Source organism: Arachis ipaensis, chromosome B9 (assembly GCF_059453495.1).
Source record: "Arachis ipaensis isolate K30076 ecotype BB chromosome B9, ASM5945349v1, whole genome shotgun sequence".
In the NCBI taxonomy this organism is placed as follows: Eukaryota; Viridiplantae; Streptophyta; class Magnoliopsida; order Fabales; family Fabaceae; genus Arachis; species Arachis ipaensis.
The window spans coordinates 23,811,120-23,883,208 of NC_142444.1; the positions used below are offsets into that span (position 1 = coordinate 23,811,120).

Sequence of the window (72,089 nt, forward strand, 5' to 3'; positions counted from 1 at the left end):
TTCCTAATATTTAAATCGTCCTATTTAAGTCTCTAACGTTTCAAAATAATTTCAATGTTGTCCTACCGTTAGTGATCTGTTAACATAATTAATGGTGGAACAAAATTGAGATAATTTTAAAATATTAGAGACTTAAATAAGACGATTTAAAAAAAGTATATATATATAAAATAAAGTATAAATTATATTTTTTTGTCTCTAATATACCCAACTTCTTTAATATTTTATTTTATTTTATTTTATTTTATTTTATTTTTTACTTTTTAATAAATTTTAAAATGTTCTTCAATAATTTCAATTTTTTTACGACAAATAATTACTTAATTTATTTTTTAATTTTGTTCTTAATAAAAAATAAATTTACTTAGAAAAAATAATATAATTAAGAGTAAAATTAAAAAAATAATTGAATAATTATCTACTGTAAAAATTTAATATTATCGAAGGGTAAAATTAAAATTTATTTTAAAATTAAAAATAAATTTTAACTAAATTAAACATTAAATAATTTTAATACATTAAAGACAAAAGGTACAATTTATACTTTATTATATATGTATCATGCTCTTTTTTTTTCTTTTATGTACTATTCATTCTATAAATTAAATATTTAATGATTAGTAAAAATCTTTAAGAGTAAAATTATAAAAGGTAAATTTATTCAAAATGAAAGTAATGCGATTGAGTGTAATTTACTTAGATGTGATTAAAAAAAATTGAATAACTACGTACTGTAAAAAATTGAGATTATTGAAAGATAAAATTAAAATTTATTTTTATGTATAGTTTTTGTCCCCAATATTTTCATCTTATTTAAATCTCTAACGTTTCAAAATCATTTTAATTTTGTCCCGCGATCAATTATGTTAACAGATCCCTAACGATAAGAAAACATTGAGCCACACAATTTTAAAATGTTAAAAATTTAAATAAGACGATTTAAAAGTTAAAGACAACTTTAAAATTTACTTCAAATGTTAGATACAAAGTTAATATTTTACTCAAAAATTAATTACTAAATAAGTTATTATATTTATATGCATGTATAGATATTATACATTTTAAACATTTTTAATATATATTTTATATTTCAATTTATATTATATACGCCTATGTACCTAATTTTTTATGTGCATACTACATGGTTGTTTAAATAAATTGTCTTATCATGCAAATATTAATTAAAAGTAAAGTATCGTTTTTGTTCCCAACGTTTGGGGTAAGTTCCAAAGTTGTTCCTAACGTTTTAATCATTCTATTTAAGTTCCTAACGTTTCAAAACTGACTTAATGTTGTCCTGCCGTTAGGGATCCGTTAACAGAATTGACGGCAGGACAAAATTAAGACGATTTTGAAACGTTAGGGACTTAAATAGGACGAAAACGATGGGGACAAAAATGATACATAGAAATAAATTTTAATTTTATCCTTCAATAATATCAATTTTTTACTATACATAGTATTCAATTATTTTTTAATCACATCTAAGTAAATTACACTTAATCATATTACTTTCATTTTAAATAAATTAATTTTTTTAATTTTACTCTTAAAGATTTTTAATTATCATGGAATGTTTGTCGAATGACTAGTATATAAACTTGCAGAAAAGAAAAAAAATATATATATATACAATAAAATATAAATTATATCTTTTGTCTCTAATGTATCAAAATTCTTTAAAGTTATAAAAAAATAAATTTATTTAAAATGAAAGTAATGTGATTAAGTGTAATTTATTTAGATGTAATTAAAAAATAATTGAATACTATGTAAAGTAAAAAAATAATATTATTGAAAGATAAAATTAAATTAAAATTTATTTTTATGTATCGTTTTTGTCCCGAACGTTTTCGTTATATTTAAGTCCCTAACGTTTCAAAATCATCTCAATTTTGTCCCGCCGTCAATTCTGTTAACGGATCCCTAACGGCGGGACAACATTGAGTCAATTTTGAAACATTAGGAACTTAAATAGGATGATTGAAACGTTAGAGACAACTTTAAAACTTACCCCAAATATTGGAGATAAAAACAATACTTTACTCTATCAATTATTAATAGTCGATATTTTAGCAAGTATCATTAATATAGTCTACATTTTAGCAAGTATTTTAAATAAATGGTCTTACCATGCAAATTGTTTTTTGTAAAATATATTTTTATTCGGTATAAATAAAGATGGATTATTTCAACTTGAATCTCTTTCAAACTTTTATTTTTTCGATTTTACTACTTTCCTCTTTTATAATTACTCCATATATAGTATTTTAGTTTGTTAAGACACGATTCTCAAATTGGGTCTAAAAATAACAATACTAAATAGTAAATAAGATGAGTCAAATCCCTTGTTATTTATTAGAAATAAAAAAGAAAAAATTCACCCAGATATACAATTTTACCATAATTCTAACCTCTTGGATCTCTACTGATATGATAGTTAAAATCTCTTATAGATACATCCCATCATTATTTCATCTGATCTTCGTTAATTAGAAATTTATTTTCTCAATCACGAGAGTTAACACAGTTAAAAATCCAGATTAGCAGCTCCTCAAAATAAGTTCCAACACAAAAATATTGATGCAATGTAAATTGAATAATGAATTATATATGTATTTTTTAAAATATAAATATCTTTATTATTGGAAAGTTAAATTGGACTAAAATATCTACAAGAGAAAAAAATACAACACAACAAAGGGAAAAACAAATACATGATGGTGGGATAAAACTCCAAATATCTAAAAGATTCCAACGATATAAAAATAGAAGACACCGCATCATAAACAATGAGAAAAAAAGAAAAAGCTAAGTGTTTAGATTTAATCTTAACTTGTGAATTTTTCACAGTGACTTATTATGATTCAGAAAATATTTATTACTAAAGCAAAAAAATAAATTCAATATTTTTAAAATTATAAACACATTCATTTTCTAAAGAAGTTGTTGTAAGAAGCAAAATTTAAATTGACGATGGGATTAATTAGTTTGATGCTATCTATCAAACTTAAGTATATACGTCCAAGTAAATTGAGGATACATTGATTACATTCTTCCCTTTTTTTTCCCTCACACGTAGTCTAGACACTTTGAATTGCTAATATATCAAAATCAAATTGATTTAAGTTTTTCAATCATATTAAGAATACATAAAAAAAAATTAATTATGTTAGATATATATTAAAATTAATTATTAAAATTAATCATTAATATAAAATATGTAATTGATTTAATGCACACATAGTATTTTAATTTTACAAAACACTAATAATCAAATAGTTATTCCTATAAAATATATGTTAAAATATAAATTACATATTAAAAATAAATTAAATAATATATATTTATTTATATAATTAATAGTTGATTTTTTGTATATACATAATATTTTTATAAGTTTTTTATATCTAATAATATTAAAATTGATATAAAAATAAAAAATAAAAAAAAATTAACTCATAAAAAATCCAGTGTAAAATATAATTTCTTTAATTATAATAAAAATTTTACTAATAATTTAAAAAAAAAGGAAGGAAGAGCTGTAAAGTTCCAGGTCAGTGGCTAAATCAAACTTCGGAACAGTCAACATATACGCGTAAATGCATCGTTGCATAGAAGAAAGTCCAAGCAAAGAGCACCTTTAGACCACACGGTACAGAAAAAGCGTGGATTGCCACATCATCGTCGTCGTCATAATAATAATAATAATAATAATAATAATAATAATAATAATTTAACTCTAATTTTTAATAATGTTCTCATATGATTTTTTGGTATCGTATATTAATATATTAGATTTTTGTCTTAGTTTTACCAGAATATGGAACCGAAGGTAAATAGAAAATTGCTGAAATGATTTTTGATATTTAAAAAGATTTAAAAAAAAAGAAAATTTTCTGTATAATTTAGGATTTTATTTTTTAAAAATAAATAATAAAAATCAGTGGGTACAATTTTTTTAAATGAAAATTAAAGAATAAATATTACTGCGTACGATTTCTGCATCTTACCATACACACGCTACCAGATGAAAAAAATTGATGACAGTAATTTCTAACACCCGCATTTGAATAATTTACAGCATTATATTGTATTTTTGTAATACACATATTCATGCATCAAATTAAAGTTAATTTGTGAATACTAAGATACCAATATTTTTAATATTAAAAAAATAATTAATATTGTTACAAATTTAAAATAAAATACAACATATTTGCTCGTAAAATTTCTTTAATATTATAAAATTTCTTTAATATTAACAATAACAAAGAAGGATAAAAAAGTGTCCGTCCACATACCAACTATTTTGATCCTTTAATCAGGTGTATTAGTTAGGGGCGTTGAAATTCAAATTGATCTAAATTAGACTGTTCATCCAATCTGATCTAAACCGAAAACTGATTAAAACTGCACTAATTCGGATTTTATTGGATTCTATTTTTTGCAAACGGCTGGATTAGATCGGATTTCGGATATACTTTTTATAACCGATCCAATCCAATCCAAACCGCACAATGTGCTAAAATAGTAGTATTTTATTATTATATTTACAATTATACTTATAACATGTTCAATTTGTTATACATTTTTCTATTATTCATGTATTATTATTATTTAATAAATATTTTATGTTGAAAATATTATTTATTTATTTATTTTAACTAACCTATAATTTTATTTCTATTGTTATGTTATCGTTAGTTTTTTAAGATATTGTTAAGACTTGTTATGTCATTGTTGAATATTTAAAATTTGATGTTAAAACTTGTTATATGTATTTAATTTTTTTAATTTAAAAAATTACAAATCCAAATCGATTCAAACCGCTTGTAATCGGATCGGATCGGAACGGATTTCTAAAAAAATTTTATCCAATCCAAACCGCACCGCACATAAATTAAACGTTCGAATTGGATGACTTTTTCCCTTAAAACCGAACCAAACTGCACACCCCTAGTATTAGTTAAAATTTTATAAAGGGAAAATAAAAATATTATTAGGAGATCTAGTAATACTGCTTCTAAAATTTTTATGAATTTATTAATTTAGTCAAGTTCTTAACGATAAAATTTAACAAAGAAAAAAAAAAATTATACATGTCCAGCAGTCCAGGTAAGGTGACAAACAACAGCTACCAGATGGCTCCCAAGTCCCTAACTTTTCTTTCACCTACCTAATGTGGCCACTTCCTACCTTAAAAGTTAAAATCTTACTTTAATTTTAATTTTTTAGATGTAATAGTTCTATGCACAAGTAGAAACCTCCAAGGCTCTAACATCTGCTACAAATTAATCCTTGCTGATATGAACAAAGCCCCCCTGTTTACTTCAATTCATCTTAACATTTAGTTCACTCTTTTATAATCTTGAATTGTTATCTATGAAATATAAACATTCTGACATATATATCAAATATAACATAGAAAATTTATTTTTTTTAAGACACAAAAATATGGTATATATATAAAATATTTAAAATAATTTTTTATTTTAATAAATAATAATATATACTATTTTAAAACTCATTTTAAAAATATAAAAATAAAGTTAGATATACTGATATATAATGATATTTATATACGTCTAAAGGTGTATTAAAAATGAATTTTTATTTTTTATTAAGAAATAATTAGAATAGAAAATACATATGCTAAATGAGTATCGAATGAATATTATATCTACAATCAATTCCGTTAGGTAACGAATTAGGGTACCAGCCAACTTGAAATTTTTTTTTAAATCATTAAAAAATTAAATTTTAAACTTTTTAAAAAATAGAATTTTAAATAATTAGGATTAACACTACCAAATTAGGATTAGCGTCGCTTCCTCAACGTGAAGCCCCATCTCATCCTCTTTCATCGTATCATTGGTACCTCGTCTTAAACTTCCGTTGCACTGCTGTTGCAACTCCTTTATGCGCCGTGCGGAGCAACCTGCATTGAACAAAAGAAACATCCCGAGTTTAAGAAAAAACATTCAAAATTTAACAAAAAAAACATCCCAACTTTAACAATAGAAACATTCCAAGTTTTACAAAAAAACATTGCAAGTATAACAAAAAATCCTAAATTTAATAAAAAGAATCCAAGTTAAATAGAAAAAATATCCCACAATTAATTTAATAAAAAAACATTCGAATTTTAACAAAAGAAACATTCCACATCTACCTTCTCAAGATATCCGTTTATAATCGGCGACAAGAGAGTTCTTTGGAAGGTCCAACCGAAGGGAGAATATCGGTGCGAAAAAGCACCTACATCAGCGACTTAGAGTGGACGGAACTCGCAAACGAAGTTCAACGTAGAAAAACCAACCGCGCCGCAGAAGATGTTGCTTGCAGATTGTGCATTGCGACGAAGAAGATCACTAGCGTCGCGCGGATAACAAATGTGATAAAGTGGGAGAAGGTGAGGTGTGCGGTTGCTTTTTTTATTTTCACAGTGAATAATAATGAAAAATCAAATGAAATTAAATTTAAATGATGTTGTAGAATATTTTTTTTTGTGTTATTAAATTTTTTTTGTTACTGGCTCATATTGTAATTGATAAAATTAACTAGTATTTTAATTAATTTTCCAGATTTTTTCATTTACAATATATTTGATAGGCAAACATGATAACTAAACTGAGCAAGATGTGGTGATTCATAAGTTGTTATGAGTTAGTTACTACATGGTACATTATGATATTACATTAATTTTCCTTCTTTGGAGGAGGAATTTTCAATATCCATTTTTTCAGATTCCTTTTCTTCTATCAAGTCATCATTTACCAAAGATTTTGAATCCCTTCTTTTTAACTCTTTTCGAAATTGATTTTCCTTTTTTAGCCTTTTCACCTATCCTTGGACTGTCTTGTCTACAAAGTCCAAAGTCCAGGCGCCCCGTCTTAAACAATCACAACAATTACTCAATTTGCAATAATTAATAATGATATAACCAAATTAAGAAATTAATGTTATATATTATTCAGTGACCATATACATACCCCACATCTTGGTCTTTCACATAATAATTTAACTAACTAGCTAGAATATTTAAAAAAAAAAAGAAAAAGAAAAAACAGAAATTCAATCATAACCACCCTCTTTCCTCTCTCCCATCCCATATATGTCATGTATAAATAGATCATATATGATACCACCTTTCTCCAACCAAGAGCTACATAAATTTATATACATACTCTGCAATTTACACATACATTTATTTATTTATTGAGCTCTCAATGGTGGTAGCTTCTTCGATGATGATAAGGACGAAGAAAACAAAGGCGGTTGGGATTCCAACAATTGACCTCTCAATGGAGAGGGCAGAGTTGTCAAAGCAAGTGGTGAAGGCTTGTGAGGAATATGGATTCTTCAAAGTGGTGAATCATAGTGTGGGTAAAGAGGTCATTTCGACATTGGAAGAGCAAGGGGCTGAGTTTTTCTCCAAAACCGCCGCTGAAAAGCACCGTGCCGGCCCTGCCACCCCCTTTGGCTACGGCTGCAGAAATATTGGTCCTAATGGCGACATGGGTGACCTTGAGTACCTTCTTCTCCACACAAATCCTCTCACCATCTCTGACAGATCCAAAACCATTTCCAATGACCCTATCAAATTCAGGTACTAAACTACTTCATCTAATTAACCAATATATTAACAATTCTTCTATTTTTATTATTATCATTATTATTTTTTTTTTGGTTTGGAAGGAGGGACCTAATAAGTAATATCCTTCTTTCTTATATGCATAATAAGATAGGGTATTTCAGTTTTATTTGTTGTGTCTCTTTCTTTAATTTAATACCCATTAAATATCTTTTGTGTTCCTCCGTGTCAATATATTTTGTGTCTCTATAACTGTAACCGAGCCAAATCTTAACAACTTCAACGTGTAAAAATTTCCAACTAAGTAACTGAACTTTCTAAACAGAATCTTAATACCACTCTTTTAAAAAATTTATAAACTGATAAAAAAATATATAAAATATTTATATTTAAATTAGATTATTATATTAAAGTATTTTGAACACTTTGGTAAATTTACTAAAATAGTAAAATAAGAGATAAAAATAATGAATGAATGCATTGAAATGAGAAAAGAAAGAGAGGGGAAGCAGGGACCAAGGCGTTATCTGTCTATGTTTCTTGAGTGCCAAGCAGGATGTGGTGGGGACTTTTGCTGAGTCCTTTGTGACTCTGACGACTTTGGCATTATTTTGATTTATTACTAATTGCGGTAACATTCCAATGAGGTGTCATGAAAAAAGGAAATAATTGATTCTGGCTTAGTGAAAGTAGTTGTACCCCTTGTTCAATTTATGTATAGTAATTTTGGTTTAGTATTATTGGTGCTTTGTATCCTAGACAGGGACATCATTCCTTTATTCTAGAAATTCGAAATTAATATTTCTACTATATTTTACAATTTCTTTCATATTCAATAACATTTCACCCTCATAAACAAACTGAAATAAGGCCATATTCCAACGTTCATTCATCTGGATTGCTAAAAATTTCTTCTTTTTATTTTCCTTGTTCATTGTCTTTTCTAAAGTACATGGTATAATTTATTTATAAAGTCAAATATGTGAATTTCTATTAAAAAAATATGTAAACAAATAATATATACATATATAAAGTAATATATAACTAAAAAGTATTTTAAAAACATTTGATAAATAATAATAATACATTAAAAATATAAAGTAACTTATTATTTCACTAATTTTTTTAAAAAAATTCTTTTATAAAAAAATATCATTAACTTATCGTCAGTGAATAGAATAATACACATTAGTCTTCATAATACATATTATAATTTTAAACTGACCAAATCCTTTCTAATAATTATCAGTGCATGTATGTAGTTGTTTTCATGTGGTTGATTCGGCTATTTGATAATGACCTACACCTTTTAAATTATTATTTGGAGACTATTGTTAACTATTGATTAAGCCTTAACTTCAATGACAGTTTCTATATTCATCATCATCCTCAACATTTTTCCTTTCATTAATTAATACCTATATAGGTACTCTATCTACCATTGATTAATATATTGCATTTATCTAATTATGATGCCTCATTTTAAGCATTTTCTATCATTTGAAAATGAATTTAAGAGTTGAAAAGGCATATAACAACACGTGCACTAACAGAACAAGGGCTACACCAAACGACCATGATTGATTTGTAGGTCTCAACATTTTCAATACAATGGACACAGTTCTAAACTTCATTATAGTTGCTGCACATTATATGCAACAAACAACCATAATGAAATTTCAATCATTGAAGATTATTCTTTACTTTTGAAGTGCATTGGCATTCTTAGTTATATTTTAGTCCTTAAATTTTGACAATGTTCAATTTAATTAGCACTACTATTATTGATACTATATTTTATAATTTAATTTTTTTTTTTAAGTTAAAAGTAAAACTCAAATCCACAACCTCTAAATAAGTATGTGGAGACTATACTATTTGAATTATAGCTGGTTGGTCTCTTTATGATATTAGAAGAAAATTCATTAAATTAAATAACAAAGTGTAATTCTGAACTTTTTTTAAACATTGGAGTGTTACTTGTTACTTAATAATTTGGTAGGCCCAATATACACAACATAATGCATTTGCTGTTATATCATTAGCTCTTAAAATAACTAATTTTCTTGAAGAAATAATTCATAATTCATATGGATAACTTTTTATTTGATTTAATTTGAAATTTCACAATGATGGCTATTAGAACGAGATTTCTTATCTGTAGGAAGAAATGGAGCCAAAGGTTAAAGATGTTTGGCCAAAAATGGTGACAAGTACACGAACCTTGTGAATCATTGGGAGGAAAGTCCAAAATCAATTATCAACCTTTAGGTTATTAATTATTTTGTGGCAACTAACATTTTAACTGATTTTTATCACGTTGCTCTGTAATTTCTTACAGAACCGTCAGGACTACTTGTCCTAATAAGTCCTAACATATATTCGTACTAATTCAGTGACAATATCATCATTTAGGTTGAAGAAATTAAAATACACCAAATACTATTGGGATGTTAAAGTCAGCAAAAAATCAATAACTTACACAGATATTCTTTTATTTTTTTGAACAAAAAAAAATTTATAAAGTTGTGAAATGTGTTAAATCATATGACCCTCCATGTGTCTTTGCCTGCTAATTTTTGGAAATGTAAGAAAAATAAAATGCTTGTCTAACCGAAAATAATGGTAGCTCTGATCTTTCCACGTACTAGAGATGGAGTGACATAAATTAAAGCACCACAAAAATATAAAAGAGAATTTTACTTTACCTCAATTTCTCGTACGCGGTATCAAATTTGGATTATTGAGTTAATTACTTGTGTTTGATTTTGCTTTCATAAAATTGATTCTAGGTGAAATCAATGCTGTATAATTGATTTATGTTAGAACTAATTTTAAAGTTCAATAAAACGTTTTTAATTTACTTATTTTGTATTGTAGAGGCCATAATTTATTTGGTAGAAACTCATATACGGTAATTTTTATGTGAAGTTGATAATTAAAAATTATAAGATAGTTATTATAAAAATTTTCAACTGAATTTTTCTTTTTTTTTTTTATCGTGTTTCTAAACACATTATTTTAGTATTTTATCCTTGTTTTTCATTTTTTTAGTAATTTTATGATATAGTATAAGAATTTTTATAATAAAAAATTTTTTAAAAAATAAAAATAACATGAAACGAAAAAATTTTATAAAAAAATTTAAATAAATTTAAAAGGGTTCTTACTTAAAAAGATGTTAGAGATAAATTATTTATGCGTATTTTTATATCAGTTTAAATGGTTAGAAATAGAGATTTTTTAACGCTCTTAAACGTCTATAATTTAGTCTTTGGATAGTGTCAGGAAACATAACGACAAAATATTTAATATATATTCAATTGTTTGATTGTAGTGCGACACATACATTGATAGAAAGTAATTTTTGTTTAATAAAAAATAATTTTTAATATAATAATTAATAAATTTTATTCTGAAAAAATGTAAATATATACCTGTATTGTATTTTTGTCTAGTTTTCAAAGGAAAAACCGTCAAAATATTAAATTTGTGTCTGAAAATATCTTAGCATCTTCTGGTCATGAATCGCAGTTGCGCAGTAAACGATTACATAGAATCAACGAGGGAGCTAGCATGTGAGATTCTTGATCTAGTGGGTGAAGGTCTACGGCTCCAAGATAAGTACTCACTAAGCAAGCTAATCAGAGACGTTCAAAGTGATTCGCTGCTTCGGATCAACCACTACCCTCAGATGGTGAAACCGAAGTCGTGGGACCCATCATTGATGAAGGGGAACAGCAATAGCAGCATTGGGTTTGGGGAGCATTCTGACCCTCAGATCTTGACGATCCTACGGTCCAACAACGTTGGTGGGCTTCAGATCTCAACTCATGACGGGCTGTGGATCCCTGTCCCCCCGGACTCTAACGAATTCTTCGTTATGGTCGGCGATGCACTCCAGGTTGGTCCCTAATCTACTCACTAATCACACTCACAACCCACTCTTTTCTTTTTCCATTAATCATTTAATCTTATCCACATCACACCTACATCACAGTCATTTGCATTTTTTTTTTACTAAAAATAAAAAAATTCGAACCCGCAACCTCTTAGATGAGTATAAAAAGACTATGTCATTTGAATTATAACTCATTGGCATCATTTGCATATTCTTTTAGATTATTAAGATATAATTAATATAAAAATTAGTTATTTTTATTAATACGACATTACATAACTGAATATAGATGTAAAATTATTTAAAATTAAATTTATTCTTTTGTCATCTAATTTTTTATATTTAATTTTTATTTTTTTGGTGGTCCAATGCTAAAAAATATTTTGGGTTTAGTAAAATTATCTTTAAATGTCTTTTGCATTAATCTCTTCACATAGTACTTGTATATTATTCAATAAAATATTAACAACGTTCTTTTTTGAATGGCAAAATTTAATTAAAAACATTTGCATTTTCAAAGTTATTATATGCACATTTTTTGTTGAATTCAATTTTTTCTATATCAAATGTAATATATGATATAACATTTTTAATTAATTTTATAAAAATAAAGAGCATTAAACATAAATATAAAACAAAAACGAGTTTAATATTAGCTGCTTAAAATACGTTTTTTCCCTTAAAATATCTTAGAAGAAAAAAAAATTGAAAATATAACGGTATATAAAAAAGGAGCCACTTAGATAAAGACGTCTAAAATGTCTTTTTTTAAAGATATTTTTAGTAATTAAAATTCAATACATATAACTGATTAAACTATGATATTTTTTTTTATCAAAATTAAATCAGACAAAATTGATTTGGCCAAAAAATTAGTGAACCAAATTTTGAACCAGTCTAAATTAATAATTTTTTTTATAAAAAATAATTAGGATACTCTTATTATAGAAAAGGACTAAAATACTTTTATTATTTATATATATATATATATATATATATATATATTTTGAGAACTCTAAATCCTAATATTTTTTTTTCTATGTCATCATAAAGATTAAGATTTAGAATTTTTTAATATATATATATATATATATATATATATATATATATATATAATAATAATAATAATAATAATAATAATAAAAATATTTTAATCATTTTTTTATAAATAGAGATATTGTAGTTATTTTCTATTAAAAAAAATATTAATTTAGACCGATTTAAGATTTAATTCATCAATTTTTTAATTAAATCGATTTATCTGATCTAATTATGACAAAAATAATACGATTTAATTGATTATATATATTAAATTTTAATTATTAAAAAATATTTTTAAAAAAAAATATTTTAAATATCTTTATTCAAATGGCTTTCAGAAAGATGCTGTTGTCACTGTTTTTCCAATAATGGCACTCCTATCTAAAGTGCTCGGGAGAATGTTACAAACTTACAATCATTTGATCATATTTCTTTTGCCAATTATATCCTTAATTCTTTATTTATAACCATACCTATAAAAAAACACCCAATAATGGTATATTATAAGTAAATCTTATAAATGGCCATATTAAACATATTTTTAATGTTATGTTTTGTTTCAGGTATTGACAAACGGAAGGTTTACAAGTGTGAGACACAGAGCATTGACAAACCCATTGAAGTCAAGAATGTCAATGATGTATTTTGCAGCACCACCGCTGAATTGGTGGATCACACCACTGTCTAAGATGGTGACACCTCACAACCCAACCCTTTATAAGCCTTTCACTTGGGCCCAATACAAACAAGCTGCTTACTCTTTGAGATTGGGTGCCTCTCGTCTTGACCTCTTCAAGCTCCAACAACAACAAGATTCCAATCTTGTCCCTCCTTCACCCTAATAAACTTTTTTTTTTTTTGGGTCATTCCCTAATAAACTTTCTAAAACTCCCCAAACTACCTTACATAAATCTCATTTATGAAAAAGCAAAAACTTTCCCATATCATACTCACTCATTGTTCATAGTCTTGCACTACCTATAGTCAGTAGTTAGAATTTTTATAGGCTTTTTTTTTGGCAAGATGTTTTTTCCTACCCTTTATTTGATAGAAGTGTTTTAAGCTCAGATGTCACTATATAGACTTTTTTTCTTTTTTTTGAGTGATGTACTTTGAGACCGAAAGTAGGTCCAATTATTTGTTACTGTTGTAAAATATAGGTCATCCTTGCAGTCTTGCAAGGTGATTTATAGTCCATGTCCAAAAAAAAAAAAAAAAATTTTATAGTCAAATTACTAATGAGATCATCATCCTTGAAGTCCTATGCTTTTTTTTTTTATTTATTTGAATAAAAAGTTCTTTATTTTCACATTTAATTAAAAAAATAAAAGAAATTACGATTTTGTGTATTGTTTCATACTTTGTTGTCAACTTAATTTTATTAGCTTAATCAGTAAAGTTAAAGACTGCATTTGAAAAAAGACTAAAATTGATAAACAAAGACTAAATTAAATCTTTAAATTATATTTGATATAAAATATATCCTATTTAATTCAAGATAAATATAGATATAAAGTAAGAATATTTATTAAAATATATTTAGTTATTAAAAAATATTATTAAAATTTTAGTTTTCGTCTTTAGAAATTTCAGTTTCTTGTATCCCTACTTTCTGAAAGCATTGAAGGGATTGGAATTTGTATTCTGAGACTGAAACTTTAGTTTCAATTTCTAACTACTAAATATAATACCGAATCTTAGTCTTCTAATCTCAATTTCAGTTTCTAAAAACAAATACTACTTTAAAGAACAAAATAATTTCACACATATTGACAGCAAAATTACTAACAAATATTCTCTCTCACAATTTCAAATTCGTGATACAGGAAGTTGGAAAGAAATATATTCTGGATATGCAATTTATGTTGATTGAGAGGACTCTAAATTCAAATGAGTTTAACTACTAACAGAGCAATATCTATACCAATATATAATGGCAAAATCTGTTTTGGTATCCAAAACTTTTTTTCACTTTTATCCTTCTTAATAACCTACTCCAATATACGATCAGTTAAGAACTTCCACTATCTAATCTTCATTCACGTTCTCTCTTATCTCATAAATCCACGTAACTTTTATAATTATCTCTTTCTTCTTTTATTCTCTCTCACTTCACATTATTATTACTACTTAATAAAAAAACTTCCTTCATTTCTCATCCATCTTCTCATGCATTCTTCTTACTTCATCTAAATATAACGTAAAATGTAATATAATTTATTTTTTGTCATTAAATAAAAGTGTAAAACTATGTTTATGTGTTTGTTTTGATTAATTAGATTATGTTCGGTAGGTCGGGTACCGGACAGTTCGGGTAGGTATCCTGAGTGAGGGGGTGATCTCGTCTAGTCGTAGGCCACCGGGCTGGAGTAGGCGGGGTCCCGAGCACTTCACGTGAAAGGGGGTGTCACCTGCAAAGACACTCCGACGCTCTAGTCAGTGAGTGTGCAGGCGAAAAAGGGATAGAATGATGTGTGACGTACCTTAGGGGAAGGGTATGTCCTTTCCCATATATATATCGTGTCAGAGGTGGGCCCTGCAGGGACAGGCCCACCTTCTTCGAGGCCTCCCTCGCACAGCTGTGGCGAAGCTGTCAGGGACGCGTGTCAGGGATGCGTGTTCGGGTCGGCATCTGAGCATCTCGCCTCCGACCGTGAGGATCGTTGGTGGCGCGTCCTCTCCCCTCTCGTGCGTTGTCGTCAGGTCGGCCGTCTGTGGGGTGGACGGGCCTCTTGCGCGCGTGTCTGTTTGTTGTTGGAACGACCGTTTGTCACCTCGTTCTTTGCGCAGGGCATTTAATGCTCATAATGGGATGGAAAACCCCGTATGCAAAGACTATTTTGCCCCCAGGTCTTTCGCGCTTCCTGGGTGGCAGTTTTAAACAGTTTTGCTTTGATCTTTCTCTTTACACTCTTGCTCCTATTATCTCCCTACCATCTCCTTCTTCTTTACTCAGAAAATCTCAGAGCTTCGTTCTAGCGTCTTCGTGCATCTTTCCTTCTTCCTTTTCAGTTTTCGCAACCGATTCAGGTAATATTTGATCCTTTCTCTTTTCTATTTTATTGTTGTACATTTACTACTTGCATTTGCTCCATGTTCTTGCTGTTTTTGTTTGATCTTTGTTGCTAGGTGGCTTTCTAGTGTCAAGTAAATGCGTTAGGGGAGGGGTACCATTCTAGGATAGGATTTTAGGTGGCTTGCATGATAGATATAGCTTTAGCCATACTTGATCTTAACTGTTGAATAGGATGGACATAGTTTCTGGTTTTTTCTTGGACTCCCGACCTCATAGACTAATGGAGTGGTACCCCACTGTAGGTATGCCTCGCGTCGTTTCTCGGGCTTCTTCCGTCGCGAACTATGACCCCTACGCCTGGGTGACCTCCGATGTGAAGGACTCGCCAAATCAGATGGATCTGGAGGAGTTGACGGAGTTCCGGCAAGCCGAGTATCTGTGCGGGGGGACAGACGAGGAGGCCAATTATGACTCCTTCGTTCCTGCCCCCCATGAGCGGCTGTATGAGATTAATTTTCACTCCTCCCGGGTTGCCGACTGGATTTGGTTTTACAAAGCCATGTTCACCCAGGTTGGCATTCGCATACCGTTTTTCGACTTCCAGATGTCGCTTCTTAATCGGATATCCGTGTCACCGTCGCAGCTTCATCCAAACAGCTGGGCCTCTATCCGCTGTTTCGAGATGGTTTGTGAATATCTCGAGCTGCCGGTGTCGGTGGATGTCTTTCTCTTCTTCTTCAATCTTACTAACCCTTCCAAACAAGGGAAAGCGAGGAAAGGGTTCCTGTCTTTCCGATCTGCCCAAGGTCGGAGAATATTTGGTTTGTTCGAGGACTCCTATCATTGGTTCAAGGACAAATATTTCAAAGTTCGTCCCGTCAAAGGTCGCCATTCCTTTTGGTTGTCGTTAGAGGGAGAACGCCTCATCCCGACGTATTGGAGCTTCGGGGCGGGGTCGAACACCTTTATTAAGGTGACCTACAAGGGGATGTCTCCTGTAAATAAGAGAATTGCCGACGTGTTATTTGCAATTTTTGGGAAGAACCCCATGAACCCCCACCTCCTTATGGGTGAACGGGAGGCCGCCAGGAGTTATATTTGTGAGCTGTTTTGTCTTGTAGTTTTGTATTGTTCATCATTTAATATACTCTTGCCGTCTTCATGACTAATGTATTTGTTTCTCTGTTGTAGTGGAGATGTCTGCTTCGGTAACTGGGCTCGAAGGTTTAGTCAAGACCTTCTTGGAGGATAGCGACAAGGAGAAGGCTGATGAGGAGAAGGCTACCGAGGAGAAGGAGGATGAAGCTGTGCCTTCGCCTCGGGACACCGAGATGTCCGACAAGAACTCTGCCGGGCTGCAGGCTTCTCCTATTCTCGAGGAGACGGCTGGCATCGGGCAAACGTCTTCTACCCCTCGGGAGCAGGATGATCTGAAGCTTGTTCCTACTCCCAAGAGGCAGAGGGCATCCTCCAGTCCAGAAGGAACTCTCACCGTGATGGAGAGAAACTTCGATGTTGGGGCTTTATTGACAGTCAGTTGATTCCCGGTACGGAGGACCACTTTCTTGGTACCGAGCTCACGGGACAGGCGAGGTGGATGTACCGCACACTTCTCCGCGGGGCGGTGATAGCTCGAAAGGCCGAGTTCAAGTTGTTGGGCATGCAGGCGTTGCGAAGAAAGCTCGATACTGCTGTCCAGGCCAACAACGATTTCAAGGCACAAGTCGAGAAGTTTCAGGAACAGCTGTCCGCGACGGAGAAGGGGCGCAAGGATGCCGAGGAGAAGGCCGCGTCCTTTAAGGAAAAGATGAAGGTCTCCGACGCCACCGTATCCCGTTTGACCGAGCTGGAGATGACTCTGGAGAGCCAGCTCAGTGCCGCGCAAGGTCGGGTGGTCGCTATGGAGAAGGAGTGCGACCAGGCCGTTTCGTTGGCCAAAGCTGTCCAAGCCGAAGTCGAAGATCTCAAGAGGAAGCATAAGGCGACTAAAGAGGAAGGAAAGAACGCGATCTTCATGACTGAGGAGGCTCTCAAGGCTCAGGTGAAGATCGTGGTTCCAGACTTCGACACGTCGGCTATTGGGGTCTTCAAAACGATTCAGGACGGCAAGATTGTTGATATGCCCCGAAAGTGAACTCTTGTAACTTGTACTTTTGCCTGGCTTTGTAAAGTACTTTGTTGCAACCGTTAAGACCTTTGTTACTCTTTAATGGTCGCCTGGTCGGCTTCTAATTATCGCCTTTATCTTGTTTGTTTAGGAGCGTTTATGTTTTGTTACCGTTTTTCTGGCGTGGGCTTATTGCTTGTGTCTGTTTTGCCATTTACGTTGGTAACATGGTTGGAACCGTCTTGGTCATATTGTCGCGGCCGTTTGTTATGGCTATGACTCGATTGGCTCCCGGGGTGATTAGTCCCGGATTGCCGTTTGAAGAGCGCGATTATGTGGGATACGTATTGGGGAATAGTAGATGGAATAATTCAGATAAGTAAAAATTGGTCGTTAGCTAAACAATATTCATGAACATGGTAGGCATTTGATGAAAGTAAATCATTGGAAATTAGCATTTGATAAAAGCAAACATCTATCTAGCTCGTCAGGCCGCTTGGCCGGTGTGCCCAAGCTATGAATAGAACCTCCTCAGGTTACCTGCATTCCATGTTCTCAGAATTTCTTTGCCGTCGAGTTTTTCCAGCTTGTAGGCACCCTTGCCAAGCACTTCTTTGATTATGTAGGGGCCTTCCCAGTTTGCCGCCAGCTTTTTTTCTCCTGGGGTCGGTAGTCCGACGTCGTTGCGTCACAGGATGAGGTCTCTTTCCTCGAATTCCCTTCTGAGGACCTTGGTGTTGTAGCGTAGGGCTATTCTTTGTTTCAGCGCTTCCTCTGATAAGTGGGCCATCTTTCTGACCTCGTCTACCAGGTCTTTGTCCACCGCTTCTTCTACTCCTGCAAGGAGTAACTGTGGGCTCAGCTCGCCGATCTCTACGGGTATCACCGCCTTGACCCCGTACGTTAAGCGGAAGGGGGTTTCCCCTATGGAGCTTTGCTCAGTTGTTCGGTAGGACCAGAGAACCGAGGCGAGCTCGTCGGCCCATGCGCCTTTTTTGCTATCTAAACGCTTCTTGAGACCTAGTAAGATGATCTTATTTGCGGACTCCACTTGTCCGTTTGTTTGGGGGTGTTCAACCGAGGAGAACTTCTGTTTTATCCCCAAGCCGGTGAGAAACTCTGCGAACTTCTTGTCAGTGAATTGCGTGCTATTATCCGAAATGACGATCTCCGGGATGCCGAAACGGGTTATCACCTGCCTCCACAAGAACTTCCTACAATTGGATGAGGATATGCTGGCCAGCGGCTCAGCCTCTATCCATTTGGTGTAGTAGTCGATGGCAACTATGAGGTACTTGACCTGCCCCGGGCCAACTGGAAAGGGTCCCAAGAGGTCGACTCCCCACTGCGCGAAAGGTCGAGTGGACGTCAGTAGGCTAAGCTCGAAAGCTGGCGCTCTGTGGAAGTTGGCGTTTTGTTGACACTTCGCGCATTTTTTTACGAACTCCTTGGAGTCATTCATCATTGTTGGCCAGTAGTATCCAGCTCGGATGAGCTTCCTAGCTAGGGCTTTGCCCCCGATATGGTGGCCGCAGCACCCCTCGTGGACTTCTCTGAGTACGTAGTCCGTCTGGTCAGGATGCAGGCACTTCAGCAAAGGTTGGCTGAGTCCTTTTTTGAATAGCTGGTCCTGTATGATCGTATATTTGGCGGCCTCCCTTCTTACCGCTTTGGCTTCCTTCTCATCCAGAGGGAGTTTGCCGTTTTCCAAGAAGTCAGTGATGGGGTCCATCCAGGAAGGGCTTATTTTGGTCAGGTGGAGGGCAACTGCCGGCTCTTTTGTTATGCCTTGAATGAGGGAGCGATTATCGGTTCCAGGTTTTGTGCTTGCCAGCTTGGATAGGAGGTCTGCCCGTGCGTTCCTTTCCCTCGGAACGTGTTGGACCGTGACTTCCTCAAATTGTTTGCTCAGTTCCTTGACCCTTTCTAAGTATTTCTGCAGCAGCGAGTCTCTGGCTTTGTAGCTTCCATTTACCTGCACAGTGACGACTTGCGAGTCGCTGCACACTTCCAGCCTCGTTGCTCCGACTTCCCGAGCCAAAACCAAGCCCCCCAGGAGGGCTTCGTATTCTGCTTGGTTGTTCGATACAGGGAACTCGAACTTGACTGATTGTTCGTAGATAACTCCGGCTGGGCTTTTTAGGATGATCCCGGCGCCTCTAGACGTCTGGTTGGAGGCTCCGTCTACATGGAGCTTCCACCAGGAAGTCTGCCATTGCTTGCGCCTTGATCGCATGTCGGGGTTCGTAATTTAAGTCGTATTGGGACAATTCGATGGCCCAGGTCATCATCCTTCCCGCCAGATCAGGTTTTTGGAGCACCTGACGAATCCCCTGATCCGTTCTCACGACCACCTAGTGACTCTGGAAGTACTGTCGTAGTCGGCGGGAGGAGACCAGGAGTGCCAATGCCAGCTTCTCCAGCTTACTGTATCTAAGTTCTGCCCCTTGCAGTGCTCTACTCACAAAGTAGATTGGTTGCTGGGCCTTCCCTTCTTCCCACACCAACACCGCTGCAAACGCTCCTTCTGTTATGGCTAGGTACAGATAGAGTGGTTCTCCGTCCTTGGGCTTCCCGAGCACCGGGGGTGCTGCTAGAATCTCTTTGAAGTGGTTGAAAGCTTCTTCACACGTAGGGGTCCACTCAAATGCTATTCCCTTCTTCATTAGACCGAAGAAGGGTAGGGCCTTTGCTGCCGATGCACCCAGGAAACGGGACAACGCGGTGAGCCTTCCCGTCAGCCGCTGAACGTCTTTGATGCAGCATGGACTCCTCATCTGGAGTATTGCTTGGCACTTTTCAGGGTTGGCCTCCACTCCCCTCTGGGTTATCATGAACCCCAGGAACTTTTCGGCCTCCATGACAAAGGCGCACTTAAGCGGGTTGAGCCTCATGCCGTGTTGTCGGAGGGATGCGAACACGTTTTCTAGGTCGCTTATGAGATTGTCAGGCAGGGTGGTCTTTGCGAGGATGTCATCCACGTAGAGTTCCACCGTCTTGCCAATGAGTTCGCTGAATATTTTGTTCATCAGTCTCTGGTACGTTGCCCCCGCGTTCTTTAGGCCAAACGGCATCACCCTGTAGCAATAGGTCCCCCCTGGTGTTATGAACGCCGTTTTATCCTCGTCTGGCCGGTGCATCGGTATCTGGTTGTAGCCGGAGTAGGCATCCATGAAGCTCATATACCGGTATCCCGCAGCTGCGTCGACGAGTGCATCAATGTTGGGGAGGGGGTAGCAGTCCTTGGGACATGCCTTGTTGAGATCGGAGTAGTCCACACACATCCTCCATCTCCCATTGTGCTTTTTTACTATGACCACGTTTGACAACCAGGTCGAATAGTCGAGCTCCCGGATGAACCCCGCTTCGAGGAGGCTGGCCGTTTGCCTGGCCACTTCCTCTGCTCTTTTCTGAGACATCTTTCTCCTCCTTTGAGCCATCGGTTTGGCTTCCAGCCTGATGGCTAGGTGGTGCGACATGAGACCGGAGTCTATACCCGGCATGTCGGCAGGTGTCCAGGCAAACAAATCGCCATTGGCTCTGATCATTTCCATCAAAGGTTCTTTCAACTCATGGGGGAGGTTCCTATTCACGAACGTGAACTTTTCCTCCGAGTTTCCGACCCTAAACTTTTCCAGGTCCCCTTCGGGTTCGGGTCTGGGTTTGTCATCTATTCTGGCATCCAAGTCGGCGAGGAATACTCCCGATGCCTCTTTAGATTTCCTTCTCAACGAGAGACTGGCGTTGTCGCAAGCGACTGCCGTTTCCAGGTCTCCCCTCACAGACCCTACTGACCCTTCTTCAGTTATGAACTTCATTACCAACATCCTTGTGCTGATGACTCTTCCTAGGTCGTTGATTGTCTTCCAGAGGGTCTTGCGTTCCGTCGTACCTCATATCCGTTGGCTTGTCAAAATGTTTTGGCAGCTGGACCTCGAGTATGGAACGATGAAATGGGGTCGCTCCCATTATCACGGGTCCCCGCGTTCTCGCTGTTCTCCCTTCGTCGTCTTCCCGACGAGCACCTTCGTGTCTGCGATCTGTAGTACGCCGCCTCTCATGCCTGGCGTAGATGACGGGGTCGTGGCGTCTTCTCGTGCGTCCTCTCTCTCCCGCGCTCACGGATTCGGCCTGGGGACTGGCCGTGCGTCTGGAGTGGCTCCTAGAGTGAGAGCGGGAGTGACTTTGTTCTGGGGTGTGCTGGTCGTGCTCCTTGTCTGCCAGCCGGCGCTCCAAGTCTTGCATCTTGTGGCGTAGTTCTTGCATTATTCTGGCATGGTTGTCGCCAGTTCCCCCGAAGGGGCGTCTATCGTGAGATTGTGTTGTGTGTCTTGGAGGGGATCTTGTGTGCTGCCGGGAAGCAGTCGCGACGTGGTCCTCTCCGGGCTCGGCCTCGCGGCCTGTTCCACCTTGGACCAGTACGAAGTCCATGGATGGATCCCCATAGATGGCGCCAATGTTCGGTAGGTCGGGTACCGGACAGTTCGGGTAGGTATCCTGAGTGAGGGGGTGATCTCATCTGGTCGTAGGCCACCGTGCTGGAGTAGGCGGGGTCCCGAGCACTTCACGTGAAAGGGGGGTGTCACCTGCAAAGACACTCCGACGCTCTAGTCAGTGAGTGTGCAGGCGAAAAAGGGATAGAATGATGTGTGACGTACCTTGGGGGAAGGGTAGGTCCTTCCCCATATATATATCGTGTCAGAGATGGGCCCTGCAGGGACATGCCCACCTTCTTCGAGGCCTCGTCGCACAGTTGTGGCGAAGCTGTCAGGGGCGCGTGTCGGGGACGCGTGTCCGGGTCGGCATCTGAGCGTCTCGCCTCCGACCGTTCGGGTCAGGTGCTGCTCGGGTTGGACTGGCCCGTAAACTTCTTGGGCCAGGCCGTAACAGATTAATTACAGTTGACAGGATACCAATGGAAGACTCACGTGGAAGTGGTCGACCGACTTGGCAAGGCGACGAAAACAAAATATGAGTGAAGAATAGAGGCAGCAACACTTCACCAGAGGCGTGCCAATTACGGATAGAGTATTAGACGATGAAAATAAATTGATACATCGAGTGGTACATCTAATATGACAACATTATAAGATATCACAAATATGACCGCTAATCAATACTCTGTGTCAAGTACTCTAAACTCTAAGTTATACTTCCCATTAATAAATTTATATTGTTAGTATATCATTTAATATGAATTATTTTTTATAATATATCAATGTTATTGTACTCTTAGTACCATTTATGTAAAATTTATCTCCTGAATGTACTCTTAAATTATCAAATTACGTTATTTTTCATTCTAATAATAAATTTTTTAAATATTCAGAATATTCATAATAACAGTGAAATTGGTCCAAGTAACAGACCGAATGGTCCAAATATCGATAAAAATTCTGTATATTTATTTAATTAATAATAATATATTTTTCTTAGGTTTTGATTCGATAAACCTTCCGTAAATGTCCTAAATAATATTATTATAGATATTATTATAATATCTTAATGTACTTTAAATTAAATATCTATAACAATATATAAAGGAAATAGGAGAGTTTGTTATTCAATTTTCACTCTTCCATCTTAATCCTATTAATAAATAGTGTTTAATATAATTGTCCTCTTATAATTTGGTCCAAAATATATTTTTTCTTTTTTTTTGTACAGTTACTTTTTTATTCTACACATAATTTTTATCCATGTTGTCTTCTTTCTTATTCTATGGAATATATGTAGTACTTTCTCCCTATCTTTATTTCACTTAATTAAAACAAATAATGATAAATATGTGTATAAAAAATGATAAAAAATAATGAAAATAAAAATTAAAATTTTTAAAAAATAATGGAACAAAAGATGATTTAAGATATTGAATATAAAATTAAAAGAAAAAAATTTTAGCAATTAAAATTATGCGACAAAAATAGTTTTTTAAATTTAAATTTTTATATCTACTTCAAATTAAATAAGATTAAAAAATTAATAAATTTATTAATATTTATAAATTTTTATCTTGATTGTTACATATAATAACAACGTAACAATTTTAGTATTATACTTAAATTAATTTAAATTTCATTATTCTATACATTAAAAGAAATTAACTAACTTATAAAATTTTTATTTTTATTTTTATTTATTAATAATTTATTATTTATTTTTTATTTTTATCTCAAATTTATAATTTTAAAAACATAAAAATTAATTTCCTAAAAATATTAGAAAAAAAATAACAATATAAAAATTACAATTTTATTTTGAAATTAAATGAAACTAAAATCTTAAAAATTTTATTAGTTAGAGACATAGAAGTTGACATATTAGATGTAGATAAAGATTAAGAATTATTATAAATAAGTGTTAAGAGTAGGAGAGATATTCAACAATGTAATATTTTTATATTAAATTGTATAGGTTAATAGTAGCTAAAATAATAGTGTCTATATAATATTATCCTTTTAAGAAGATATAATATATTTGATATTATTTTTTTTATAATTCTTGATAAATTTTATAATTTGATTAACAAAAAATCTGAATACTTGATATGTTAAATTTTGTCTGGAAGCAATAAAATATGAGTAAGTCTGACAAATAATAAGGATTTATACAATAGGTATACATCTAAATATTTAAATTAAAGAAGAAAAAAATTCTTTTAGCAAATCTTTTATAACTCAAAAGTTAACACAATGCATGATAGTTATGGATCAAAGTGATAAAACAAAAATGAGAGTTGGGATAATGGTATAGTGATAATTAATTACAATTGGAATGAATAGAAGAAGAAAAAAAAAGAATAAAACAAGACAACATAATAATAATAATAATAAGAGAAAGAATAGTATATAATATGATGAGATAATATAATCAAAATAAAAATTAATAATCTTAAAAAATAATAAAATTAAAGATAATTAAAGAGATTTAAGATAAGATTGAAGAAATACATTTTTTTATCTATTAAAATTATGGATGAAGATAAAAAGTATTTTGAATATAAATTTTTAAATTTGTTTCTAATTAAATAAGATTGAGAAAATAAATAAATTTAATAATATTTATAAATAACTAATTTTTAAATAACATTGATAAATTTTTATATTAATTTAGTTACACATAATAATAAATTAATATTTTTTAATTTTATTTTTTAACAGGCACTATCTTGCCTTGGTGAGCCGCTATTAATTGTAAATGCAAAAGTTAAAGATGGATTTTTTGTCTTGTATATTGGATGCCTAGTGAAGGAGAATCTTAGATTAACAATTTAATTATCTACCTATGACTTTTAAAGTCATGAGTTCAAATCATAGAAACAACTACTAATGTAATATCACTGTGTATATTATGCTTTTTGGGCATAATATTTTCTGACTGCTATCCAGCACGGATTCAGAAATTTTAATATAGAGGGGTCGAAATTTAGATAAATTTTTTTATTTCATAAAAATAATTAACATATAGTTATTAGAGCTAATTTTTTAAAAGATTTATCAATATATTTATATATATATATAAAATTTTTTTTTACAATTTTGTTTTTAATATTACATAAAAAAATATAATAATATTAATAGTACATTATAAAATTATAAAATACTAATAAATTATAATGTTTTTAGTTAAAAATTATCACATATTAATTAAAATTAATTCTTTTAAAAATTTTAAAAAATTTGAAAATAAATTATTAATTATTAATTATTTAAAAGACACAATACCTTTATAGAATATAAGATATAAGATATCTTTATAAATTTTTTTGTTTTAACAATGTAAATTTAGAAGAAAAATGAGTATTTTTTACTAGAAAAGAATATCTAAAGTACATAATGTGATTACCAAAATATAACTACGTAAGTCATTATTAATATAATAATATAAATGTTAAATATGTTAATATAAAAAATAAATAATTTTTTTAAATAAATATAAAGATTATTATATAAAAACTAATTTAAAAGGTACAAAGACTTGATAGTATGATATTCAATTAGTTAAATATAAAATATTAATGAATTAAATAGTTAAGGCATAAATCTATTATATAGTAAAAAATAATATATATAAAATTACTAAATTACATAATATTTTTTTATTTTTTAAACACATATTTTGTATATAGTTTGTTAAATTTTGAGGGAGTCGAGCCCACTACTCGCTCGCTCTGAGTCCGTCCTGCAGTCCTATGTTAATAGTTAATACGAGATGCTTGTGCATCGAATTATTCTTATATCGTATGTACTAGTTTAAATGTGTAATCTGAAATGTCAAAGAGATACAGATTTTTCTAGATGAAGGGCAAGTGTACAAAAGTCCTTGGAATACCTCAAAATTCACTTGGAGTGTCCTTGAAGCATGCATAAACTGGCATACTTTGTTAATACAAGAGGCAAATTCATGTCTTGTAACACTAACATATTGAAGGTTCCACACTATGAAATGAATATGCATATACTCGAACTGTCAAAGGTCAATAATGTAGATATTTATAAAACAAGAACCATTGCAAAACACATAAAAATCCAAAAGGGATTGGATTCTCTACTCATGTTTAATTTTCATTTATAACTTAATTTAAAAGTCTCAACATTCTTCCATTCTCATAATTTTGCTTGATAATAGTAAAAAAATTAAACGGGTTGACCCCAATGAGTGAAAGAGTTGAAGATTGTATTTATAAGGTCAGGGGCTGATGAGCCAAGAATCTCCTTCAATGAATTGAATCCCAATGAAGGGCTTGGCCTCTTCATCTGTAAGCATCCTTGCCCATGGTACTCTTCCAGTCAAATTAGCCCCAGGGCCACTACACTTGTATTCTCCATAATATACTCTCCTGAAACACACGAAAGCCAAGACCAATTAAAACCAAACTCTACATAGTTGATTTAAATGTCACAATTTGCTTAAACGAATATATATTAAAATAATTTATTTTTGATGCACTATTATTATAAAACAGTTTTACTTTTACATATGCATTTAATTATATAATTGTTTATTAGTAAAAATAACTAATTTTTTTATTAATAAAACGAATAATTATAAAAAAAATAAATATGATTAGACGACTGTGTATTAAAATTCCAAATAAGGTAATTTATACGGACAAGTCGCGCTTTTGATCACCCCAGTCACTCCATCCTTGTGAAAGGACAATTTTGTCCATGAAGGTGTAAGAGAAAACAACCGTTGAATAATCGCCCCAGGCTCGTCCAAGAAAAACTTGGCCACTCCCTGTGACTGTGCAGTTTTTGAACGAAAATCCACTTTCCATTGATGAATTTGTTCGCTTTTGAGCTGTGATGGAAGCCACCTTCCTTGTTGTGGAATTTAGATAGCAGTTCTTTATGTAATTCAAATCAAATTCAATATAAGAATGTATTAGGAAAGGGATGAAGCATATGTAATTAAATTGAGTTTGTAGAAAGTAATAAAAAGAGCGCAGACCTCGTAAAGAGACCTGCCAGAGCCAAAGATGAAATCAACAGAACCTTGAATGAGGCAATTGTTGAAGTAATGAAGGCCTTTGTGATCATATAATGTGTCCTGAGCGCCATAGAATGTGCAATTGTAAAATGCAGCTTTGGTCCCTGAAATTCGAAGCGCCACTCCTTGTTCCCCTCTCCTTCCAATCCAGTGTGCAGCTCTGTTCTGTTTTAACAATCTTACAACATTTTCATTTCACAAACGTCATGCATGCATATATATATAAGATTTAATTACTTTATTGGTATTGTAGTTTCACCAAATTTACTATTAGATTTTTATATATATTTTTTAATTAAGTCTTTATATTTTTTAATTTTGTAATTAAGTTTTTTTATGTAAAATTTTTTTAAATTATTAGAATATTTTTCCTAAAAAATATGTGATCAAAATTTTTAATTAAATTCTTAATTGTAGATATCTTCAATTTACGAAAAAATATTCAATTAACTCTAACATTTTTCATACTAAAAAAAATAACTAAATCTATATATAATTCGTCTTTTAAAACATTATTGCTGCGTCAGCATTTTCTTTGATTGTGTTAACAGTTAACTTTTTAAAGGTATAATTGAAATATATTTAAATGATTATGAATAAAATTAAAATAAATTAAATATTAAAAATATTTTTAAATACTTAAGTAACAAAATGTATATTTTTATCCAAAACTATTTGATTTGTATGCTTTCATTTAAGAGTTAAGTTGTAATCCTACAGAAAAGGGTTTTTGAGTGTACCTCAAATTTGATGTTGATGGCAAGAAAATAGTTAGCGTCGACAGCAACTGTTGCACTCTGGAAAGTGCCAATTGGTTTTCCATTTCTTCCAAGGATAGAAGCTGTATCATTCCCTGTAATGGTTGGTGGATCACTAGCATCCCCTAAGAATGTAACAAAAGGAAGCGTTCTTGGGATCATTATCTTCTCCCTAACACCATTGAATAATCATAACACAAGTTATTAGTAGTCTCCAATTTTACCAACTTTAATGCTACTAATTGTAATAGGCAAACAAATTAAAGATTTTGCTTTTAGTACTCTCTAATAATATAAAGAAAAGAAACATCAATTATGATGGTATTTTTTTTAAAATATACTTCAATAATGGTTATAATACCACTTATTCCAAAAATTTAATTAAGTATATATCTAATACACCCTTTGTCTAGGGGATTTTTTTTTATTTTCGTAAATTTTGTATTTTTTCATTTTTTTTTATCTATTTTAGGTTGAATTGGTTTTATAAATAATAATGATTAAACTTTAGATCTTTAAGTAATCGAAGTTTTGATACAATATCAAGATACTAATTATTCTAAAAGTTTAAACTAATAAAGGATATATATAAATAGTTATATCTTTAATATTAATTTAGAGATAAAAATTAAAATAATTTATATATTTTTAAATATTAATGGTGTGCTTGGAAGAGCTGTCAAATTATATTTGGGGATGTTCCCATAAAGACGTAGAAAACGTCTTTTTTTAAAGATATTTTTTAATAATTAAAATTTAATATATATAATAACTTAAATTATGTTATTTTTGTTAAAATTAGGTCATACAAATTAATTTAATCAAAAAATAGTGAATTAAATTTTGAATTCATCTAAATTAATATTATTTTTTATAAAAAATGACTACAATACTCCTATTATATAAAATGACTAAAATACTTTTATTATATATATTAATTTTGAGAATTTTAAATTATATCCCTTTTTTTCTCTAACCCTTATATATATATAATAGGGATATTTTAGTTGTGTTTTATAATAGGGATATCGTAGTAATTTTTTATAAAAAATATTAATTTATACCAGTTTAAAATTTAATTTATTAATTTTTTACTAAACTAATTTGTCCAGTCTAATTTTAATAAAAATAATATAATTTAATTGATTATATGTGTTAAATTTTAATTTTTAAAAAACATCTTTAAAAAAAAGACGTTTTTGAAATCTTTATCTAAGTGGCTCCCATTATATTTATTTAGAGTCCGTTTGGATAGGTCTATAAATAACTTTTTTTTTAACTTTTAACTTATAAAAAGTTATAGTATTAATATTTAATGCAATTTTCAAAACCAAATGTAACTTTCTAAAAAACTATTTAAATATGGTGAAGTTAAAAGAAAATGACTTCTCTTATAATAAATTTTTTTTATCACTCTTCTTTTAAAATAAGCACTTTAAAAACTAAAAAATTAAATACAAAATAATTTATTTATAAGTTAATTTTAATATAAATATTTATTATTTAAGCTCTTTTTTCAATAGGAGTTTAATTAAACTATTTATTCAAACTGGACCTTAATACTAATTACTTATCTGTAATGTTTAAATATAATCTATTATTCAATAATTAATTTATAAATTGATGCTTTAAATAAAAGGTGACTTTACTGAAATTTTATAAAATATTTTCTTATTATATGACAAAACCATTTAATAAAGTATGAAACAATTTTACATTGTATATTATTTAATATTCGGGTCAATTTGATAAATAAAAAACATATAGTCTATTTTTGAAAAAAATAAACAAGAGATCATTTAAAAAAAATTAAATTGGGATATATAATAAAAAAAGTATTTTATGTTGTTCACAGACCTGCTCTAAACGCATTTTGTTTTTTTTTTTTTTAAGAGAAGAATTCATTATTAGAAAGATAATTTGGAGGGTATATAGTTATTAGGGTTTTATTATATAATCCTCCTTACTCCTTATTAGCTAATTAAGGAATCAAGAGTTAAATTTTGATAAATAAGAAATTTGAAATTTAGAATATCATATTTATATAGACAAAAAGGTTTGAATTTTCTCTTCACTTTAATTTTCTTAGCCAGAGCCTCTAAACCATTTTCATTATCATTATTATTGCACTTTGAGACATGCTAATTGAAGAGATATTTTATCATTGTCTATAAATATGAAGTTTTAATTCCACAGACGATTCCAACTATTTATTCATTCTATATTTTATTTTATTATATTTTCTCTCTTTTCTTTAATTATGTAGTGATAATCAATTAATATGGCGGAATAATTAGCTTTCTTCTTTAATATGTGTAAGAAAAAAAAAAAGATACAATTCATACAAAATTAATTTTTGCTTAAAATATATCTTTTGTTTTATTCAGGCTTTGTTGATTAATTTTTTTTTTATTAAAATAGTTCTCTAACTTTGTTACTATGAAACATACTTTTTGGTGAAAAACTAAGCTAATGCCCATAGAAAAAAAAAGAATCAAATGAAGGCAGGGAAGTTGACGCAAGAACATATATTACTAATTAAGATAGCACATTAAACATCATATAAAATGGTATAATAATACATTATACATACCTATAAATACCTGGTGCAATGTACAGAATGAATCTCCTATTGTTCCATTGAGGGATGCTATTAACAGCATCTGTAACGGTCTTGAAGTCACCAGCACCGTCTTGACTTACCGTTATTCTAACTTTGTTACTCTCAGCATCTCTAAGCCTTAAATCTGGACCACTACCTCCAACAACTTTTAATTTGGTTCCCAAAGTGATGCATAAAGATGAAAGAAGGAACACAGTGATCATCATCATAATCACTTGGAAACGGGTTTTGACAGCCATCACAAATAATTCTAGATACTATATATGTATGTTGCTATAACTTCAATACCACTCTTAACACGTTAATATTTAAAGTGCATGTAAATGCTGCTTGATGAATTTGAAACCAAGAGAATATTGTTATATAGAGTTATAGACATTACCACTAGGCAGTAGGCACATATGAATGGGAATTTCTTAGTAATTGACCAAACTAACCCTCCTTAAAAAAAAGAAAATAGGCATTGACATAACGGAATGAAGAGCATATTGTACTGTTCTGACACATGACCAAGGAGTTGAACCAAAGTCCTATTCTTTCTTTTCAATTTTAATCTCCTCTTTGAAATTTGAATAGGATGGACCTGTTGTATGTGTAGTGGACACTAGGCGTGTTCTAGAACAGCAATCAATTAGAGTAGTAGTGATATGTTTGTTCTATGTCTTAAATAAAATATATAACCCAGAGATACATAAAATTATAATTCTTTTTTATAGTCAGTTTTAGAAAATGCATAAAATTATGAAGCCAATTTATATTAATTCAATAAATATGTGGAATTTCTATTTTTTTATAGTGATAATTTCTATTTTAGTGTATATGTAGCATCTATCTTCATATGGAGAACACAACACAGAATCAGAAAAAAAGATGGAGGGTGGGAATCTGGGACCCCAACGCCAAATTAAAGAACTATCATCATGATCATTCATCAATGGCTTGATGAATATTGGCGCAGGATGAATAAATTTCTGAACCTCATAGCTGTATTCCATTTTCAAAAGTCTAAATAGGCGTAGTGGTGGTGGTTGCATAGCTTGGGTTTGTTATATTATACAACATATAGAAGAAATAATAATAATAACAATAACAAATAATCTTATTTATACACATTTTGTGTATATATATATTTATGATATAACAAATAAATATTTTATTTTTTCACTTATGAATTATTTTTAATACAAAAATATAAAATATACAAAAGATATTAAAAAAATGTATAGAATATTCTTTTTTTATTGCATCAGGCTTATCAAGCATGATCACAAAATTAAATAAGAATTTCATTATTTGATCCATTGAATAAGGGTGGCAATGCAACCAAACTAATAATAATAAGAGAAAAAGGAGAGAGAGAGAGAGTCGATGAACAACAAATTGAGATTACAATTACGCGTATTGGATTAATAATCTGAATATCTATTGAGCTTTCATTAGTTCTTCTCCGAATTACTAAATACTAGTATTTTTACTCGTAATAATATTACGAGAATATCAATCTTTTAAAATTATATTAATATTATAAATTATGACAAAAATATTTATAGAATCAAACTATTTTTACAAAAAAATCGTTAGGAACAAATATTTTTGTCAGTTAAAAAAATTAGGATCTTCATAAATAAAAAATCAAATAATAAATTTTTGAGTTATTATTTTTATGTAAAAGAGTTTAATTTTTTATTTATAATTAACTTTAATGGTTATTATCTAAAATTTAAAAAAATTTAATGTGTATACTTTTATATTTAATTAGATATTAAATCTATTGCACAAATAAAAATAATTAATTTTTATACCTGTTATTCAAAAATAATATTTTTTCTCTATATATAAAAATATAATTAGATTTTAATATAAAAAATTATATTGATAGCAAAATTAACTCGAAATCAATTTTTTAAATAATTGAATCTTGATTCTAATTAATTAATTATTAATCATAATATTAACATTCTCTCTAAATTATATAATAAATATTTTAAGGAAGAGATTTGAATATATATATATATATATATATTAAAAAGATAAGCATTAAAAATTTAAAGTTAAATAAAAAAAACTAAAAAAATATGCATATATAATAATAATGACAACAACAACATATTTTGTATGTAAATAATATTATAGAATTATTTTTTAATTATATTTAATTATAAATTTAATGTATTTTTTATAATTTTATAAATTTATTTGAATTATATTATTTTATTAATTTTATTTTTTATAGAATAGAAATGTAGAAAGAAATAAAAAATAAGAAAGAAAAGAGAAAAATATAAAAAAGAAGAAGAGAGAGTTTGTTAATTTTAAAGAAAAATATTTTATTTTAATTATAATGAAAGAATATCTCGTCACGTATTTTGGTTTGTCAAATTAGTAATATAAAATATACATTATAAATTATATATAGAGTGGAATGATAGTTGATAGAGAGAAATAAAGAAGGAGAGAGAGGTAGATAAGAGGATAGAAAAAGAAAGTTTATTAATTTTAGAAAAAAATATCTTATTTAAATTTTAATAAAAGAGTGTCATGTGATATATTTTGGTTGTTAAATTAGTAATATAATGTGATATATTTTAGTTGTTAAATTAGTAATATAATTAGCTATATTTCAGTTTTAATATTTCAATTTCAATTTAATTTTAATTGCAATTAGAGAATATGATGTTGCATATTTTGATTATCAAAGTTATAATTAGTCATTGGTAATGATATATAAGAGAAATAGAGTGGGTGAATGAATGAGAAATGATATATAAGAGAAATAGAGTGGGTGAATGAATGAGAAAGATAGAGAAAGAAAAAGAAAGGAGAAGAGAACACTCTAATTTTGGAAGAAAAAATTAGATTTTAATTGCAACGAGAGAATGACATGTGGTATATTTTGGCTGTAAAATTAGTAATACACTAGTATTTTTATTCGTAATAACATTACGGAAATATAAATATTTTAAAATTACGTTAGTCCTGATATTATAGATTATGACACAAAAAATTTATAGTATTAAATTATTTTTACAAAAAGATCGTAAGAAGATCAAGATCTCTGTAGATAAAAAAATTAAATAAATTTTTTTAGTTATTATTCATACGAGAGAGTTTAATTTTTTACTAATAATTAATTTTATCATTCGTTATCTAAAATTTGAAAGAATTTAACGTGTATACTTTTATATTTAATTAGATATTAAGTCTGTTGTACAAATAGAAATAATTAATTTTTATGCTTTCTATTTATAATTAATCATTGATAATAGGGCTGACAATGAGTAGGGTACGATAGGAATTGGACTCTACTCTAACCCTACTCACGGGTTAAAAATTTCATTAAAACTTTACCCTACCCTACCCTACCCGTGGGTTGAAAATCTCTCAACTCTAACCCCACCGTATTCTAAAGTTCTAAACCCTATCCTATGCTACCCTACCCGCAAAAATATCAATTTTTTAAAAATAAATATAAAATTTAATTATTTCGAATTTTATATATATTAATAAAATAAAAAATAAAAAATTAACGTTTTAAATTACTAAATTAACTAACTAGTTTAGTGGTTGTTCATTTATTATAAGTTATTATATGAGGAAGGTTGTGGGTTCAACTCTCACCTCCTTCTCTATATATCTAATTTTTATAAAATATGTGTTATATGGGGTATGGAACGGGTCGGGTAGCCTACCCTACCTGAATGGATTGGACTGGATTGAGTATCCGCGAGTAGGATATGAATTGTCGGGAGTGGATCCTCTCTAGTAGAAAAAAAACTCTTGCTTTCTCTCTCATTTTTATTTTTTGTCCTACTTATAAAATTAATGGTAAGAGATCACACTTTATTCTCTCAAATGTTAAAAAAAATTGAGAGGATTCATTTCCTAAATTGCCAATTCTAATTGATAATGATATATAAAAAAGATAAAAGGAATAAATGAATGAGAAAGATAGAAAGAGAGAGGAAAAAAATTTTTAATTTTGTAAAACAATTCATCAAACATATGACACGTAAATAAATAATACTAAAAAATATAATAAATAAGTTTATATATAACATAAAACATTCCATCAAAATTCAAACATGTAATATGCAGGAAAAAAAAATAAAACAATAATTCATCAATCACTACAATAAGTTGAATCAATCACCCACTATAATAATAAGTTAAACGAATTACCGACAAAGCACTAAATTCATAGTCACTGACCATATTTCTTTCATGTTCATCGGACATTGAAAAAGAAAAACACACATGCTGAAAGTAAAAAAGCATATCAACCAATATAAGAAAGGAGGTGAGAAGTGATAAATGTTGAAACGAAGAGAAGGAACTAAAGAATTAAGCTAGGGGATGACTGAGGAGAGAAATTAGATGTTGCCCTTGAAAGAGCAGTGAGATTAAATTGGATGGAGAATTATAAGAAGTGAATTTGCAAGTTCAGAAAAAAAGCGAGAAATATTGTAATCCAATTATAATCAGGAGATGGTATCTGATAATTTTTTGTTGCAAAATTAGATATAAACAATAGATTAATTAGTCATTGATAATAATGATATATAAGAGAAATATAGTGAGTGAATGAAAGAGAGAGATTGAGAAAGAAAAAAAAAGGTACAGAATACTCTAATTTTAGAAAAAAAAAATAGATTTTATTTATAATGAGAGAATGACATATAGCATAGTTTGATTATAAAATTGATAATATATAATATATTTGTTCTTTTAAAAATTTTCCTTCTTTATAACGATATTTTAGATAGTAAAATTAATTTTTTATTATTCTAATGGATTTAGCATAAAGAAATAATTATTATTTGACACCAAAAATTATTATTAATATTATAAAGAAGAAAAAATTTAAAAAAAATTTTAAAAAATATTTGTTAATCATTAAAATTCAGTCCGAAATATTTTTCAACTTTCTTTGATTTTTATTTTGGTAAAATACTTTCTTTGAATTTTTTTTGTTCATATATATAATTCGAGGGTAAAATTTACTTATCTTTTATAAATATCAATTTTTATATGCACTAAAGGCTTCATTTTTAAACAAGTAAAGGAAAGAAAAACACAGAATGTAAATTGAAATTAAATTGCTTGAATATAAAATTATAGAAAAAAAATGTATAACTTCAATTTAAAGAAAATAACCAATGTCTTTAACAAAGTCAAATGACTTTAAAATAAAAATGATAATGTAGAATTTAAAAGAAGAAAGAAAAGGGCTTTGCAAAGGAAAAGTAGACTGCAAGAAGAGAACTTAAAAAAAAATTAAAAAAAAATATGAAGACATGGAAGGAATCTTACAGAAATGAACTCGAGGCAAATTTAGAAATTTGTTAGGATGTGAGTGTACAAAAGTGCTTTCTATAGACAAATTTCAACCCCTTGCTTCTTTTGAGTCTCTTTAATTTATAGACCAATTCGACCAATTTTCTGCTGTCAAATGTCACCTCTGAGAAGTCCGAAAAAATAACTGTTCCTGCCAAGTGCAAAGCTAAGTAACTACCCTTGTGCAATACACCATCAATCTTAATACGTTGTCTGTCAACCTCATTCTTCGACAAGCTATGGCAGATCGTGACCCCTTTCTATCGACACCTATTTTCCGAGCTAACATCCTTGCAAGTTCGACCAACAACATTTCAATTCACAAATTTCTTCGACTAACAAATTGTCCCTTAGGATTATTATTATCGTCGAAATCTTTTTAAAGATGAAATAATTAATCCTGAATAAGATTTATCTTAAATTTGAGATAAACAAATAGTGAAGAGAGAAAGTCCATTCACATATTTGATAACCATCTCTATTAGCATAATCCCATTAATTACGCACATCCGCATGTCACGAATTGAGTGCTTGTTTGGGCGCCATTATTTTGATAAAAAATATCTTTTTTTATTGAAAAAAGATCTTTTTTTTTATTTTTTAGCGTGTTTGACAAATTTCTAGTAGTAAAAGTAAAAGCACTAGAAAAATAAAAAAAAAAACATCTTTTTTGAGAAGTTGTAATTTACATATTTTTTTAAAAGATCTTTTTTCCTTAAAAAAAGATATTTTTCATATAATAAATAAACAAAAAATACTTTTATATTGTTATACCCAAACATAATTGATAGATAAAAAGATCTTTTTGTATGAGATATCCAAACATAAAATTACTTTTACTTTTCCATAAGATCTTTTAAAAAAAGATAACTCGGAAAAAGATCTTTTCCTAGAAGTTCACCCAAACAAACCCTAATTACTCTCTTCTCTCTCTCTTCTGCACTTCAATTTTTCAGAATTATATATTTAATAAAAAACTCCTTCTCCTTCTAGATTCAAAAGTTTCCAAAACCAATTACCTTCAACATTTCTCCTTTTCACCTTCTCCTTCCATCATCATTATCGCGAAGATCTCTAAACTTCAAATTTTACTATTCTTCTGCGTTTTCTTGGTACATTCCACCTCATCGGCTCATCTTAATCTCATGTTATTTTAAACACTTATATTTCCTTCACCAGTTTTTGTTAAAATTCTTATTCATAAAAATACCTAATCTTTGGGATTCGCACAATATCATGCAATTTTTTTTCATTTTTATTAAATTCAGAAAACTAGTGATTAAATTCATTTCTATTCAAACTGTACAAAAATGGATGCCTCAACTTCTCTCGCGACTGTTTCAGCAAAAGCCAAAGAAAAACAAACATCAGAATAAGAAAAAGAACAGACAACCATAAGGGTTATTGAACAATCAAACTTAAAGATCCTTTTAAATACAACAGATACCGTCATCGAAGATCCGATCGATACTGAGAATGAAAAAAAAGTCTTTTTCCCTTTCTCCGTTGAAAATGAACTTCATTGTTTTCTTAGTCCCCTGAATTCTCTTGAACAAGTAAAGAAAGTCTCTCACTATTTTTCTAGTTGCAAAGGCCAAGACTTACTAATTAAACAAGATCTATTCGTAGCTCCCTTTGTCGACCATGCTCGACCATGCCGCAACAATCCAAAAATCACTTTCAAGAATGTGAACTTTTTTTCCTGGTTTAAAAGACTCGAACCCTCCAAGAAGAACGATGGAAATTTCAAGGAATTTATGATCTTCTTCGACTCTCACATTTTCAACCTTCAACATCCCATTGGATGATTGGTGCTGCATTATATTTTTAGAATAAAATCACTAACAACTTTCATTTACCATGTGGTATGGTTGGACTCATACTCTTTGATGTAGTAGCCATCATCGGGCTCTCACCAATTAGTCTTGTGCTTACTTTCGACATGAAACCTGAGCACAAGTATAACATTGTTGAAAAATGCTCTTATGGAGAATTTATCAAGGAAAACATGGGAGAAGATAATAGCCCAATCACAGAGGATGAACATGTCGTCTTCTTATACTACTGGCTCAAAGCTATAGTTTTTTGCTCAAGAAGTGTTTCGACACAAAAACTATACATTACAATGGCTTCTCTTATTCATGAGAAACACAAACTCAACCTAGCCAAATTACTATTAGGAAATCTTTATGATGAGCTAGGGCAGATGGTTGATAGCCTTCAAAGCAAATCTTTTGTTAGTGCTAGAGGACCTCTCTAGTTACTACAACTTTAGCTAAACGCTGTCTTCGAAAAGCACATGAAACATAAAGGAGTGGCTCCTTTAGATGCAACCAAAATTCACTCATTCACATTCCACCAATGAGCTCTTTTGGGAAGTATTTTCAAAACTTCACTCGAGCACTAGTTTCCAAAATGGAAACTTAAATTTTTCTCCCTTCGTTGACCGCAAATTTGGAGTAACTTGGTTTCGACGTCCCGTACTTCAAAAAGACGAAGATACAGACGGACAACGTCTGAATGATGAAATGTGATCAAACTTTTTCACTATTTAACTGATACCAACATGCATTCCTAAATACAAGAAAGACCAATTCTGAGTCACTCTTCATGCTACCCATTATGAAGCAAGACAAATGGATTTGTCTCAAGCTATTCTAGCACCATTCCCAAGCAAGACTCCTCCTCTCTGCCAGATAAACTTTAAAAGGAAGAAAGAAATCGAACATCAAACTAGCTACTTCCCTCTCTCTTTTATTTGTAGTAGTTATGTTACTAAGTCCTTCGTCGAATGGTGGAAGAACTATTACTCCCACTATGATTGATCACTAGAGGATATCTCCAAGGGACTTATAAAATCCTTTCTAGGCATCATCGAAGTACTAACTTCGAAACTCTTAAAAAGAAAGGTTATGTCATCACACGCCAGAAGGGAAAAAAGATGCATAAAGTCTCGCCAAAAGTTTCTCAAACCAGCAAGGTATCTAGAACAACTTTAAATTCATATTTTATGCAAATATAAGTACTACTTGCTTTCAACAACAATCCATTCTCTTTACATACATTTGACATACTTCCATTTAGGAGACTTTTCCATTCCAGAATCTACTGATAAATCCATCAATTCATCTTCAAGAGGGACTCCTAGCAATTCCAATGAATCCTCTACTACCTCAAACTGCTCAAATTCTGACAATTTATCAAGCTCATCACACTCATCAAGCTCTCATCCTCGAGAAGCTAAGGTATTTCAACGGTTCTTACAATTTCCATTTACAAAACATATTTGTTATAATTTCGAGACCAATTCTCAAACCAAGTAACTAAAATCATTACAGGTAAAAAAAATCCTCTCATAAACTATCCTCGGTTTTGAACATAACACCAATCAAAACCAAATCTTTTGAACAGTAGAAAAAAGAACTTCCAACATCTTTCTCATCAAGTGGACATATCTTATCGTATTATTTACATGATGAGAAAGAGGTTAGTCAACCTGTCGAAGAAACTGACTTCAAAGATCAACAGGACAAAGGAAGACATGTCAAAGAAATTAACTTCAAAGATCAACAAGACAAAGGAAGTCCTTCGAAAGGTCAGACCATCGAAAAGAACCTTTTCCTGAAAAGATCCATGGAAAATAGTCCAATTAAAGAACATAGGGAAGACAATAAAGTGGTTCCAATGTTGATACACAAGCTAATGATACATACAACATTGTTGATGGAGTTGATCTTGGTACCAATCCACAACAAGAATGCAAACAATCTGCACTAGACAAAGATTCTAGCCCATAAGAAGCCAATTTAGAAGAAATCCTTCTACTATTTCAAGTTTATCTTACAAAATAGAAGTGGCTTCTCGATTTCCATCCACCAACAAATCACCTGAATTTGAATTTTTGAAAGAGTTAACACCCCAGACCCTTGAAAGTTTAAAGATGCTTCTTCATCTTTCAAAGCACACCATTGATGAATGGAAAAATTGAGATGATCTGAATACTTTGTTCTCTGACATTCTGAGCACAACTCTTGAGTATCGAGTACCTATCTACTTCTCCGAGTAAGTGAAGAAATTCAAGAAAATTGATAATAGCTTATTTATTTCTCACAACAAGCTCACCGACAATAAGAAAGGCATGGCGAAAATCGAGACATAATCTGAATAACTTGAAGCTTCATTTGTATCAACACAAAAAACTTACAACAAATATAAAGCAAATGTTGCCCACGCAGCCAGTGCTCTCGAACAATTAGCTCGACGAAGGAAAGAGCTTGAAAAGGAACTTGCCCAAGTTTGCGCAGACGAAGCTCCGTTGCAAGGACTTTTCCTCAAAGATGATAAAAAGAAAAGAGACCTCAATCGAGAACTATGCAAAATGGAGAGCACTCGAGATGAAATCAGGAGGAAATACAAAAAGTTACAACTTGAAGAGCATGAAGAAGTTGTTGTCTACAACTCGATTGATGAGGAAATAGTGCATCTCACATTCGAAATAGAAGAACTTTTGGAGCCTTATCTATGAAGACTTGGAGTGCCAAGTTTCTTTGTATTTTATTTTCACTTACTTACCCTTTATTATCTTTATGCTATCGATACTTTGTTCTTTATTTCAAATATTATCCTTTAGACATCAATATTGTTTTGAATATTTTCTATTGATCGATTTAATTTCGACACCAATATCAATATGTTTGTTTTTATAAGCATTTTTTGAATACAACTTGATTACTTGATAAGGTCCCTCCCAATTTGGGGACCACTTTCAAAAAACCCTCGACTCGATTTTTTTCCTAATGGAAGAATTGTTTTTAAAACTAACTCACCAATATGAAAAACTTTTTCCTTTACACGTCGATTATAAACACGAGCCATACTCTCCTTTTGACGAATAAGATTATCAAGTTCCAGGATATGCTCACCATCTAAATTATTTAATTCATCAAACATAGCATTCTAATAATCTTCAATTGGCAAATCATCTTGTTTCATCACCCGCATAGTATTAAGATTAATTTCTAAAGACAACACGACATCATGGCCATAAACCAATTTGTAAGGAGACGTATTGTCGATCCTCTCGAAGAATTCTGATAAGCCCATAAAACTTGACTTAATGTCTTGTGCCAAGTACGTGGTTTCTTATCGATTTACTTTTTAATTAAATTAATCAAAATTTTATTTGCGGCCTCAACTTGACCTTTTGCTTGTGCATAATATGGGGTCGAAGTTATCATTTTTATATTCCTCAATGCTTCAAAATTATTTATGCATTGACCAGTAAGCATGGTACCTTGATCAGTACTTAAAGTTTGAGAAATTCCAAAACGATGGATTATATTTTTCTCAATAAAATCGATAATTTTATTTTGACTGACTTCTTTTAAAGGAATAGCTTCTATCCACTTAGTAAAATAATCTATTGCTACCAAAATAAAATTATGATTTTTCGATGATGGAGGATGAATCATACCAATCAAGTCTAAAGCACAACCTCTAAATGACCAGGGTTTAATGATCGAATGCAATTCGGAGGTAGGTATTTATTATATTACACCATGCTTTTGACATTCTTGGCATTTTTTTGCATATTCGATGCAGTCTTTAATCATTATCGACCAAAACACCTGATCACGCCATAATACCCATTCCATTCTTTTACCTGCTTGATGTGCTCCACAAATATCCTCATGAACTTCTCCAAGAGCAACTGCTGCTTTAGACTTGCCTAAACATCTCATTAGGCTTCCTTCGACACCTTTTTTAATATAATTCCTCCCCTATCATTAAAAAAATTCATTGCCCTTAATTTTGTTTTTCAATCAACCTGAACATTAGGATTTTTTAAATACTTAGCAATAAGTTTTTTTCAATCATCATCATCCTACTCGTCAATCACCAAGATTTCTCATTCTTCGATAGGCACAAGAATTTGTTGCACCATTGTCAAATTCTCTAAATTTCTATGAGAAATTTTATATTTTAAAATAGTATGAGCTAATTCATTTGTCACTTCATTTCAAATTCTCAAAATATGTATTAGTGATACTTTTCGAAACAAGACGAATAATTTTCATGCTGTTGACAAATATTTTTGCAACACCTCACTTGTACACTTAACTTCTTTCGATAACTTCTTTAAAACTAATTGAGAAACTCCTAAAATCTGAACATCTTGTGCCCCCTTGGTAATCAATATTTCCAACCCAATATCAAAGCCTCATACTCAGCCACATTATTCAAACATGGATATTTTAATTCAAACAAAACTTTTGATGGACTCCTTTTGAGGACATAATCAAAATGCCAACACCAGCACCATCTTTATACTTTGATCCATCGAAATACAATTTTCAAGGTTTGACTTCAACAATATTTGTCCCCTAGTCATTAAGATTATCTAGTTGATTGACCAAGAAATCTGCAATGACTTAACCTTTAACTGCCCTAGTAGGGACATACTGTAAATAAAATTCTATCAAGACAAGCATCGATTTGCCAATTCGACCACGCAAAATTAGATAAGATAACATATATTTAACAAAGTCTGTTTGTGCAATAACCCTGATGGTTTTGGCTATCATGTAACATTTAAGCTTTGTACAAGCATAATAAAGGGAGAGACACAACTTCTCGATTGGAGAATATCTTGTCTCAATATCAGACAAAACCCTACTTAAATAATAAATAGCTCTTTCATTCTTTGCTTCATCATCCTGCGCTAGCATACATCCAATTGTATTTGTCGAAGCTGCACCATACAATTTCAAAGGCTCTAAAGGACGAACTATAGCCATGCTAGGTGCATTAGAAAGGTAAGCCTTGATCGAATCAAATTCCTCTTGATGTTCCTAAGTTCATACATATTCTTTTAATTTGACTTTTTCCAGAAAAGATTGACTTTCCTTTTTTGACTTTAGGGGTGGTAATTCCAAGATTGTTTTAGCCTTATTTTGATCAATTGCAATTCCTTTTTTCTGAAATATAAAACTTGAAAAATTCTCCGTAGATACACCAAATGCACATTTCAGGGGATTCATTTTTAATCCTTTTCGACGCATTGTATCAAAGGCTTTGCGCAAATAATCAAGATGTTGATCAATGGAGTTCGATTTATGCATCACATCATCGATATAAACCTCTATAAATTTTCCAATATATTTATGAAAAATTGCATTCATAACATGTTTATATGTTTCTCCTACATTATTTAAACCAAAAGGCATCATCACCCATTCATAGGTACTTAAAGCACCTGGGTATCGAAAGGCTGTCTTTGACACATCTTTCTCAACAATAAATATTTTATTATATCCAGAAGAGGAAGTATAGGGAGCCAATACATGTGCCGTACAATGCATACAATGGGGTTAATTTCAAATTAAAATTAATTTATGGGCAATGAATTAATTTTGAAATTATTCAAATTTAAATTTTGAAACAAAATAGGATTAGGAGCAGTTATAGGATCACAACAAAGACGTCAGTTGCTCAATACAGTATCGTCTCCATCATCTCCGTTTCTCATCAAAAACTACTTTCCCATCTGTCACCGCCCACCGTTGGAGTCTCCTCCCACCGGCGTCAAAGTCCGCACAGGCCTTCGTCCGGCACCACCTACCCGCAAGTTTGTTCGATCTGCGTTGGAGTCTCCTCAACACGAACATCAAGCGAGCGCAGCGCGCAGGTGTGTGTTTCATGTGCTCGATGTCAACGTCGCAATTAAAAGGGGTCTCAAGTGTGCTTGCTAGTCCACCCTCGTCACCCCGCCGGAGTTCATTAATGGAGTGCATTGTGGCTGAACCGGTGGTTTGTGTTCCATCTCCCGGCGGGAATAATCTTTCATCAAATCCAAATGAAAATATGGATGAACCTCTCATCGTCGATCCTTTGCAAATGACTAAGGTGAGCCATTTTACGTACTAAACGCTTTTCAATGGATGGTCATTTTTAGTTGAATGGGAAGTTTAGACTCAATGCAAGTGGCTTGTTTAATTTTATGTTTTTAATGGGTATTCAGATGCATCAACAACATGCTTGATTCAACGAAGCTTAGGAAGTTTTTATATTCATGGTATTCTTATATATGTGGCAAATTTGATTAACGATAATAACCATGGCATATTGATGTGTCTCTGGATGAAAATACTACTTTGTTGGACTATCTTCTATGAATACCCATTAAATTTGAATATACTCCCTCATAACTAAAATTCAGTTGCATGTAGACAATGTTAGTGCAAGAGTTATCAATTGAATTTGAGCTGTAGCCACTGGTATTATATGTAAGAAGGATATATTTTGATAATGAAAAGAAAAAATGCAGGAGTTATCAATTGATACTTTACCTGTATGTGCTTCTTGCATGTTAGGATTAGATTATATGTATATAGTGATGCATGATGCTCAATGTATGAATAAAGAAAGCAAATCTTAAAAGTAAGAATAGGAACCAGTGGTTCAAAAACCAAGGACAGAACTATGTGTATGGTAGTTCTACCGAATGCATGTTCAGCTATTTTCTATTCAGTGTCAACATAAAAGAGAGTATGTAGTAGTCACAATAGTTGTATAATAGTTCAAATGAAATAATTGATTCAAATACCATGATTAGCATTTAAATGCCTTTGTTTTAAAACTAAAATTGGTAGGGTGGATTACTTGATTTATAAATTTAATTTGCATTTTTTGTGCTAGTTAGTGAGGTTTCATGTACATGATATTGAATAAGAAATTAACTTTTTTTTTTGTTTGGATTTGTGTGTTTATCTTGGAAGTGCAGGCCACGCAATTGTCGGCTGTTACTGAGGTAGGAAGTGACGAGATGGATATTTGTGACGAGGTTCGGACTCTAGTTTAAATTTGTGCAGTCAGGATCCACATGTTTGATTTCATCATTAATGGCGTTGTTTTTTTTCTGATATGTAGTTACTGGATCACGGTTGCCTCGAGGAAGATGAAATACCAAGCGTTGGAATGCGATTTGCGAAGTTGCAACTAGCTCATGATTTTTATGTTACCTACGTAAAGAAAGTTGGATTTGCAACTAAGATAAGGACAACAACATTTGACAAGATCACAAAGAAACCCGTTAATCAAGCTATCCACTGTAATCGGGATCGCATTCGCGGGTCTCGTGTCAAAGCAACAACGCGCAAGAACCCGATTTCAGCCGCCGGGTGCAAGGCAAGAATATATGTGAAATTTGATAAGGAAAAGTAAGAGTGTCTTTTCTTCAAGGTTGAGTTGAGGCACTCGCATCCATGTTCGGCGAAAAAGGCAGTGCACTACCATGAGTACAGGCAGCTGACCATGCATGCGAAGTGTGTGATTCAGAATAATAATGAGGTTGTGATTCGACCAAACAAGACATTCCTAGCTTTGGCAAATGAGGTTGGGGGCCCGTCGAATCTGGGATTCTCAGAAAAGGTTTTAAGAAACTATAATACAGCAAAACTCCAAACCAACAACGTGAATGCAGATGTTAGGGAGATGATGAACTATTTCATGAGAATGAAGGACATCAATCTGAACTTCTTCTTGTCGTGAAATTGGATGACGAGTGTAGATTTAGGAGTGCAGTTTGGGTGGATGCAAGGTGCAGGGCTTCCTATGAATACTATGGAGACGTTGTGTCATTTGATAGCACTTACAGTACAAACAAGTATCAGGTGGTGTTGTTGGTTTTTTTTTTGGTATTTTCTTTCCGTGCTGTTGTGACTGAGAATTCTTAATTGTGGTTGTTTATGTGTGTAGGCATGGATTACCGTTTGCATAGTTCGTCGGTGTCAACCACCATGGTAAGTCGACCCTCCTTGGTTGTGCGCTGTTGGGAAACGAGGAAATTCCAAGTTATGAGTGGGTTTTTAGCCAATGGGTGACGTGCATGGGAACTGCTCCACAAAGCATAATCACCGATCAATGCAGATCCATGTTCGGGGTGATTAGGAAGGTGTTACCCAATACACGTCACTGTTGGTGCATCTGGCACATCATGAAGAAGTTACCGCAGAAGCTTGGAGGTTATCGCTGGTACGGAGAGTTGTGTGCTGACCTCAGGGACATTGTTTTCAACTCTCGGATGGAGGAGTCATTCGAGGGAAAATAGTTTGAATTTATAGAGGAGTATAATCTACATGACAACACATGGCTGTCAGGTTCGTTATTGTACAATTACGTTACGCTTTTCAATGGATAATTATGCGGTACCTGGCTTTATCTATTGTGTAATAATAAGTTCAGTCAAAGCTATCTTATATAAGAACTACGTCTTTTTTGTAGATCTTTATGATGACCGACACATGTGGGTTCCTATATTCTTCAAGGGTGAATTTTGGGCTTCTATGAGGAGTACGCAAAGGAGTGAGAGCATGCACGCATTCTATGGTGGATTCTTACACAGCAAGACTTGCTTGGTCCAATTTGTTCACGAATACGACCATGTACTTGGAGTCAAGGAGCAGAGGGAATTGGAAGATGATGCAATAGACTCGAGGGGGGGGTTATCCCTTGTGCAACGAGCTCGCCTATGGAGAGACAATTTCAGCAGGAGTACACTACTAGCATGTTTAGGGATGTTCAAGTTGAGTTTGTGAAAAAGGCTGATTGCAAGTATCTGTAGTTACTGAAGATGGGCCAGTAGTATGCATGAAGGTGGAAGAGGAAAAATTAGTCCATGATACTATGCTTTGTGTTTCGTACGTCGTCCACTTTGACCGTTCCACACAGGAGCTTCGTTGTGAGTACAATCTTTTTGAGAGTTCAGGTGTGTTGTGCTGTCACTGTTTTACAGTTTTTCATTCGTATAAAGTGTATAAAGTACCTACCTGCTATGTTCTCCCTCGATGGAGTAAGAGAATAAAGCGCAAGCATACTTATATCAAGAGCAGTCACCAGGTCAGTTGGTCAGATGTGAGTCATAATGCATTCAGGGGATTATGTGCACACTTTTACAACATTGCTCAGGAGTTCGTGAATGACGACGATGAAACAACATTGCTGTATACTGCTCTAGAAGAAACAAGGGCCAAGCTGAGCAAGCACCATGCTAAGAAGAATTCCGAGAGCGTGGCGGAGACCCACACTAGTATTGGTTCACAAAATTCAAATGTTGTCGATGTTGTGGACATCCAAGGCCCATCTTTGGTCACGACAAAAGGCCGGCCAAAGAGTAAGAGGCTCGGAGCTGCCCTGGAGAAGTCCTTCAGGAAACCTGGTCGGAGGAAAAACAAGAATGCTTCCCCGGTACATGTTTGTATCAATCTGACTTCAACTTCTTATTTGGTATATGACTATGCTATAAGTTGATTGTTGTCATTTTTTGTGTTGTTTAGCAGGTGGTTCATTCAAATGCATATCTAGATACAAACTTTGGTGATGCTGTTGGCCGGAATGCGCCTGAGCAAGTTGGTAGCTTCATGTCTTTGCTAACCTCCTTTGACAAAAGTTAGCACATGTTGGACATGGGTGTGCTCGCATTTAGTTTTCATCTCGATGTACATATGATTTCGATTGGCATTCATGAATTATAGGGGGTAGATGTAGTGGGTGAGATTACGTTATAAAGAATTAGTTTATAAGGTTGTATGCAGTTAATTGAAGAATCTATACTTGATTTATTTCAATGAAGAATTCTAATTTGGGCCGAATGAAGCATTTTAAAAAGTTCTATTGTGGATGACAGCTTAGTAGTATGTTAACGTGGATGTTCGATTTAATAGAGTAACGGATATTTATTTAAGGCTGTTCACATATATTTATTTTCGAATAGTAAACATGTATGTGTGTGATCAATTTCAAGTATTTTAGAATGGATGTTCAATTCAGTAGGATATTAGATGTTTATTATCCCTGGTACCCCGGATGGTTATTCTATATAGTGTGTGTATTGGAATTCATATATTTGTATTATTTTAACCCTGGAAGTTCACACCTATACGACAGCGGATGGTTACTTCTTCTTATACGCAGATGTTTACATAAAATTGTCAAGGATTATTGTGTGTGATGTTATACAAGAATTTTACCCTGGATATTCGATTCAATAGGAAACCGGATGTTTAATCCTACCGTTAACTGAATGGTTAATGTTAATCAGTAGCTTTTATGCGCTTAGCTATTTTCTTGAAATATAATCAGAGTAGTTAGGGAACCAAACGTGTTCATCCTATATCTTCTACCAACACTCCAACAGCCAAAAAACATATACACCCAAACCCATAAACACATAAGTTAAAGAAAGGTTTCTTTGGTCTTAAGACTAAGTACAACTAGTGCTTTCTCCGTTTCCGGTTCTTTTTCACAGGTTGTTCTCTGACCCGTTCCATCAATGTCCTTGTACTTGGTGCTTTGAATGGTGATTTGACTTCCTTTTTCTTGTTTCTTGTAGGGTTGTGGCGCGCACGTTTCTCATTTTGTTCCAACAAAGTTCGCACCTGTTCAATTGACTCATTGTGCGCTCCCATGACAATATCCAGCATGAGTTGAACTCTCAAAGCAAGAAGCATATCCTCTGTGGTATTTTCATGATGAGAGTGATGATCAAATTGTGTAAGAAAGATGAACTAAAAATTACAAAACTAAAATTGAGCGACTGAGTAACTTACAGCATCCCAATCATGTAGTCTACAATCTTCAGTCCATAACTCCATGAATTTAATGACAAAGATGCCACAATCCCAACTACATAATTATTAAGGGACCAGTCAGTATGATATCAATATTACAGCAATTGCTAAAGTATAAATTTGTTCGGTGTGTCGATTACTTATACTTACCCGTTCGGTTGCACGAGGGCTGAGGCATACGTAATACTTGGGCCATTCGTAGTACGTTCGTAAGTTGGGATAGCCACTTTGGACGTGTCTTCAATCAATCGTCCCTGTAAAATACCCAACCATATTTTGTCAGTTGTTGATGTTATTTATCGATGCATAAGTAAACAACACACATGTGGTGTCGTAGCTTACCGCATATGCATCTAGTTTCCTCCTTTCATCAGTGGGTTCCTCATATTTTAGACTATCAATTACCAACAGCCTTTTCCCTGCCACGTCAAAAGCATATAGCCACTAGTGTCCTTTCCAATACATTGGAATAAACCACTGCAAAATGAAATCACAAATCCCAAAGAGTTCAACTATTAATTGCATGGAGTAAGATGCATGACAAACATATCATAAACTTCACAAGTTGTTTCATTCTTTACCATTCACGGTTAAATGACCTTAGACAATCCCTTTCACATATAAGAAGTACGATTGAATAAGTGAATGCAGAAAACAAACGAGGCAATGTCTATTATTTTTCAACACAACCAACAGTTTAGGTAGAACAAGTAACCCGGACAAATAAGTCCTTATCCAAAAAAGGATGACTTTGCACTACATAAAATAAAATGATGTCTCACTCATTTTCTTTTGGATGCCCCCACTTTGTCAAAGAATCTGTTGTCCTCTCTGAAATTTGGACCGAATCCATCATACACCAGAACTGGTCCATTCTGGAATGCGTCCAAGTTACATTGTCATATCACCATTTTTTGTTGTCAAAGTAGTATCCAGTGATGCTATAACTATCATGAGATTGCTAAAAAGACTATAATAGTCATACCAATATTCCTGGAGAGACACAATAGAAGTCATGTTTAAATCGCATAGCGGGGGCATCGTTAAATGTGTTGCACATCTATTGAATAATCTGCGTAGAATAATAAATAGGCATGAAATCAGGGTACAAGAAAAACAAATTACTTGTAACTAAAGCATGGGTTTCAATAACTTACGTTGCTATTGACCCAACCACGTACTTTTAGAGTCCACAGTTCCAACCTTGTCAGTTGAAGATATGGCCTACCTCCATAGGTTGCTAATGGCTCCTCTTTGTTGAGGCGAGAGTTTAGAATCCAACGCTGGACCATTTCCTCCTTCTCCTCACCTAACTTGACATTCTTAAGCCTCGGATGCACCGTTATGAGGGGAGGTGTGGCTGGTGACTTCTCTAGCTGTGTCAAGCCAAGTGAAAAGTTAGGCCTTCTGGGACTCGGGGTGTGATAGCGTGACTTGTTAAACACGACCGTCTGAAGGGGTTCCATGTTAATTGGGCTTGTGTTCCTACCTTGTTCAAACTTAATCAATATTTTCTCAACTTCTGGACACTGCACGAAATTCAAGTCAAAGTCTCTGCATCGGATGAAACTATAGTTACATAACACGAGTTGTAACCGGATTGAAATCAAAGAACAGTTAAGACATGCAAAATTGAGATAGACATTAGATGGTTAACTAAAATAAAATATGTTTCACGTGCTTAGATAATATGTTAAATAGAATGAGATCAGGAAGAGAACCTAACATGTTCTTCTACATAGAAATGTACCATATTTGTTCTAACAAAATTGCAGCAGCGAAAACACTTAAACAATGAGAAAAATTTATCTGTGGTCTAAAGTCATACAAAATCTATATTAACATAACTCTAGTTATAGGTGGATTTAAATTGAAATACAAACGAGATATCGAAGAATTAGAATCCCTAACATATGGTTATTTCTAGAACTTGCCTGTCAAAATAGTAATCTTTAACTTCCACAAGTGCTGAAGAGGGTGGAATGGAATCCTTCTGCGGTGGAGCTAACGCACTGTCCTCCTCATTTATATGCGCACCATTTGGGTTCAAGTCATCCTGGAACAGTCGGTGCCTTCTTTGAGCAATGGACACGTCATCGTCTTCGTCGAAGTCTGAAGGTACAACATGTCTCTCGTTGCAACTTGGGGCTTCATAAGCTGTGGTGCTTTTTCTACAGAATTTTCCTTTGACAATCGACAGCTTTTTTCGCGTGCCTGTTCTGGTCTCCTGGTTTGTAAACAAGATATTTAGAAATTCCACACCGAGAATAGTGAGAACAGTAAGATATTCAAACGAAATTATATGCAAGATAGTTTTGAAGACGAACAATGACATCACAATGTCAAAAACCCCCTATAACTTCAATGACATAATTAAATTAAATTCCAACAAAGACATTACCTTGTGCACCCCTATATTCTTGCGTTCCCTCCGTCGGCTTTGTTTACTGGATGCTGATTACTTGCACCCTTTTTTCCTATCTCCGATGCAACCTTGTTAGGGACATGTCAATGGTATTTAGAAAGCAATAATTTAAAATCCAACATTAGTGCATTACTCATTTTTTAACAATTTCCTCATCAGTAAATTGGGTTACCACCTAGCAACAAATAAATTAACCAACAAAGTACCCCAGCCAGCACATTAGCGGCTTTCTTCTCAAGTTCTGCAATAGTCCATGCAGTGACCCATGGTTCTTGTTGTCTACAGTGATCGAGTGGACCATGCTGCAATCGTTGAAAGTATAACAACTGGAAGGCAATGTAGAAAGGTTATGTTGTGCCATCTAAAACCAATTAGGTCAAATAAGCAACTAAACATTACAAGATACCATAAGGGTGAACATGCAGCCAATGCATGTTTCATGGTGCTTAGATTTAAATTTCTCAATTGCTTGTCCCAACCACTTGAATGTCTTATGAGCCTAATTGAACCTGCTGGGGTCGGTGACATCAAGAACAACAGGTATATGCCACGGAGAAATGGTTTGTTGACTCGTTGGGGATAAGAACATCTTCAGGACCACCAGGATGAAGTGCCTTCTGAAATCTACCCGTTGCGCTTCGGTGTCCATGGGACAGGCATACACAAAGTCACGCAACTGGGTGGTTGTCTTTTTCTGAAACTGTGCTTTGATGGCGAGATGGGCAGCGTTCTTCTTTTTAAATTCGGGTATGGCATCACCTACAATTTCGAACTCAGCAAAGTGTTTAAAATAACTAGTACGCAACAGGAAGGTAATCAAACCAAGATATCTATGATAAAGACTAAGAAGGGAACAACGCTATCTTACCCCCGTCGCGTATCCTTAACGCCTTCGCTATCAACTCAAAATTGACGCGGATGTTTCTGACGTCTACTATAAGTGTATTTGTCTCCACATCGTATGCTCTCGCTAGTTGTTTCATTATACTTTGCTTTATTGCCCATTTTCGAATCCTCTTGATGAAACCAAACCCAATCTTGTCAATATCCACTAGCTTTTCCACGGCATTAATGCTTTGCAGGTGGGTGACCATTCCATTGATATAGGATGGAGAACAGCGCGTCTCTACTAATTTATGTTTACATAAATTAAACAAGTTACAAGCCATCAAAATGAAGACTGCTAAATGATGCTACACGGATTACCTTTTTTCCCATCAGAATGGTTCTCAGCAATTCAAATTCAACACAACCATGTGCCTGTAAGGAATCAATAAATCAATAGTCTCAACAATCATTACCTGTTATAATTCAAGAGAATATGAATCCTAACCGATCATGTAACAAGATTTAGTCTCAAGAAGTTTTAAATAAGTCTAGATGAACGAAGAGTATAAACACGGGTGATGAAACCCTGAACAAGGCAGCAAAAAGTAAAAATTGAAGAGCTTTCAAAACGCATGCCAAAATAATCATCCGAAAGCATGCTATAAAAAACATCCAAACACTTTCAACTACAAGACAACAACAGTCAACTAATCTTGGTGACATAACATGCAAAGGCCCACACAGCAAACGAACACAAAGGTCAATGCCTCTACACCTACAGCTTATTATGCACGTTTTGACAAATCGAATTAGTAACAATTTATTTGTTCACTATGTAAAACCAAACACCAACACAAAGTTCAATGCCTGTTCTTCTAGAAACAACAAGAATCAATTAAAATCACACAGAAAAAAACGAAATACTTCTCACTAACCTCCTTCAACGGAAAACTTGCGGGCACCGCTCACTGGGTACTGCATGCGCCGAAATAGAAGTGTAATGGAAGGTGGAACCCCGGCGCTGGTCCTGTCGCCAATGCCTGGTAATCGGTCGTTTGGAATGTCGCTGAGGAAGGCTGAGCAGCGGTGTTTCGCCACGGCGTCGACGGTGGGTGACCTCGGGTGTTTGGTCACGGGAGAGCTTCGGTAGAACCACCGGCGTCCTGTGCACCGGTGACCGAGGGTGAGATGATGAGGTCTAGTGGGCAGGAGACACACGACGAAAGCTTGGAGTGAAGTATGCTCAGTGCTTATCAGAGTTCCATTGGGGAAGACGGTGGGATGTTTAGTTTGGTATGTGAAGGGTTTGGTTTGAAACATCACGGTAACGGAAGAAAGGCTGATTGTGGGAAAATTAGGATTCCTGATTGTGTGGTGGTGGTTATCTCAAAAATGAACATCACGTTTGAATTAGGTTGAATGTGGGTACTCTTTATTTTTTATTCATATTGGGCTAAAAAATGAGCCCATTGTACATATTGTATACTTATTCCATTGGCTCCCTAACAGTACTCAATAATATCCATCCATAAAATTTAAGATTTCATTACCGATTGCAGAATTAATTAACATGTTTGCCACATGCATAAAATACTCATCTTTAGGAGTTGGATTGTTCAGATCTCGAAAATCGATACAAACACGCAACTTTCCATTTTTCTTTATTAAATGTTTGACACCCAATCGACATAACGGGCAGTCCGAATAAACTAAGCTTTAATTAATCGTTCGATTTCCTCTTTAATTTTAAGATTTATTTCAGGAGTAAAATGCCTAGGAGCCTGTTTTACTGGTTGAGAAACGGCTTTAGCGATAATCAATGCTCAACTAAAGATCGATCAAGACTAGGCATCTCATCATAATCCTAGGCAAAGCAATCTTTGTACTCAGTTAAAAATTTAATCAATCTTGTTCGAAATTCCTCATTAATGTGTTTGCTAATAAAAGTGGGCCTTATAGCATTATCAATTTCTAAGTTATTTTCATCAAGTTAATCCTGATATTCAATTACCTTGTCAATATGATCATCATTAATTGAAGTCCTTTCAAAACCTAATGGCTCAAGGTCATAGATACAATCGAAGGATAAATTAAGTGAATCACATGAGAAAACACAAATTTTATTGGAATCATACACCAAATCAGCTATCAAATCATTTATAGTACAAAGATTATGGGATACATCAAAATTTGACCGGCTGATAATTTTTTCTTAATCACTCAAAGCAGCACTTACAACACTAGTCCTAGAAGGAAAAGTACATGCTATAGAAAATAAATTACTACTAGGTTTGACTTCAGGAATCGAAACTATCCTAATAATTGAAATACATGTTACTGAATTGAAATCCCTAATTGATTCGACTTTATCAGAGAAATCATTACTAGGAAAAGAAGAACATGTTACAGAAGTAAAGCTATTTACATAATTTTTCAAAGAAAATAAATAGTCTGACACATCTTTTCCTTTAGACATCTTGAAATGTTAGCATTCGAGCTATTATTTTCTTTAAAAAACACAGACTCTACTCCCAGACAAGAGTAGTATACTTCGAAATTGGGGTGTCAAAGCTTTATGTTGAGACCCTCAGAAGTCAGGAAGCATCCTCTACAATTATAAGAATTCAGGTTCCTGTCGACATCCAAAGATTTCAGCTTGTTATTGTAGACTAGGAAATCGACGTGCATCTGCTCAAAATAAAGACTATCATGAGCCTTTATCACTTCAGTCTTCCCCTCACAAGTGCAAAGGAGAAGTTTTTGGTGCATCATTGAAGGTATCGCTCTGACACCATGAATTCCATCTCGACCCAACAGAGCATTATAACTAGCCTTCGAAGTTACTACCACAAAGGTAGTTGTTTGTATCAAAGAACCGACTTGAACTCGAAGGGTAACCAACCTAGTGTTGAAACTCCACTATAATCAGTAACAAAAATATTTGTAGGAACCAAATCATCGAGACGTTTCCATACCTTTAACTAAAATTCTTTTCGGAAGCAGATTGATCATTGCACCACCATCGATCAACACTTTGTTGACAGCAATACCACTCATTGTGGCCTTAATATGTAGTGGTCGAAGATGTGCTTTTTGTGTATCAGTAGGCTTATTAAAACAACCTGCTTTTTCATGATCGCAAACAAAAGTGAATGTATCTTCGTCTTCAAATTCAACCTCATAATCTCCACTGAGATTTCCTTCATAACTCCCCAAAAATTCTGACAAAATAATCGAGACTATGCCAATCATCTCATTATCCCCTCCTCGAAATACTCCTCGTCAAGATCAAAGTTAAAGGCAACATTTTCATTAGGCTTAGCAGTAACAACCTTGACTGTCTTGCCTTTACCTGTCGGTCTAGAAGACTTTTTTCCCTTTGGGACAGACTAACCATCAGATGAAAAATTTACTCTAGTCAAAGTAGAAAGCTTTCCCCCCTTGTTTGCAGAAGTCAAAGGCTTCTTTGTCATAACTCAATAGAACTATCCTACCTCATGCCCTTCCTCGGGGATATGGATATCGACTACGTCCATATCCTCGATGACCCCTTCGAACCTGTCGTTATTGATACTCTCAAAACTCGCGCTCTCAAAAATCTTTACAATTCTTAATGAATTGAACACCAATGACCTGGGAGCGGTGAAATATAGGAGAATAGTTCTCTTGGGAAGTTTGAGAATTTTGACCTTTTTAACGTTGAGGAGGATGCATTTGATGGACTTGCTCTTCTTTGTAATCTATCTCTTTCTTCATCATTTCCTTCTCAAATATTGCTGTAGCTTCAACATCGAAAACAACATTGCACTTTGGACATAAAGACATGTCTCTATCCTTTAACTTTTGGTGAATTAAAAAGTCTAGTAACCCGTCTCCAACACTAGGGTACACCTGTCAGACATTAGCCTCAAAATCTCCCAAAGTTGTATCAAAATCACAAGAAGTGAAACCAGCAATGTTCACCCCAAGGAAATGAGGTTCAGCAAAGTTTGCAGGTGCATCAAATAGATCGACATCAACCTTCATATCCTTTTTTCCTTCATTAAACTTTAACCTCCCTTCCATGATTGTTTCTTGAATAAGATCCCTGAAACCAACACAACTATTAGTCGAATGGCTGGTTTCTTGATGAAACTTTCAGAAAGGTTTTCCTTTTAAATCTTTAGTCAAGGTTAAAGTTTTTCCCTCAGGTAAAACTAATTGTTTATCTTTGAGCAACACAATGAACATTTGTTCTGATTTTGAAAAATCAAAACTATATTTTTTACCACACTTATGTTTTGTTTCACTAACTTTATAAACATTTGAAACTTTTTTCAATGAAGTGCATACATAAGGAGGTCTTTTCTTTAATTCAGCCAAGTCAACTTCAAAATATTTGTTTTTAGAATCTTCACTCGAAGTTTCCATTTCGACATAGGAAATCTTTTCTTTTAGAGCCTTATTCTCACTCTTAAATGCCACTTTTTCTTTTTTAAGTGATTCAACTTGTCTAGCCCTTTCAGCTAGATCAACTAAATCAGGATATAAACATTCAATAATTTTTGACGCATATAAAAATCCAATCCCATGGTCGCTATTTTAGCCACCTCACTTTCAGGAAGTGATACATAACATCTGTTGCGTGCATTTTTTAATCAAATCATAAAGTCATTGATCGACTCACCAACATCGTGTTTAATTGCAACCAAATATGTTATCATAACATTTAACCCCCCTATAAAACTAGACATGAAAAATATTCTCTAAATATGCCCATGTCAGAATCGAATTAGGCTTTAGATTTGAAAATCAAGTGAAAGTATTTTTTATTAAATAGGAGGAAAAATATTTCATTTTTAAATTTTCATCATTTGCCAAATTCTCTAATTCAACCATATATTGAGCAATATGTTCGATAGTAGACTCTCCAACCTCTCCTGCAAACTTAGTGACTATCTTATAATTCTTTACACTTCTTGACACTTCAGATATTTGTACTTCAGCAGGAAAAGTTGACACAAAATAGGGTCGATTAATGAACCCCACATTAATACCTACTCGATTGAGGACATTTTCAACAATACTAGTCATTTGGTATTGATCCCCATACTAGTTAGTGTGGATTCTGTTCAACACATCATCAGCATTTTGATTACGTCAAATCATATGAGGTATAGGTTCTTCTTCATCGAGATTAACATGCAAATTTCCCTTATCAACACCCAAATTATCAGGATCTATCTTAAAATTTTGATGATGAGGTTGCCCTTCATCATAATCAATAATTCGAGTAATTCGTTCGACTTGCCTATCCAAACGCTTATACTTTGTTTCATTATCAGCCATTATTGGATTTAAAATGGTAGTCATTTGTTGAGTTAACAAATTGACTAGGTCATGATGGCTCTCATCAATGTGTTGTCGAAAAGTAGCCATAGACCTCAAATTATTTGATGTCGAACCAACATGATAATCTCGACTGGTTTTAGAGTGAGAAAAACTTGGTTGATCACTAATCACACTTGGCACATTCCCAAATCTAACTTGGGGCGCAAAATTACCCATAGGTGGGGTATAACCTGGAGGAAGACCAAAAGAAATCCAACTTACAGTTACTGGTGGTTGAACTAGAGTTGGAGAAACCTCGAGGACGTGAGTTACGTCCACTACCTCCAGCAGTTGCATTATTAACCGCAACATTCTCACCAAAACTAGAATTTTGAATACTTCCTTCTGCATGGGATGTTAAATTTGCAGAAGTCTGTGTTACAACTACATAAACATTATTATTTGAGAATACTATGTTACTATTCGAAGTTTCTTCAGTCATATTGATAATCCTACCACTTCGAAGTTGCATGCACTAAATCAATACCATATGAAAAATCTTTGACATAATTTCACAAAAAACTATCTCACCAGGTGTGCCAATTTGTTCTGCAAATTTTTAGCAAATCTTAGTTGATTCGATATCTATAATCTGGGGCGAAACCTACTCCTCTTTTGTGAGTACAAATTTTTATATGCACCAAAGACTTCACGTTTGAACAGGTAAAAGAAAGGAAAATACAGAATGTAAATTGAAATTAAATTGCTTGAATATGAAATTACATAAAAGAATGTGTATGACTTCAATTTAAAGAAAATAACAAATGCCCTTAATACAGTCGAAGGACTTTGGAGTGAAAATGATAATGCAGAATTTAAAAGAAGAAAGAAAAGGGCTTTGCAATGGAAAAGTAAACTGCGGGAAGAGAAATTACAAGAAATTTAAAAAAAATGTAAAGATATAAATTGAAAGATATGGATGGAATCCTACAGAAATGAACTTGAAGCAGACTTAGAAATTCGCTGGAATGTGAGTGTGCAAGAGTGTTTTCTGAAGACAGATTCTTCTAATCCCTTCCTTTTTCTAAGCCTTGTTAATTTATAGACCAATCCGACTAATCTTCTATTGCCAAATGTCACTACTTTTGAGAAGTCTGAAAAAATAACCGTTCCCACCAAGTGCAAAGTCAAATAATTGCTTTTGTGCAATATACCATCGATGTTAACATGTTGTCTGCAATCTTATTCTTCGACAAATTATGGCAGATCAAGACCCCTTTCTATCGACACTTATTTTTTGAGATAACATCCTTGCAACGCAGTGGCGGAACTTGAAACAAAATTTTGGGGGGCCAGATAGAAAATAATTGTCAAAATATTTTTGATATGGACCCCATTTAAGATAAGCTCGTCTAATCTCATCTCTTTGGTTTGGGTGATATTGCCAAATTTAAAACCGTTTTTCAAGATCTCGTTCCAAAAAGTTAAGGTTAATGACGCCGAGACGTCGCTTAGGTCACCAATCTTGGCGAGGTTAACAACCCTACTATGGTGACATAGTTTAGATTCACCAATCTTGGCAAGGTTAGCAACCCCACTATGGTGAAAATAGCCATAAACCCATCTTGGTTGACCAAGCCAAGGATGCACCTCTTACTCTCAAAGAGCCTAGAGGAAAATAAGCACACAGCTTATTTCATATTCAAAAATCAATTTCAACTCTATTTCATAAATAAAAGGTACATGAGTTATTTATACTAGTGGGAGAAGGAAAAGTCTTCATAACTTGGACGATGTGGGACTAATTCATAACACAAAAATCACTATCCTAAACAATATGGGACTTGTATTCCCTTATTACAATTAACTAATATAATTGACCTACTAACTCTACTTGCTCCTGCGTCATTCTCCTTGGGTTGAAAGAACTCTTGCGTGAAAAGACTTGTGATAGCAGATGATTTCCTTGATGAATCCACACCAAAAGATCTCCTTGATGAATCCACACCAAAGACCCACACTCACAAATCAGATAAAATTTTACAAGATCCGTGGCAGCAGACGATCGCATTGATGAATCCACACCAAAAAAATTCCATTGGCGAATCCACGCCAAAAACCTGCACCTACAAATCAAATAAAATTCCACTAAAGCAAGGTGAAAGCCACAAGGACCGACCTTGCTCTGATACCAAACTGACGCCGGGACGTCGCTTGGGATACCAATCTTGGCGAGGTTAACAACCCCACTATGGTGACATAGTTTAGATTCACCAATCTTGGCGAGGTTAGTAACCCTACTATGGTGAAAATAGCCATAAACCCACCTTGGTCGGCCAAGCCAAGGATGCACCTCTTACTCTCAAAGAGTCTAGAGGAAAATAAGCACACAGCTTATTTTATATTCAAAAATCAACTTCAACTCTATTTCATAAATAAAAGGTACATGCGTTATTTATACTAGTAGGGGAAGGAAAAGTCTTCATGACTCGGACGATGTGGGACTAAAATATAACACAAAGTTCACTATCCTAAACAATATGGGACTTATATTCCCTTATTACAATTAACTAATATAATTAACCTACTAACTCTACTTGCTCCTGCGTCAGTTAAAGTCATCAGATGTAATTTTTTAAACTTTTGAAAGTTATATCACACTTTCTTCGTGATTCATTAAAGTAGAAGAACTATCTACAGGTGTTGATATTGTAAAAGTTATATGTTCTTCTTAAATATTAGTCTTCCTCTTAAAAAATGTATCAATTCTTTGATTTTTCATTATTATTTTATATAAAAATTTGAATATATATCCTGTAAAATATGTAAAGAAGAAGTTAGAAGGACAAATATTAAAATTTATAATATTTATTGAATTTTTTTTATCAATTTATACAAATACAATAATATTAATACTTATTGAATATTCTATTTTTTTATTATATAAAAAATTAAATTAAATAAATAGTAAAATATAAAATAATATTAAATTAAATAAATAAAAATATCTAATTTTTTATATTTGAACTTAAAGATAGAGAGAGTGTTGTTTATTGAACTTATTAGATACTTTAAGTCATAGTAAAATATTTAAGTCAATTGAACTATTTTTTATCTTCTAAAAAAATACTACTAAGTTTTTTATAAAAAGTTTGGGGGGCCATGGCCCCCCTTGTCTGAACTAAGCTCCGCCACTGCTTACAAGTTTGACCAATAGTATTTTAATACACAAAATTCTTCAACTAACAATTAGCTTACCAAAATTGTAGCCTTAATAGTCACAATACGCAAGTTTGTAAAATGGTTTTAGCGTCATTATTTTTTATTGTCAATTTTTGTTTGAAAAGGTTATCTCGAGATGATGCAATAACAGTCACTTCTTTCGACCTAAATGGCAAATTAGAAGGGAAAAAACAAGTGAAAAAGACATAAAAAGTTGAGTTTTGCTTGTCCAAATTTGGTCTTACCAACTGTGACAAACAATTAAGTCAGGGTTCACGGTTGTTTCATCAACCAATTAAGGTTTGTGGTTATTTAATTTGTGACTCATTAACCCGTGCGATAGATGTTGCTACTAGCCAGACATTGACCTTAGTTGCGTTTGTTTATAATACAAGACATTGAGATATGAATATAGATATATAAAATTGTATTTAGTAAAAAATATAAATAAAAATATTATGTCTTAGAATATTGAGACAGTGAATTAATATATTTTATATTTTTCTTATCAAAAAATATACAAAAATACTGTATAGAGACAATTTATTTTTTTCTTTTATTATCACTATTATTTTTTTATAATTATATTTTTTATTATTTTATTATTTTAATTTTATATTAATAAAATAAAAATAAATTAAATTTTTTATTATTTATTTTATGTTATGTTCAGTTTATCATTAAATAAAATATAAAAAAATTAATTTTTATATATCTGTTTTTTTATATTATGTTCTCACTATTTTATTTTATTCTATTCTTAAATTCAAACAAAGGCTCGCAGATGGTTTTCTACCAGTTTTGGGTAGATTCAATTCCTTGGTGGACAGTACTTGTCACCCGTAATATAACCATGGCATTGTCGTTGAATGTTATTGTGAAATTACAAATAAACTCTCCATCATTATATTATCTCTCATCACATCACAAATGTGTGTGTATACAAATAATTTTTATTTGTGTAATTTCATTGCTGGATTAAAAATTTTATAACTTATATATTATCTTTGTAAAATTTTATGTGAATAAAAAGCTAATTAATATATTTTTCATGTACTTGGAAAATAACAAAATATATGTACGCAAAATATATATAAATAAAAGTTATCTGATTATATATACACTTGATAATGTCCAATTTTAATAAAATATGTTATCCATTCCCCACTCCTTTCCTCCACAACACCGGTCATAGCAATCGCGACGTGTATCGAACTGGCTGGAGAATTACTGGATTTGGTTTAATGTTGGAATCTTAGAAAGTACATTTAGTTTTCTTTTTCTCTTTAAACGCAAATCTGATTTTATGTTCAAATTTTCGTTTATTAGAAGTAATAAATGATTACTTTTGTGTTCAATTGTTATATTTAAAGAAATAATTAAAAAATATTTTTTTCTATTAATTGTATTTTTTATTCTCATTTGTAATAAAAAATATCAGAAAATTTTTGTATTTATTTTTTTATGATTATACTTTACAAATAATTTATCCTATTATATTATCTTCTAAGTTTGATTTTTCGTTTTTTTTTTGTTCATACCATAGATGTTATTGTTTTTTTTGGAGCTTTTTCATTAATTTCTTCTAAGTAATTTATACGTTTTGGAGCGTATTGTTATTGTTTTTAATGAAATTTTTAGTACTCATTGTTTATATAATATTTTTAAATTATTTATAATTTTTTAATTATTATTTTTGTTTAAATTTGTATAGTTTTTACTGTATTCTAGAATTAGTATGTATTTTATTTATTATTATTATTTCTATAATATAAATTATTAATTGTATTAGAAAAATTAAATTCAATTAAAAAGAATACTAAAAAATTATGATTAATTTAGGGCAATTTACCTAAATAAATAAATTGGATGAAAGCTTTACTCAAATATACAAAACAAAAATTCCTTACGTACATGTGCATTTTCACACTTCTATGTAAACCGTGGAAAGCTACCACGGTTTCTGATTTTAACATAAATCGTGGCAAGCTCCAACGGTTTACGAAGAGAGAAAGCTAAGCATCAACCGTGACAAGCTCCCACGGTTTATGAAGGAGGAATTTTTATTATAAACCATTTATTTTTAGATGTTTGATTGCATCAATGTGGTATCATTTAAACTGCGCATGATAATTGTGACAGAATACATGTATATAATAGAAGCTCAAACCGCTTAAACTATCAAATACATATGTAACACCCTACCACACAAAGCTTTACGCTTAAGTCGTAAAACAGAGGTGATGTGGTATTACGACCTCTAAAATAAAATAAGTACATATAATAGCAGAAGAGTTATAATATACTAGGAGCCTTGAAGGATAGGGGAAATAAAAATCGCGAGATAAAAGCGCAACGCTCAAGGAATGAGTTAACTTGCATGCTAAGAAAACCGTAACTGTCAAACATAAGATAACAAAAGTAGGAATAGAGTGCCAAAGATACAAAATAACAAGCTCCTAACTCAGCCTGCGAAGTCAAGACTGGCCGGAGAATATTTACACATGTATACATACATATCCAAAACCCAAAAGTACATACACACAATCCTGCCTCTCCATAGAACCTCTAAGAGGATAAAAAAGGACAAGTTATGTGGAGAGAAAGCTAAGTACAAATATATACATCACTGTACAACAAAACTATACAACAACACTATCCAGTAACCCCTCCGCTTTAAGAGTCCAGACGCCTAACGAGATGGCTCCCGACCTGCATCTGAAAAACAACAACATAGTATGGAATGAGAACCGGAGGTTCTCAATATGGTAAAGGTGCCACACACATAATATATAAGGTCCTGGGAATGCCAGAGGCAATCCTAGAACGCCGACACTCAGATTGTAGAGCTTAAAGTATTAAACAGAAGCCATAAAAGGTGGTTTCCTAGAAATATTTAATCCTAACTTAACTTAACCTTAAATCTAAGTCCTATACTGCCATTCCTCCATACCTCCAATTCCATCATGCATTTTCACAGACAAATAAACAGATAAAGGCAAACACAAGAAAGTTACAACTACTGCAGGTAACAAATACACATTTAACATGGTAAATACAGATAGGCACACCCAATTAGAGCACAAGCAAGTAATTCAAGTAATATGCATATGATGCATGCCTGTCCTATGGCTGATGAGGCTCATCTGTCGGTTATCCAGCCAACCCGACAAGTCTGAATTGTCCTTAGACTGTCCCCCGACGTGCATCCCCAAGAGTCTATGCATAGATTTTTCTCAAATAATCAATATTGCTCAATGGGGGTAACATTCCCGGGAATTTATATAGTGCCCGGTCACACTTACGTCGTAGGGTCAACAGAGTATCGAGTTTTCAACCTGGTACACGTGGTGGCAAGCCACGACACTTAATCCAGGGAATCTCGTATCTCAGATTATTCAAATTCATAAGCCATATAAATAATTCAATTATAATTCCTCAACATCCACATCATTCTCAATTGCATCTCATTCATCATCATACATTAAACATATTCAATCCTTATCCTTCATTATCACACCTCCCATTCCGTCCATCAATAGTTTCAATTCAAAACATAATTCATTCTTTTCTAAGAATCAAACTTCAAACTTAAAACATACTCACTTTCTTAATAACTCAAAATCAAACCATATAACATTTAAATCTAAATCTCTTTTAAATAATCATCTAAACAAAATCTCTAATTTTTTATAAAATTCCGGCAGCATCTCCTCTAAAACTCAGACTTTGCCACCCTTTTCGGGTCCAAACCTGCTTTCTTTTCAATTCAACATACCCTTCCTCATCATCATAACAGTCACCACAATAAATCTACTTCAGATTAACAATTATATTCATACAATATTCAAATCCAACAACCAAAATTCAACTAAGGATCATAGTTCACTAACCCTAGGCTTCTAACACATAATATCTCAAATCAATAATTCACCAAATCATTAGCACTAAACCAACCATGTTCATCAACAATAACATTCACCATCCAAGATTAATAACTAATTATCCAATAAACTTCAACCAAATATATTCATCAACAAATTACTAAACATTAAACATACACCTGCATTCCAACTTATCCTATGGCCGTCTAGCCTAAGTTTTCACAGAACATTATATATTAAATGCAAGAAACCTAAACCATACCTTAGCCGATTTCCACGTAACGACCAAAGCTATTTATTCAAAACCAAGACAGCCCCTCAAAACTCAACTAATCCGTTTCCTCCAAGTTCCAGTATTCACAATTTCAAGCTCCAATTATTTATTTTCAACCTAATACACATTCATAATACATATATACCCAATTTAATACTCAAAGCTCAAATTTAATGAAATTAAAATAGAATTATCATATCCTCACCTTACCCAAGCTTCACATAAGCAAGAGTGAACGTTTCTCTCAAGCTAATTGAATCCTAAAACATCATAAATCAAAGAAATTCAATATTCCCCACTTAAAATTCGAAAATTGGGGGAAGATGAAGCTGAGAGTGATTAAACAAGTTACCTATGAAATTGTTCCGATAGAAATGTAGAGCTCGACGCGGTGAACGCGTGGCCGCAAACGGTGCGGCGATTGGAGCTCGGACGGAGAAGTTACGGGGATCGGAAATTTACGTTAGGGTTACGGGATATTTCTCGTTTCTCTTCTCCCTGGAAGCTGAAAGCTTCGTTGCTGCAGTAATGAGGGAGAAGACAAAGCTGAGTTCATTTAATAGGGCTGGTCCGGTTGAACCGACAGCCCGGTTCGGGTCCGGTTCAACTGGTTCGGTCCTTTCGGTCCATTCTTGGACCGTTTTCTTCAAAATTAGTGTCAAAATTCTCGTTTCGATGAGCTCTACCCTATTTTGATATAATATTCGCATTTCTAATCCTCCTTATTAAAAAATAATTTATTAACTAATTATCTACTAATTTAACCGGGGTTTACAACATAGCAGATAATATATTTTTTCTTGAAACCTCATTAGATCTAATGTTAATTTAAGAAGAATATTTTTTTCTCCTAAAAAGCCAAAAAATTTCCTTAAAAGTTATTGTACTCATTGTCTAACATTTCAAAAATTTGATATTGTATTTTTTCAATATATATATATATATATATATATATATATAATCAATTATTATATATTTTTGTATAAATATATATTATTTTATTTATTTTTAATATATATTTTACATTTTAATATATATTTTATACATATAATTGATACTTTAATTTTATAATCCAAAACTTAAAAAAAATACGATGAATGTGTTAACAAAATTGTTTTACTATTGTGTATTTAGCAGTGAGTATTGAGATTTGAGAGTGAAGATTAGATTACATTAGATTAGTTTTGTTGGGTGCATGACATGACACAGTAATGAAGTAACAGGAAATGATAGTTAAAATGGTTTGAGAATTGTCTAATATATTATCTGCTATGTATTTGATAGTTTAAGCGGTTTGAGCTTCTATTATATACATGTATTCTGTCACAATTATCATGCGCAGTCTAAATGATACCACATTGATGCAATCAAACATTTAAAAATAAATGGTTGATGATAAAAATTCCTCCTTCATAAACCATGGGAGCTTGCGACAGTTTATGCTTAGCTTTCTCTCTTCGTAAACCGTTGGAGCTGGCCACGGTTTACACGCAAATCCTAAACACCATAATCCGTAGTAGCTTGCCACGGTTTATGTTAAAATCAGAAACTGTGGTAGCTTCCCACGGTTTACATAGAAGTGTGAAAATGCACATGTATGTAAGAGATTTCTATTTTGTGTATTTGAGTAAAGTTTTCACCCAATTTATTTATTTGGGTAAATTGTCCATTAATTTATTTATTATTTTTTATTTTTTTTGTTAACTTTTTTATTTTGACATTGTATAATTTTATAATGGTATTTCTTGTGTATTATGTTTATTATTATTTTTTTTATAATATGAATTATTGATTCTATTAGGTAGAAAAAATTAAACAAAAAATTAACCATACGTAATAAAAATAGTGAAATATTATAGTATATTAATAAAAAAAAGTACCACTAAAACAAATACTATATAAAAAAATACTAAAAAATATTTAAAAAATTAAACATGCTTAACAAGATAATATATTTGATAAAATATTTTTAATGTCATGTCTTTTTTAGTAATTATTTATTTAAAAATAATTTTAACTTAATATTATCTTGAACAATATTCATTCTATTAAAATCAATTTTACAAAAGTTTGACAAACCCAATCTAAACACAAACGTCTTCTTCAAATACTATTATCATTATCATCATCAACATTCAAATTTTTCTTTGACTATTTCATTTGCCTCTAATAGTAAATATTGTTTGAGCATGTTATTATTAAGTTTGACTATAACTATAAATTAGACTTGATTATATCATTTATAAAATTTTATTATGGTCAATGTGATTTGTATTTTTTAAAAACTACGTGTCTTTCTGTATTCCTGTATAAGTTTTGATGGTAGCTAATCTTATAGTATTTATGTTATATCATTAATTAGTTAAAATTTTGGGCTAGGAATTGAATTAGGTTTAAACCTGGTTACTGTTAATGTGGAACAAAATATAAAGAAAAAATATACAGCCAGAAGACATTTGATATTACACTTTGGTTGGTTATACAAAAAAAATTCATTCTGGACGAATTTGTTATTTTTAACTCTTATGAGTCGAATTTGTCTTTCGTCTTTTCTTTGTTAATGATCACAAAATTGGGAAGTAACTTAAACAAAATTATGACATGGCCACTTAACAACTTATGCCATAATGATGTGTGAAATCATTTTTTTAGCATTTCTTATCTTCAATATTTCTTGAACAACAAAAAGATCATTTTCAAATATATTAATTTCTAGACTTCTAGTTAATAAAGTGGAGGAAAGCTTGAGAATTAATTTTTCGTCAAGAATTAGTAGTCATATTTTTTTCTTTAAATTTTTCTTTCCCTCTTTATAAGAACAACATAAACCATCCTTAATCATCGTTTATTTATTGTTTTGTTGGTTGAATTTTGTTTGGAAAAAAGTGAATTCTCTAAACAAAACTTAATAAAGTGATTGAGATTGTCCACATCCATAAGCAAGGGAAACATTTTCCTCTTATGGCATTAAACAGAAGCCAAGTGTGTCGTTATATATGGTTGTTGGAAGCGTAGTACATACCAAGATGCATGCTCACTCATCACAAGCTGTTCAACTCTGTTTGACGTAGCTAAAGAATGTGTAGATTACCAACTCTTGACAAAACTTGGAGGGGGCCTAAATTGCATGACTCCAAAGCATTTCTTGTGAAAAACTCCAAATGAATGAATAAACTACTTTTGAATTTTCAGGTTTCATTCTCCAATCATGCCTATCGACTTTCATTTTTTTCAGGAATTTTTGTTCCGGACTCAAAATGTATGATTGTCTTGATACTTTGGCAAGAAAAATTGCATGACAAACATTTCAAGAAATCCATGATTTTGAATAATTTCTCCATTATTAGGAAGAAACTTTCCCCACCAAAATTGAACAGGATGAAGAGCCAAGTTGCCATGTATATATTCCACGGCCCTTGTCCACTTTTAGGGTCACTTAAAAATATATTCTCCTGTTAACTATTACTAAAATGGCTTCAATTTTGTTATTACTACAGGCTTTTGTAAAAAGTTACCATCATGAAGAGAATGAAACAAAAGAATTGATATCTATTATTACAGGCAAGAAAGAAGAGGAAGTGTATACCAGCAGCTTTGTCAACCTTGATTCCTTTTGGGGATTATTCATGAACGACGACGATCACAACAATGAAGAGAACAAGCCATGGAAATTAGCCGAGTGTTGCATCTGACCTTAATTTCAAGGATACATATGTAATATGCTTTGACCATTTTATGCTATATGGTTAGTTTTTTATGTTGATCCACCAATAAATTATTCTATGTATATCTTTTTTTTCTATTGTTCTTTTTTAACCTTTAACAATGTCTATAGCTGTGTCAAACTAGAATGTAGTCTCTGATTTTTTATGAATGACTTTTTATTTTTATTCATAGATATAGATTATTTTAAAAATTAGAAACACAAAAATTTGTGTTAAAATAAATGTAACGTTAACTTTACCTATTATTTGGATGTTTTGTGGTTATTAATATTTTCTTGCTAATTGATTATAGATTAAAATCCTTTATTCAAATAATAATATTGTTGGTGGAGGTATTAAATTTTATATTAATAAAAAAATAGTATTTTAAATGAGAATATTTTTGTTTTTTGTTTAATTTATAATAGTATATTAATATAATTCATTTAAATATTTAAAAATAAAAATAAAATGCATTAAAAGTATAGTAAACAATCAATGCAAACTTTAAATGTGCAAAAAGGATAAATTTTTGTTTTCCTATATTTAAAAAATAACTTTTCAAATATTTTAATTTGTTAACTATGCTCACATTTTATACTTTTAAACCAAAATATAACAATTGAGTTTGATTTTTTTTGTGAAGTTTTGATATGTTTTGTGGAACAGGCACCATAGGCCTTAAACTTACTTACCAGCAAGTAACATATTAAACCAATGTCAATCATACGACACAATGAAATATCAAAACAAATCATTGGCATGTTCCACATCATGATCCCTGGCCACCTCATTGAGCACTTCACTCAGTAGCAGAAATTATTGTCCAAACAAGTGACACATACACTTTAACTTCCTTTTCTTTTTTTGGCGTTCCGCAAGTAGCGTTCTTGGTTGACCTACAAGCATGAAGAAGTATATTACTCAATAAAAGCATTAGTAGTAAGCATTGGTATTTACTCTAATATTAATATATGATGGAAGATTAGGAAAGGAACAAACCTTCCTTTGGAGAGCATTATATGAATGGTTTTTTCCGATACAACACCACTCACAAAGCTCCCAACGGCAAGTAAGGAACAACAAACAAAACAAAAAGCACGTAAAAAGAGCACATATTCAAAGTGAATAAGAGATAACTATAATTAAAATGAACAGCCACTGGTCATTAGTTTCACACAGTATTAAGTCCTTGACTACTTGTATTTCTTTTCACACTCTCAATTCTTAAACTATTTGAATGGTTTAAATCTACAAGATCAAAATTTAGAGAGCTGAGTATAGACAGAACAGCCAACCACAGCAAAAAAAGAAATTATTTGAATTTAAAATGACCAAAGGATTGTAAATGGGTTTAATTAACTAATATTATAGAAAAAGAAAATGAATGTATCATAATCTATCTATTCAAATGATAGTACAAGCTTTCAAAATATGTATTTTTTTTCAAAGATTCGGAGCTAATAAGATAATATATTATATAAAATCATCTTTAAAGTAATTTTTAAAAAAATAATGCTATATATTTAAGTTTTTTTATGAATCAAGTTCAATAAGTTAAATAATAAGATTTAGAATAATGCTAGTTATAACTAATTTTTATTACGTTAGACCAATTTAATTAGACTTGATTAACAAAAAACCTGGATATATCATAGCATTATTCTTTTTTAAATTGGTATACGTTATGGTTAAAATCTGGCTATGATGTAACAATTTTATCTATTTTTGACGGACTTTATCTATTTTTTACCGATTTAGTAACAATTGATATTTCACTTAATTAGACCGATCCAATATCAAATTTTTTTTTGTGACTGAAATAAATTAAACAAAAAAAAAAACAGAACAAACAAAACAAGGAATTGCTTAAATAGAGGGACAGTCCTGTTTAAGACTACTCTTAAACTCCTCCCAAGGTGAAAGAAGCTCCACATGTGAAAGTTGTAACTTCATCGCCATCTTTGCCATAGTATCTGCCACCGTGTTTGCATCTCGCATAATCAAACGAAAGTCAACACGCCAATTCCAATGCATGATATCTCTTATTTTGAGCACCAATGGATCAATAAACCCAAAACCATCTTGAGTAACAAGATTAAATGCTTCCACACAATCCGTCTCACAAATAACATCTCGTTGACCCACATCCCAAGCTAAGAGACATCCTCTCTAAATGGCAAACAATTCTCCTTGAAGAATACTATTACTCTCAATCATTCCCAAACACCCCCTTTGCCAACTCCCATTACAATCTCTAATAACACAAGCAAAACCAACACTATCACCCGGACAAAAATAACTAGCATCACAATTAATCTTAAAAGTACCAATGGATGGGGGATTCCAAAAACCATTTAGAGTAGAGGGAAGGGACATACGTTGTAATTCAAAAATATTCCTAAGATCCTTTTCTAAAGTTAATTCCAGACAAATCACTTTTTTCGGAGGCCAAGTTTCATGAGGATTAAAGATGTCATTATTCCTTGCTCACCATATCCACCAAAGTCCCAAAAAGAACTTGAACGGATGCTCTCTGCTATGATACAAGAACCAGTTCTTCAAATCCAAAGGATGACAAGAAATATCCAACCTATGCCAGACAAGCTGAGCTTTTGAACAATCCCGAATACAATGTAAAACCGATTCTTGGCTAGAAAGACATCTTGGACAACTATCCGATGACGACATCCCTCTTCTAAAGCGAAAACTTGCAGTAGGAAGAGCCTCCTTAAGACACAACCAAGCCAAAAACTTATGCTTTTCTGGAACAAGCTGACGCCAAAGCCAAAACCAATTCTCCCGCTCCTCCCAATCAAATAGCTGCTTACACAACCACAAGTAACCATTGCGTGAGTCATAGACTTTGGTAGCAGACCCACACCAATACCAACCCACTTCCGGACCTGCTTGTTCATTTGGATTGTAAGAGAGAATATTACCTTTCAGATTTTGAGATAAAGGAGAATAAAGAGTATCCAAATGCCACCTACCAACCGACCAAATATCCTGTATCCGGAGATTCAAATCAGAAATGTGAACATAATCCATCTCATTAGATAACCGTCCTTCTCTCCTCCAGCTAGAAAACCAAAAATTTTGGTTCAAATCTCCAATACACCAAGCAAACCCATCCTTCAACACTTCCCAAGCTTTGCAAAGACACCTCCAAATGGGAGAGTCCTTGTTCTTAGGATAACTAAAATAGTCATATAGAGATGATCGGTATTTGGCATCCAACAATTGGACCCATAGCTTGTTTGGCTGCTGGAAAAAAGTCCAAACTAGCTTCCCAAGAAGAGCAATATTTACACAATAAGGATCTCTAATCCCCAAACCTCCATATTTTTTTGGAGTAACCAGTACCTTCCAACTAACAAGATTCAATCCTCTTCCATCAACTTGTCCTTTCCAAAGAAAATTCCTCATCATAGACTCCAATTTACTAATGATTCCTTTGGGAAAAATAGAGACATGCATCTGGTACGTGGGAATAGCAGCTGCAACAGAATTAACCAAGCAGAGTCTACCAGCCCGATTGAGTAAATTTCCTTTCCAGCTTGCTAGCCTACTCCGAATCTTATCCAGGACACTATTAAAAGCTGAACGAGTCACCCTAAAATGGCTAAGGGTAACTCCAAGATACCTGCCCAAGTCCTGGACAAATTTGATAGAGGATACCCCAGTGAAAACCTCTTTCCTTGTTGCAGAGACATTCTTGGAGCAAAGCGCTTTAGACTTCTCCACATTAATCTTCATCCAATATCAAGTTGATTGAACTAATTAATTCGGTTCACTACAATAAACAATGTAATTATCGACGTCAAAAATCGACAATAAAGTTTTTTGTTGATATTTTTTGACGAGCCCCACTACACATCCAAGCAATCCACCACATCCATCTCCTCCTCCTCCTCCTCCTTCTCCTCCTCCTCCTCCTCCTCCTC

General features: G+C 32.5%; 4 protein-coding genes and 1 long non-coding RNA gene across 5 annotated transcripts; 2 read left to right on the forward strand and 3 right to left on the reverse strand.

Annotated features, from left to right (window-relative positions):
* Window positions 1-7,096: 7,096 nt before the first annotated feature.
* On the forward strand, window positions 7,097-13,801 carry GA2OX6 (gibberellin 2-oxidase 6). Its single transcript, XM_016321873.3, has 3 exons — window positions 7,097-7,612; window positions 11,132-11,501; window positions 13,103-13,801. The coding sequence occupies exons 1-3, from the start codon at window positions 7,233-7,235 to the stop codon at window positions 13,379-13,381; spliced, it is 1,029 nt and encodes a 342-aa protein (XP_016177359.1). The 5' UTR covers window positions 7,097-7,232; the 3' UTR covers window positions 13,382-13,801.
* Window positions 13,802-18,350: 4,549 nt separating this feature from the next.
* LOC148544029 (uncharacterized) lies at window positions 18,351-19,898 on the reverse strand. The gene is made up of 2 exons (XM_088498835.1): window positions 19,329-19,898; window positions 18,351-19,007 (listed from the first exon to the last, which is right to left on the reverse strand). Exons 1-2 carry the CDS (start codon window positions 19,896-19,898, stop codon window positions 18,351-18,353), a joined length of 1,227 nt encoding a protein of 408 aa, XP_088354961.1.
* A 6,222-nt stretch (window positions 19,899-26,120) lies between these two features.
* Window positions 26,121-31,104, reverse strand: LOC107616835 (putative pectinesterase 53). Its single transcript, XM_088500026.1, has 5 exons — window positions 30,506-31,104; window positions 27,895-28,084; window positions 27,116-27,319; window positions 26,776-27,011; window positions 26,121-26,501 (listed from the first exon to the last, which is right to left on the reverse strand). Exons 1-5 carry the CDS (start codon window positions 30,772-30,774, stop codon window positions 26,351-26,353), a joined length of 1,050 nt encoding a protein of 349 aa, XP_088356152.1. The 5' UTR covers window positions 30,775-31,104; the 3' UTR covers window positions 26,121-26,350.
* Window positions 31,105-46,170: 15,066 nt separating this feature from the next.
* Window positions 46,171-47,319, forward strand: LOC148544030 (uncharacterized). Its single transcript, XM_088498836.1, has 3 exons — window positions 46,171-46,420; window positions 46,662-47,113; window positions 47,206-47,319. The coding sequence occupies exons 1-3, from the start codon at window positions 46,171-46,173 to the stop codon at window positions 47,317-47,319; spliced, it is 816 nt and encodes a 271-aa protein (XP_088354962.1).
* A 17,140-nt stretch (window positions 47,320-64,459) lies between these two features.
* On the reverse strand, window positions 64,460-64,911 carry LOC110266384 (uncharacterized). The gene is made up of 3 exons (XR_002353706.2): window positions 64,791-64,911; window positions 64,644-64,698; window positions 64,460-64,555 (listed from the first exon to the last, which is right to left on the reverse strand). It is a non-coding gene; the product is annotated as an uncharacterized LOC110266384 (long non-coding RNA).
* Window positions 64,912-72,089: the final 7,178 nt, after the last annotated feature.

Coding starts and splice junctions, on each gene's coding strand:
- LOC148544030 (XM_088498836.1), top strand. CDS start 46,171: ATGTGGGTTCCTATATTCTTCAAGGGTGAATTTTGGGCTTCTATGAGG. Junction 46,421..46,661: donor GAGAGACAATTTCAGCAGGA/GTACACTACTAG, acceptor ACTGTTTTACAG/TTTTTCATTCGTATAAAGTG. Junction 47,114..47,205: donor AAAACAAGAATGCTTCCCCG/GTACATGTTTGT, acceptor GTTGTTTAGCAG/GTGGTTCATTCAAATGCATA.
- LOC148544029 (XM_088498835.1), bottom strand. CDS start 19,898: ATGCGATCAAGGCGCAAGCAATGGCAGACTTCCTGGTGGAAGCTCCAT. Junction 19,008..19,328: donor ATGAGAAGGAAGCCAAAGCG/GTAAGAAGGGAG, acceptor CCTTTCGCGCAG/TGGGGAGTCGACCTCTTGGG.
- GA2OX6 (XM_016321873.3), top strand. CDS start 7,233: ATGGTGGTAGCTTCTTCGATGATGATAAGGACGAAGAAAACAAAGGCG. Junction 7,613..11,131: donor AATGACCCTATCAAATTCAG/GTACTAAACTAC, acceptor CATGAATCGCAG/TTGCGCAGTAAACGATTACA. Junction 11,502..13,102: donor TGGTCGGCGATGCACTCCAG/GTTGGTCCCTAA, acceptor GTTTTGTTTCAG/GTATTGACAAACGGAAGGTT.
- LOC107616835 (XM_088500026.1), bottom strand. CDS start 30,774: ATGGCTGTCAAAACCCGTTTCCAAGTGATTATGATGATGATCACTGTG. Junction 27,012..27,115: donor CTGGCAGGTCTCTTTACGAG/GTCTGCGCTCTT, acceptor AATTACATAAAG/AACTGCTATCTAAATTCCAC. Junction 26,502..26,775: donor GGTGATCAAAAGCGCGACTT/GTCCGTATAAAT, acceptor CGTGTGTTTCAG/GAGAGTATATTATGGAGAAT.